Source organism: Macrosteles quadrilineatus, unplaced genomic scaffold, assembly GCF_028750875.1.
Source record: "Macrosteles quadrilineatus isolate MER2022 unplaced genomic scaffold, UCM_ALF_1.0 Scaffold_1__1_contigs__length_201487025, whole genome shotgun sequence".
Classification (NCBI taxonomy): domain Eukaryota; kingdom Metazoa; phylum Arthropoda; class Insecta; order Hemiptera; family Cicadellidae; genus Macrosteles; species Macrosteles quadrilineatus.
The window spans coordinates 167,059,889-167,131,977 of NW_026542594.1; the positions used below are offsets into that span (position 1 = coordinate 167,059,889).

Below are 72,089 nucleotides of genomic sequence, written 5' to 3' on the forward strand. Positions count from 1 at the left end.
TTTCTCTATCTAGACCAATGCCTCAAACTCCAAGTACGTTGAAACATCGCAAGGAAAGTCATACTGGAATACGAGAGCGATTCAGTAATCACTTTAAACAAAGAGTTTTACAAGGCTTGATGATGAATATTTTCATTGTGTTATGTACGGGTATTTTAACCTACATAACCTACATAAGCGTTAAACTGCCAATAACAGCTAACCGAATGGAACCCAACCTAAACTGAAATATCCTAACATAACCAAACTCTATTACGTCGGCAAGTTCCTTTTTGATGTCTTAAAAACCATGTAGATTGTGTAGTTTTTTATGCAAATTCGTGACAGCAATAGTCTTTTGAAAGAAGTTGGATTAGGTAAAAACAATCTTCCAAATCTAAACTAACTTCACATGCCTAAAATATAGCAAACTAAAACGGGAATCTCGGGATGAAACCCGCATTTCCCCCAAAAGTGCCTAGAATCGTCTAAGTTAGTTAAAGAATGCAGAATGTTGTAAGTATCACTTGAGTAGAGTAGCTAAAGTTTATAAATACCAAATTTAATTTATAGCCAATCAAAGAAACTCAGAACATCCAGCCCTCAACTGTCGACGTCAAGGCAGCCAACTGAGATGGACATGCACTTGGATTTGGATTTTGACATTCCGGTTATTGCTCTTGAGCTAACAGATTCCCACGACGAAGAAGAAGATTATCATGTTCCAATCGTAAATAATGACCCTATGCCTCAAACTCTGAGTAGGTACGTTAAAACGTCACAACAAAAGCCTTACTGGAAAACGAGAGCGATCCAGTAAGCTTCACTTTTTCTATAGTATGAATGCTACAGTAAGCTGGGATTGTTGTTATTTAAACATAAAAGTAACCGTCGATTACGACGGGTTTCACCAAGTTGTTTATAAATAAAATCTAACCTGTCCATTTAACTTTCCTCGCCACCATCCTTCCTCCACCTCTGATAGGATGTCTATGAGATCGCCAACCTGCAGCTCCAACTCATCATCATTGGCCGGCTGATAGCTGAATAGAACTTTGCATCTGCGGCCAGGAACTGCAGGCAATACATATGTATATTAGCATTATATATTTGTATTAACAATATACATCAACAGGATCTTACACTGTGACACAACACTCAAGAGCATCAAGTTAAAGGCTATTTTATGTAACCTTTAGTCAAATTCAATCCTGTGTTTTTGCAGTGACAACACAAAAATAATAAATAATTCTGCAACAGACTTACCTTTTTAATAATTAATTGTTTAAGAACACTGGCAAATATGACCTAAAGTTTGAATACAAAAACTAATTAAAAAGTAAACTAATTAAAAATACAAATAGGAGTTATGACATAAAAAGAAAGATAGGAGTCCAAATTGGATAAAATGATTTTGTAACCACTTGAGAATGCCATATATGGCAAAACATATGTAGGTAGTGGACTTCAAACACTATATTTGAACTGCAAGACGAGGTATGTAAAGTTTAGTCTATACTACGCAGTTCAGGGGCTACAAAATGGAGTTTAATAAAAAGAAAGTTATTTAAATATATATAAAGTTTTCAAATGTAACCTATTTTATCCAGAATTATATAAGTAAGGGTACTTTGGTATTATACGGGGGCCAAATATTTTACAGCGCACTGTGATAGGTTATCATAATTATGTTTGTAGGAATTTCCTCGTTTCGTTATGAATCGAACGATACCAGATCAGTCATAGGCCTACTTTCTATTTATGAAAACCTAACCTAACATAACTGCCGCAGCGCGCTGTATAAGGGTGGCCTACCAAAGTACCTAAGTAAGTTACTGGCAGGCTGATAAAAAAGTACACAAGAGATATAGTTTAAAGCGTTATGTTTAAATATAATATGTGATTGAAATCTTTAAGTCAAACTAAATTTAAATCTTACCAGCTCTTAATGGCACATCCATTGTGGAATCTCCAAGTTCAAAAACCTGAAACACCAGCTCTAGTAAGCAATTTTAGACACAACTTGCTACATGAATATCAATAGGATACTTTCTACTGCCTGCCATGGTATGGACAACAATATTCAAGTGTCTAAAGGATGTTTTGCATATCTCCAATAACACCAGCCTCAAGGTTATAAGTACCGGTAGTAGCTAACACTGTAGACAAATAGATTACTTTTTACATTGAAATGAGTAAGTTTTTTACTTATTTTGTCTTAAAAGTTAATATTTTCCCAACGAGTAAACTTACCCTATTCCTAACACTTGTCAACACATTTGAAGAAAAATAGACTGTACCCCCAAGGTAATTTGTCCTTAACACTTGATCAGACGCACTGATTAAACACCATTGGGTGCGCACGCTGAGATTACTTCAGTGTTTGGAAAAATACAGATAACAACTAAGTATTTCAAGCAGGTACCAAGGTTGTGATTTTTTGCCATTAAAGTTAGGCCTATATGGAACAACAACAGAGACTTGAATTTAACATGCAAAAAAATTTTTTACTAAAAAATAATAATTAAAAAAAGCACTAGGCCTGGGTTTTACTACTTAGGATTTGGACCATTCTCTTTTAAAAAGTGTAAAACCAGGGGTGCCCACAAGGGGGGGCCGTGACGCAGACTGCGTCATTGAAATTCTTGGGGGGGGCTCAAAAAATTCAAATGGGGGGGGGGGGTAAAGTTAATTGCAACAGTGTTCAACGTGACGACAATCCAAAATACATTACGAAATCGGCAGATAGAAAGTGGATAATTAATAACAATAGTTATATTATTGAATTAAATTAGTTAAAATAGGATTTTAGGATAGTTTAGGATTCGTGTAGAAAGTTATTATTTAAGATTAGCAAGACGTGAGATCTAAGAGAGGGAGCGCACGGGATGGCTCAACTGCTGTGATACATAAAAGATAACGCGTGGTACAGACACGTCCAGCTACACCTTTGTTGACATAAAGCTCGTTAAAATACAATCAAGTAGCAAGTAGCATAGGCTACAATACTTTACACTATTGTGTATATTCGATTACCTGAGTTAATAGGGAGAGGGCGGAATGAAAAATACGGTTAATCCATTATAGTATAAAAAAAGATGACAAACTAATTAAAACGCTGTAAACAGCCATTAAGTCACGATTTACATTTTTATAAACGAAATTCAATATTGCACAATCATTATTATTGTAAATTTCAAATCATTTATCTTGGTTCAGTTGTACAAACGGCAACGTTTAAAATTGTAGCTAACTCAAACTCAACTAATCACTAGCTAAACATCACATTGCTATAAATAACGTAAATATTAAAGGAGCCTTTAGAAAGTGTTATAAGGTACTGCTCATGATAGACAGATAGGCTACCGATAGGTGCTGTATCACAGCATAGGAATTGATAGATAAGTACAGTAATAAAAAAGTGTAAAATTATATTTAGAGATAATTAAAACACTCTTAAAAAAGAATGTAACGAGAACAATCTTGTTATTCTCTTTCTTTGTTCTTCTGTTCATTAATAGGGTTCTCTTCAATTCATACACAAATTCAACAAGTCGCCATATTTAGGCCTACTCATTGGCCAAACACAGCCTTACTAAAGTTACCATGGTTATCACTCAATCACAGTGTACTAAGCATTATATCGTCATCATTCCCCAGCTGTTGTATTTGAAATCTGTTGTAACATACCGCACAGCAGACAGAAGTGTTAACGGAGCAGACGATTGTTGGCGCAAGCGTTGTTTCCATTTCATTTTCATCAATGGAGCTGTGATGTTTCTAAAGGGAAAGACGCTGACAATTCGTTATGGATATTCTGGCAATAAAACTTCCTTAAATTGAGGTGACTTATAAAACTCTAATTTTATTTATATAGAAAGATAAGTTTTCCAGTCCTGTACAACACTGATTCACGGTCTTTTCCCTGTAATCAAAATTCAAGTACAACTTGATACACACAGAATCTCCGGTTCCCGACCTGGATGATGGCACAGAAAACGATGGCTAGTTATTTAATTTAATTTACAGTTACATATTAGTACTCGTGATAAATCAAACTCGTTATGTAAGCCAAAGCCACACGGTTATTAATCTCACTTGGTTTTGGATTTGCTTACAAACGTGATTGGAAATGGTTAGGGCCTACACAGTATTCTTAAAGAACATTTATGTAAACATATCAGTGACAGCTAGGAAAAGGAATCTTTATCAAAACAGCTGTTCGTAATTTCATATATGACGTGTTCTCCTAACAGATTAGTAGTATTTCATAAATTAATGACGTATGTAGTAAACATGGAGAAAATAAACTAGAAAAATCACACAAAATTGTATTTTTGATCGTCCGTTATTTTATTTCCAAAATAGTGAGGCCATATTTTAATGGCTATAAGGACTCTCTCGCCAATCCTGTGGATACAATTAAACCATTAGAATCATAATCGGTACTCTAGTTTTCTTCAGAGCAGGCCATGAGTAGGCTGCATAACATGCCTTCTGGGCCGTGACAGACGGACATAAATGGAGATAAGACATGTTTCAACTTCTTCAATGTATAAAACATAAATAACCCAAAATATGTATAATTCTGAGCAATGTACAGACAAAACTATAACTTTATTGATATAGATTAACTGGGTTTGAATTTTAAATATCTAAAAAAAAATTAAAAACTTCTTTTATAGTTTTACAAATAGTGCTGGGCGGGGGAATAATGTTTCTCATTTGTTGTGTACATCATTTATGGGGGGGGGGGGCTGTTGCTCAATTGGGGGGGGGGGTGCGTCATGAGTCTAGGGGGGGATGGGCACCCCTGGTAAAACTAACTGTCAATGACATACTAGTCAATAGACAAAAAATTTACAATACTAAACACAATAGCCTAATGCAGAGAAGCAATTAAAAACTCCAATGTGAGGATAAATGAGTTCATGTAGACGATTTGAATAAGTTTGTGATGAATGGATGAAATAAGTTATAAATACAATAAAAGGACGGCAAATGTTTAGAACGTTAACCCCCACCACGCAACCAATGGAAATACAAAATAAAATGCAATGGTTTAACATAGATATGTAAAATGCCATTTTAGACTATAGCTCCAGGCAGATAATAGTTGTTTGATACTTTTTGCTTGTACCTGCATTTTTAACATTGCATATTTACTAGCTACTACCAAGCAATATTTATAAACAATTTAAAAGTAAGAAGAAACAAATAGGGGGGAAATTATAATAATTAAATAACTAATGGCGCTGCGTAGCGGTGACACGAGCAGCACTCGTAAGTTGGCCGCCGGACCTAAAGCGGCCGTACGAGTAACGCTCGTAAGTCGGCGCCAATGGGTGAAGTTACCCTACACTTTATGATAAGAAATTTGTACATTAACATTTAAAGAGAAAAAAAAATGTCTGGTTGATTTGTAGGGTTAGCAATAAACTAACTTAGTTTCACGTGAATGATACTGCAAACTAACTTAGTTTTTGTACCGAGAAGAGCTTTAGGATAAGTTACAGGATTTGATTAATTGGTAAACAGTCCAATAAGTTAATGATTAGGCCTTTTGCTAAGGGCTGGCGTGCACTAGCCCAACCACGACCACGACTCCGACCAGTCGGATACGACCAGTTTAAAGGCTCGTCCAAACCGAAGCGGGAAAGTGGCGGGAGCGGTGCGGGAGCGGGAAGGGGGTGAGTGACCGGCGGGAACCAGCGGCAGCGATACGGGGCGGGAAAGAGGGAGCCCACACCGAAAGCTGCAGGCAGCGGGAAGCGGGACGACTCCTCCGTTCATTTTCATCTTAGCTACAGAGTGGTTGTGTTAAGTGAATGTTTGTGTTTTATGCGTTCATTGCATGAATCGTAATGTAAAAGAAGAAGCTTTGCTCTTGCTAGCAACAGCTGAGGATGAAGATGAAGCTGCAAGACGGCGATCTGTTTGGCTTCATGAAATTAATTTAAATAGACATTTATGCCGAATCTAAGGAAAGACGAAAGGCGGTTTCAAAGGGGGTTATCTACAATCCAAAAACTACTTTGAATATCAATAATTTTATCGTGAGGTGGCTAATAAATAACAACTCTTAACATCATGAGCCATGTACCCATGTGTTCCCGTGGCGGTACGAGCGGGAAAATCCAACATGTTTCAAACCGGCGGGACGATCGAACAACGCTGCGGGACGGCGGGAGCGGTACCGCTCTAGTGTGGGCGCTCACATCTAACACCATGTGTTTTAAAATCCCGCGCGGGAATTCGTCCCGCCACCTTCCCGCTTCGGTTTGGACGGGCCTTTATAGTAGGCGTAAATGGAACAGCGCGCACTGGTCGACTGGTCGGACCCTGGTCACACGGCCAAAGTCCTTGCAGTTTGGTCAGGACTCTCTGGTTGTTGCAGCCAAAAATAGAACAGGTTGTAACCCAACCAGTACACCGCTCAACCCCCAGTATTCCTAGATCAAACGGTAAAAAATCAATTGTTTTTGTGTGGTTTGTAAAGTGACTTATTTTGTAAAATGTGGCAGGATTTTGACACTGAGAGTTTTATTATGGCTATTAAAGAAAGGTCCTTTTTATGGGATCTATCAGCAGATTATGCCAAAGGAGGGGTGAAGAAAGAACCTTTGGAGGAGATCACGCTGATGTTTAGTGGACGTGAGAACGTTACTCATTCAGCCACTTCTTCAACATCCATCTTGACACTGAAGTACCGGTATGGTAAACATTTGTTGCCTTGGTCGGGTCGTGCTCTTGTTGCATGGTGGCGACCGGTCTGGCAATTGGTCGAAGTCGGGCTAGTGCACGCCAGCCCTTAAATCGGTGAGATCAATATTGAAAACAATCATTAAGTTATTAATCAATGCACAAGCAATAGGCCTGGATTTTTTTCTTAATTTTGACGCCAGTGGCATTATTAGACGAGAGATAATGTACGGTGGGTGTGTAGCCTACTGAAATTGTGATTTTAGGGAAAGCGGTACGGTACTAACTCATGTTTTGAGGATGTGTCTCGAACCGAATTTAACCAGGGTAGTCCTAAGTTATATCCCCAAGTTCTGCTGCCTGAATAGCCTAAGTTAAGTTTTAATAGAGCCTGATCTACCTACTTGATTTTGTTATGAAAAGTAAAGTAGGGTTTCTTTAATATCAATAGGAGAATTATGAGGCTAACTCAAATAAGTTAACTAGGCCTAAGTAAGTTAATTTGCTCCTATGTCAACATCCCATGTCACTGGCTGAAAAATTGTTCTAACACATTACACTATTTTTGGGGTACGGTAGACTTCCGTATCTGTTGTCAAAAACAACCGAATGAAAATATAGCATAATCTTACATTCGGTTGTTTCTGACAAAAGATACAGAAGTGTGCCCCATTTTTGCTCCAAGAATTTAAGAAAAATTCCAAGCAAAGCAATTGAAAATGAAAATATATAAGCTACAAACCTTTGCAAAATTATCAGGAAACATCCTCTCTTTCCAGTAATAACTAAACTTAACTTAAGGTTCCTTTCCCACAAACCACCAGGTTGTTTACTGATAGCCTACAAACAATTGATCATTTCACCCTTCTTGATAAGTTAGTCAGTTTGTCAGGCTCCTGAGCCTTGTAATCAAATTCAACAACTGCTTCAAATAGGTTTGCTGAAAATCAAAAATATAAACTTTGTTCTTTAGACTGTATAACAACAATGCTGAGATGGGCTAGATTTGTTTCCTAGGAAGTAATCTTTTTGTAACCTACTTAATGACAGAGGTTAATTTTATAATACTTACCCATGTGTGGATAGATATAGAGCTTCAAAAGATGTATAGCACATTAGATAAACATTTACAACATATAAAATTTACAATAAACTACTTCATGACGCACGGGCCAACCCTAAAAACCCTTACGAAATGAAAACTCGGAACGTCACAAACACACACACAACAGACAACAGTGTAGATGTTTAGGAGTTTATTCTTCTTTCTCTCGCCAGAGTTGAGTAGCAGTTCATTTAATCTTGCTGGCAGTTGTGGAGAAAAAAAGGCTATTTAGCAACACAACGAGCAATGGTCGTGAAAGAATTAGCAACTCGTGTAAGGATTATATTGTATATAACTACTGTGTAGCTATTATTTCGACTCTACATTTTATTTAATTACTCTTGATGATATATGGTATTATTAATAATGTTGATTTGCGTTATACACTATATAATTTTTTAATAGCAAATTAATCGTGTGTACCTACCATTTTATTCTGGTAATCCAACGGGAAACCGGCACAATGTAAAATATTTCCGAAAAGATAATAAAATAAACGTTATCAGCAATCTGACACATACTTTCTCCCATAAGCTTGTCAAAAACCTTTATCAATGGGTAAGCGTGGGAGTATAACATTTTATAGAGAAAAAAAATCACATAAGTTGCAATAACTTTTAAATCATAATGTTTACAGCAATGGGGGGGTTGCCCTATGATGTTAAGAATTATAAGGACCATCACATACTAATTTCAATAAAAACCTGTTTTTACGAAAATACTATTTTCTCTTATTTTATAGGGGTTTTTAATGGGAAAATAACATAATTTACAATAACTTTTGAACCTTGCTTTTTACAGAAATGGGATTTGTACAATTTAGTTCAGAATTTAAAGGACTATAACATACTACATTTTTTATCAAAATTGTTCGGGCCATTTTTTATAAAATCCAATTTTCCCGTTATTTTATTGGTTTTATGGGAAAACCGCCATTAAAAATTAAAATTTAAAAAAATGAGAAAAACACCTGGAGATACAATGGATTAGTATAATTACATTCAAAATTAGTAGCTTTGTATATAAATAAATTTTACAAGTTTGATCAAAATATATAAACCAGCAAACTACAAAAGTTTACTTATTCTCCATAAGAATAAAATGGGATTTTTAAGTTTACAATTCATTAAATTTTCTCTGTAACCAATAAAATTCCCTTTAATATACAAAATTATTTGTTTTTAAGCTCTTTAAAAAGGTTGAATGAGAAATTGGGAAATTTTATGTTTTGAGGGTCAAAATGAGAAAACCCCATAACACCCAATCCCATAGTTTGAACTCATTCAAATTTTTCCTCACACCTTTAAACCAAATATAATCCAAAATTGAACAAATAATTACTCAAGTTATCGTGTTCAACATTAGTCCCTCTAGCGTTGTTTGTTTATCACACTTAAATTTAACATTTTTAGAATTTTCCTCCGTTTCCAAAACCGTACAAAAACACTTTGATATACCGGTACTAATTAAATTATTTGTTATTTTTTATTCTTTAAAAAGGTCTAGAGAGAAATGCTGGTTCTCAAAATCATTCAAGTTTATCCCGCCTTACACCTTTAAACAAAATTTAATCAAAGTGGGACAAAAACTACTCAAGTTTTCGCATTCACATATATACAACCGTGAATGCGAAAACTTGAGTAGTTTGTGTCCCACTTTGATTACATTTTGTTTAAAGGTGTAAGGCGGGATAAACTTGAATGATTTTGAGAACCAGCATTTCTCTCTAGACCTTTTTAAAGAATAAAAAATAACAAATAATTTAATTAGTACCGGTATATCAAAGTGTTTTTGTACGGTTTTGGAAACGGAGGAAAATTCTAAAAATGTTAAATTTAAGTGTGATAAACAAACAACGCTAGAGAGCACTGATGTGGACTAATGTTGAACACGATAACTTGAGTAATTATTTGTTCAATTTTGGATTATATTTGGTTTAAAGGTGTGAGGAAAAATTTGAATGAGTTCAAACTATGGGATTGGGTGTTATGGGGTTTTCTCATTTTGACCCTCAAAACATAAAATTTCCCAATTTCTCATTCAACCTTTTTAAAGAGCTTAAAAACAAATAATTTTGTATATTAAAGGGAATTTTATTGGTTACAGAGAAAATTTAATGAATTGTAAACTTAAAAATCCCATTTTCTTCTTATCTATATAAATAAAATTAGAGTTTTGTCTGTACATTGCTTAGAATAATGAACTTTTTGGTTATTTTTACATTTCATAGGTCAGAGAAACCGAATCAAACCTTATCTCAATTTCTGTCTGTCTGTCTGTCTGTCTGTCTGTCTGTCTATCTGTCATTCTCTTGGTAACGCTAAAATACGCACTTTATTACAACTACTCCTCAATAACTATAGCACTGTCCCGCCTGAAACTTATTTTCCAAATACTATACATATATGAGATGGTTTTAGACGTATTTCATCGAATATGAGACAGTTAGATATTTAACAGTAAACCCTTGAAAATCAAGTTTTTGTCGATTTTTGACGTGGAATTTCTGGAAGCCCATGTTAACCTTATGAGAAATGAAATTATTGAATCTTAACAGCTGTTTCAATTAAACAAGTTGGTTCTGTTCTGTGATGTTCAATAGCATTAAAGTTACAAGGATTACCAACAGGGTGCAGCACTAGCACTATTATTTCTTTTACATTTATGACAACAGCTAATTTGCAACCTGGAGGCGAGTGAGCGTAGCGAACGAGCTAACCTGAAGGCAAGTGAGCGTAGCGAACGAGCTAACCTGAAGGAAAGTGAGCGCAGCGAACGAGCTCCAACATACAGGTGAGTGAGCGTAGCGAACGAACTTCAACCAGGACGTGATTGAGCCATGCAAACGAGATCAGATAGTAAAAATAAAAGTAAGCCTACCGTTATAGGATCGACCGGCAGACACAGAGGTAATTTAACCTTTTATTGATTGTCATACCGATCCGGAACAACAAAAAACAACATAAAATGAAGCTATGTATAATAGTTTGGCCAGCATATCTTAAAATATGCAAACCAACTGCTGTTCTTTATATAAGAAGGTTTCAACTGAATATTATAAGATCCCCGTGCGTAGAACGGGTACACAGCTAGTGGAGAATAAGTAAACTTTTGTAGTTTGCTCTTGTTTATATATTTTGATCAAACTTGTAAAATTTATTTATATACAAAGCTACTAACGTTTTACTAAAAAACACGATTTATTACCCTTACCTGTAGAAGCAACCCAGGTACTCGTTATACCTAAAGTTATTTAAATATATTTATTTGAAAATCCAATCAGGTAAATGGAAATTCGCTTAGCCTGCAGGTTTGCTGTGGCAGTGGTATTTACTGAACAAAGAAGAATTTTGTAGTTTTATGAAATTTAAAAAATGTTTCTCTTCGATAAGTTTTCTTAAATACCAAAATTACCATATTCATTATCATCATCATTTGAGATGGGAATGCCACCTAGGTGCGTATTTTAACCCAAATATGAGCAAGGATGAGTGGAGAGAGGAGTGTGAGATGATCTATGTGTGAGTGTGAATGTAGCTAATTTTTACTGACTAACACTCCTTTCGATTTTCGCTGTCTTGTTGGAGACAGTATGTTTTTTGTCGTGTCCATGTTTCTTTCATATTACACAATTTCTGACCAAACGGTGAGATAAATGTTTTTACAATGTCGCAATAAAAATAAACAGTGTCCGGATAGGTCAAATTGTAAACAATAAGCATTGCAACAGCTGATCTGTTTGCACTGGCTGGTGTGCTAACTGGCTGGTTTTTAATCTCATTCAATTAAAAACTGTGCAGTATCAGATCTTGAATTGAACTACATACACCACTGACGCAGGAGTTGTCAACACCACATACCACAGTTGCCGCCGCCATAACCGTGTACTGTAGTGTGAAGCTCTCGTTCTTCTTGACACTACTAAAAAATAATTACCCGTACGGTTTTTACACTTAAATCGAATATTTGAAATGACGGTAAGATCACCTGTTTCATTAGCAATAAGGATAATTTATTTATAACCCAATGATCAGGAACATCTAGGTCCAGTTTCGAACCATCAAAAAGCTAAGCTACTGACTTTTCTCGGAATCAATCCGGCAACTTTTATGGATTGTTAGGCGAGCACTATTACCACTCAGCTACCAAGCAAGATATTTACCATACATACAACATTATGACTTTAAATTTTACAAATTAATGTTTATTTTGGATCTTACAGTTTTTAGTCATACACTTGTTTTAATTATTTAATTTTGTCATTTCTCAACTGAATCCAAAACCAAGATTTTCAGCAAAACAAAAATTCCCTTGGGTTCTGCCCCAGTGGCTTTTAAAGTTCCCATATTATCCTTATGAAGAAAATATTTGTTTACATTATGATCAACTGGATAATTTTATTGCTGTTAATATTTTAGTTGCAATTTAAGGACGCATGTGCAACAAACATTTACTGACTTGGTTTAAATGAATTATTTTCTATTTGAATTTGGGTTGGGAGTAAATATTACAATGAAAAAAGCAAGAAAGCCTGGACAATTCAATATAGGTACTAAAAAGAAAACTGAATTTAAACTGTGTTGTATTTCTTGAGCAATCATTGAAAGAGCCGATTTGCAAACTATGGAAACATGAAACATAGGAAAGTTATAAAACACCACCAAGTAGAAGAAATAGAAATAATGTTTTTGTAGAATTTTTAATCGTGAGTATTTCCATAATCTTTGAGTCGACTGTTCTAAAGTCATCGGTAACACTGTTATTCTTTTTAAACTAATGCCTGTAAAACTTTGCAATTTCGAGCAAAAAAATAATAAAGTTTGATTTATTTGTGCTACCTTACAAAAACAATTCCCCTCATATTTCCTGACTATTGTCATAAATTCTCACAAAATAATAAAATTCCAGAATAACCTCCTATCTGGAGCAACATTTCTTCACAAAGCTTTAACATAAAACATGTTTTTTAAAGGTTTTAAGAATATATTTATCAATTTACAATAAAATATTTATTACAAAATTAACAACAAGCGAGAGATAAAACAACTTTAACATATGTTTCTATTACATTATCTTTAAAACTATATACAACAATCCAAGCTTAACATGATATTCTAAAAACAATATTAAAATAAGACACATTTACAAAGTCTCATAACCTCCATTGTTCACAATATGTAATGATAAGGTACCAGAAGTAAAACATAGATTTGAATAAAAATACAAATACAAAGCGAGGCAAAAAAGCAAACCGCAATTCATAGCAACCAAGTAAATTAACATTTTCATCCTAAAAATCAGTTTTGCTATATTGATTCAATCATTCAACAAAACTAAAAAATGCCAGCCTCCATTTTAAGTTACATCTTTCGTTGAATATAAAGAGCTAATTTAACATCAGAGCAGGTTTTTTTCTATAACTAAACATTATAATTAAAGCCTTAACATGTATTTATCAGTCTATCAGGACTCTAAGACACTAAGATGTAACGGAGGACTCGTGGTTAGACTCGTAGAGAGTGTAAGTATCTCCATTGTGAGAGTTGAAGTGTTTTCCACCAGTAGCGGGGAGGGAGGGGGTGGACATGACGTTTGAGGGGGATGACTGTGGCGAGGGGGAGGCGGGGAGGTGTTCAGGGACAGGAGGGATTGGTTGGGATTGGATGGGTTTGATAGCGGGTGCTGCAACCGGTTGTGCGGGTGTGTTTGATTTCAACTCTTTCTTGAGATTTATAATCAGTTCTACGAGCCTTTCCTGAAACAATCGAATGTCATATAATTAAAATATTATATTTAAAGGTGGGTCATAATTTAATAAATTCAATAAATTAATAAATTCAATTTCGATACAATTCAGCTTGATAGTTAAAATTGTCATAACAGCTGATTTGAGGAACTGAACTGCACTCCAAGTTCCACGCAGACAATCAAATTTCTGGCTTGAACTCACATTGTTTAAAATAAATGTTGTACACACACGGTTTGATTCGTCTTGGCAGTTTGGGTTATTCATGTCAAATTTACTAGCCAAATTGACCATGTTTAGTGGGCTTAACATTTTTTTAAGAGGTTGGCGACCTATTTTAACATTGCATTTGCCCATCCACCTATGGGCTTCGGGCCTGTGCGAGGCACGTGTCCAGCAAAGCAAAAGGTGAGCCGGTACAGTACAAGGATGAACAATACTGATAAAAGTAGTGACAGGGACCAGGATCCGAACCCACGACATCGCTGCCTTGGGTATGAGGACCCAGGTTACAGTACATAATCTGTTTCCTTGACAAAAAATTGATAAAATAATCCTCATAAGCCTAACCCAGTGATTTTGAAAGCCCAAGAGAATGAATGATAGAATGATAATTATTGGCACATAACGTACAGAGTTTACAGCATCAGGTGCTTCGTCATGAATAGATAAGTCGTCTCTTTCTTCCTAGGTTAAAATACATTAAAGGCATTAACAAAAAATAGGCTATGTGTATAATACTGATAATACACAAGAGTAAAATGTAACAGAATAATATAATATACGCTTAAAACTATTTAACATGGACGATAAAGTAATAAAGTATTATTACTCAAAAGTATAAACATTTGAGTATCAACAAGGTTTTAAAATATATTTTATTAGAGTTTATTAAAGATTAGAGCATCCCATAGATATAGAACAAAATCCCTAAGTTACCCGGTAAGTGGATGGAACTGTTTTTGATTTTTTCATATTTTTTTTTCAATACTAATACAGTAAGTAAAATTGATGAAATATGATAAATGGATTTTAGCTTTAAAAAGTTTCACCAATACATTGAATTGACTGAATAGTGAATACTGCATAATTTCAATTTAGTATAAGGAGTTAAGCACTTCTACGTCCACTATTGTTGTACGCCTGCCCAGTATCGGGAACTGCTTTATCAAGCTCGATTCGTAAACTGCAAACGTTTGAAAATAAAGTTTTAAGAATAATTCTAAAATGTCCCTGGTATGTTCGAACCCGTCAAATACATTTAGAACTGAGAATAAAACCTATAGAAGATTTCATCAAGAAAATTCCATCAAAATTATTTACAAAACTTCCATTAACCAGCAGCATTGGATTTTATAACACAGGCCAACCTTCTGAAATCCAGAGACTCCAACTAAAAACCAGATTGCCTCAAGATGTTTTATTATAACAATTTTTTTTTCATTTGTGTTTTATTGGTGGACAACGCCTTTACAGTCCGACCCGCTAAAACAGTGACAATAAGTGCCTGAGGGGCTAGCCATAGCTGACCTCTACCTATGTTAATGTAATTAATAATGTTATTTTTTTCTTTCTTATATTATACCTAACATGCATAGCAATGTAATGCTAATCGGTTAATAAAATTGTTATAAAAAATAAAAATAAAAATAAGCAGTTAAGGTTATTTCAAAGACAGCTTTGAGGCTCATCAGTTCATTGTATACAAAGTTCAGTTTAGTGTGTTTGAAGGAGTACACTTTGTCCCATGAAGGAATATCTCGAATTTTTTAATGACAGATTTTAGACCATATATGTTCTTTACGCCAAAGAGGCCATTATTTATTATTGGGTTGCAAAACTCTACAAATTGTTTAGCAGGTACTTTTATCCAATTTCCCACTCAGACTAACTCCTGAAATGTGATTTCCCCTAAGACATACTGTGATTCAGTTTAAATGCTTCCAATTGAGTATTGTGGCTTTTATTTATCATTATTGTTTAAATTTTCTTTAAGGTGTTTGTTTATAGCAAAAACATAACAAACAAAATGTGTATCTTTTATGTTGATTGCACATTTTCATGTAGGTATTTTTTTTAAAGGTTGGCAGCCTCTTTCAACCCTGCATTTGCCCATCCACTTAGACTACAGATCTGTGCGTGGAACGTATTGTATCCAGCAACGCAAGTGGTGAGCCGGTAGAGTACAAAAGGTGAACTGTACTGATAAAATGTTTGTAGCAGTGACCAGGATCCGAACCAACGACATCAATGCCTTGGGCCCAAAGTCCGTGACGCTACCAACTGAGCCACCGACTCACCTTATTTTACATTTTGTTACCTGATTAAATTTTATCATGAAAAAGTTAACTAATGTTAAATACAAAATCTATTAAATAGTTACCATCAAGTGTACGCTGAAATGATGAATCCTTGTGATTTGGGTTGCTGTCATTTCCATTGCAGTCTCCAGATGCATTGCCTTAAAAATGTCAAAATATTAAATTTTTTGTATTATTGTATCCAACCCACATTAAGGTAAGTTGTATAATATTATAATTTTTTAAATAAATATCCATTAAAATATAATACTTTATGGTTTTATCGTTAATTTGATTGCAAGATAATCTATTTAATGGAAAAATAAAGCTGTTAATCGTCTCAAAAAGACCTTATCAGCTGTATTGTAAATTGTAAAACATATATAGATGATATACTTATATTTGATTTTCAACTTTGATGATGGCCCCTAGAGTATCATAGAATTAGGTTTAAGACAGAAAAATTGCCAAAAGTTTTACTGGAAATGTGCCAATTTGGAAGTGTAAAGGACGAACATATAGTCAGACGTACATTCGACTATACATGTATGTATAGGTAAGTGGCATCTATTAGCCCAGTTCCAATGAGAATACAATATTACATGACACATTAAATCTAGAACACTCCTGACGTTCTTGAAACAACATATCAGTTTAGTTATGTTTCAGAAATGTTTTATTTTACCAGAAGTATTACCATCCAGGAAAGATGTTTTGATCAATTGTGGCAGTGATGTTTATGGTTTTCATTGTTATAGGACGGGTAAATAGGGGGTAGGAGGGGGTCTTTGAGCCCGTAACACTTACACCAAAACATCAATACAAACTATAACCACAGCCTTTGTTATTAAAAATTCAACATCGCATGCATCAGTATTCATAAACTTAAACGTGATCCACAAAATGATTGTGATTCTGTCGTAGTTAGTCAGAAATTCAAAAGGTAGTTACTTTCAATTAAGAGCCTTATATTATGCGTGGCCACTCGAGTAGCTTGCCACCGCGAGGCCATATGCTATCATATGGAGCTTATTAAGCAACGCAACCGCAGTGGCGAGGCACGCGACAGTCGCCGCGACTGGCCACACCACTCGCTACTGGTGGTGAGCCCAAGCGACTGTCGCCCCACCAGCGGGCGATGTTCTCATATGCTGCTTATAGCGCACAGCCACAGTCGCAGGCCACAGCGCAGTCCCCCACTCCCTACCACACAATCAGTCACGATTTTTGTGTCAAAATTGTTATTATATTATTATTATTATGGTTATATTAATGTCAAAACTATTATATGTAGTTTAAGGTAAGTGCTAGCCTCTCCTTAGCTGAAATGAAAAATTATTTACATTCTTGTGGGTTACGGATAAGTCACGGTCTATTTTTCTAAAAGTTCATCATAAAAACATTTTGACACCCGGAAATATTAAAAAGAAACTTCTCCATAATTTAGTGTAAAAAATACTTCTTCTGAAAGAAGCTTTTAGTAGCAGATGGACCCCAAAACTGTTGTTTCACCTACGTTTATGACGCTTAAGTAAAAGCAGAGTAATAGTTCATCTTCTTTACTATGTTACATAGATTCCGTGTGGACGACTATATCATTCACACTGAGAAACTACATACTGTATACAATTCGGTCAGATACGCAACCTCACCACACTTGACGCCACACCTGTGGCCTCCCCAAGTGACTGAGCAGTTGCGGTCGCGAGCCACTCGAGTGGCCATGCATAATAAGGCTCTTAATTGTTAATTTCCACAAACATTGAAAATATCTTTTGTGACAATTAGTCAATTATAAACTGCTTAATTTTCCACACTCAACAAAAGGACAAGTTCCAAATCAGAGCATCACACTTAAGACATTTTTTTCACATAAAACTCGTATTAAATCAAGGAAATAACACAAGAATAAAAATTCAACATCCTTCCAATACCGATAGTTAGTGAGTTTGTTAAAAGAAAATAAACAATTATTTATGAAACCAATAACAGTACTCGATACTCTGAAACATTTTTACTTGGAGAACACCACACTGATTATGATTGCCAAGAGAACAAAGTTTATTTTATTTGAAAGTGAATCTCATTTGCTTCACACAAGCAGGTTATGAATTTGTCAGAAGCTATTTCAATTATTGTTTTGCTGTAATATTATCTTGCTGAATAACTAATGAGACTCTTGGAAATTAAAGTGGAAACAGGTCCCAGAGCTCACTCATGTGACTTCAGAGTTACTCAGACAAATGTGTCTCATAGTGAATGACTACTGTAATCACTCATAAGTGGGTAAAACCAGATTGACCAGACGGATTCATGTCCCGGATAGCATCAGGGCTTATATGAACTACATGCTGGATTGCACTTTGTAACAACAGGGCCATCATTTCTGATTGTCTTTACTTTTTTTAAATTATATTTTTAAGAACTAACATAGGCCGCTCGACCACAACAACTTGAATTTCATATGGTAATTGGAACCATATAAACACTTAAACATAACAACTTGAATCAAAATCATGCTTCATCTAAGCAGCACCCAAGCAAGCAGACGATGCAATAAGAAACAATATCTATTCTTACATGTTATTTTGATGCCAGCTAGTAACGTAACATGGATGGACCGTACTGAGCGTAAAGTACCTTGAGGAAGTAGTCGGCCCACCAAACAGCGTTGAGTGCGCTAATGTGCGCAACGTGCACCGTGTATTGAGACAGGAGTACCACCTTTGCGCCAGTGAAGTTGGTCAGGTGAACCACTCGACGAGCGATCTCGCGGGTCAACAATGTGATCAGCTGTTCCAGGTTCTGTGGTGGAACTTGGTTCTCAGGCTCGTCTTTACTCAGTTCCATCCACATTGCTTTGCCCTTCTCCATGAATGCTTTAGGGTCGCGTGCAAGCTGAAATGCGACCAATCAATCTTAGTACTTAAGAAAAGTATTTGTGTAAAACAAGTGTAGCATAAGTATGTTTTAGGATGTACAGCTTTTATATTCATAGCACAAACATAACCAGGAAAAGGTTTTGAAAGTTGTAGCTTCGCAAACCCTGTGTAGTTACTGTCAAACATCAGCTGGTATGACCTGAGTAGTACTCTGTCTAACATCAACTGGTATGACCTGTGTAGTTACTGTCTAACATCAGCTGGTATGACCTGAGTAGTACTCTGTCTAACATCAGCCATGACCATAAACAAACCCATGTATCTAGAACTTAGATGCAATTTCAAACCATCAAAAAGCTACTATTCTTCTCTACATCCCTACTCGAAATGTAAAACTAGTGAGAACTGTATTAGCAAATTCTAAATCATTCAGTACAACACCGCACAGTATTTTTTATCAAAACTAAGTTCCCAAGCTTAAAAGTGTTTTTGTACCAATTAAAGTTCTTCAATACAAAAAAGAATCAATCTGAATTTTACTCACCAGATCTACCAAGTAGACGAGGCAGCGGATAGTATCGGCTCCTTGTTGTTTGAGAGCCTTTGCCTCAGCGATTGTGCGGCGTGTGAGTCTGCGCTGAAGCTTGCGGCTGAACTGGTTGACGTGTTGGAACGTCGCTGCTGTCTTACTGTCTGAATTTGCCAGAGGAGCTGGGTTTTCTGAAACAAAGAGCGTTGTTATAGTGGTGAATCCCAGACTCTCTTTACCCCAGAATATTGATCAAAAAGCCAAGAAAGAAAGGAAAAGTAAAATCCATAGCCTCCTCTAATAAAAGTTCGCGGCGTTATGCCTATTTTGCCATGGTAATAACAGAACTAACAAAAGTGTAAGCAAACATAAATATTATTGGCTATATTCTCCATTATAAATTTGTGCAACAGCTGTTTTTCGTTTTGATGGGACAGCGGTACTGCCACTTTTGTCCAACCGCAGCCTTGTGTTAGAGGAGGCTACAAAATAATTTTACTCTTTAAAAAACTTAGAAGCTTTTTTATCAGCTGATGTATAAAGGAGTACCGTAAGTGTACCACGAGCAGAGGGTGAAAAATGAAAGTAATAGTACATTTTCATCACTAGGGCGTAAAGTGACTTTTTTCGACCCAAGCTCAAGTTTGGGCTTGAGAGGTTTGAAAAGACACTACTGTACCCACTACCCACTGCCCATATGATGAACTACCTATCTTTTTGTTATATTGTGCCATTATTTAAGCAAACTAAACAACAAAACAAAAATACTTTTCATGTACCGTTTAAAAACTTGAATAGCTACAAAAGAGTATTTTTTAAAACCTTATTGCATTAATGTTTAAAAGATTTAATGTTATTTATTATGAAAAAAAATCATGCTTAACTTAATGTAGGCTAAATAAAACTAAAATTACCATTAAACTTTCCCATAACTCTAGTAGCGGCTGTGGCAATTATCGACGCCAGAAGATGTTTTCCTTGTCCATTCAGTCTAAGCCCATTTTTCGAGAAATGTTTTCTCTCAAGATCGGATATATTCAGTAGTGAAATATGTTGTATTTTGGATAATTTAATATCCAACTGGTCATTTATTCTAACAATGCTGTTATTGATAACTCCATTTAATGGAAGGTCATATTGAGGGAAAATTGGACATACAAATGCATTTGTATAATATGTATTGACAGCAAAAAGATTAATATTTGCCATATATTCGTTATACGACAAATCTACATTCCTTCCAAGTGCAACATCGTCCAGTCCCGTAATAAGGACAACTGAATCAGCTTTCGTAAGACTTGCGATTGATTTAATTGCATTCTTTACTATGTAGCTTGAACTTGCTCCAGGATTTACACATGCAAAAATTTCAACATCGTCTGACACAAATTTTTTCAACTTATCTGTCAGCTGTTTTCCGTGAATGTCTGAATACACTTGCAAGCGGTTTTTTGGTCTGCAAATTTTCTTGCCTTTTATTCCCTTTTTGTCCCCATAATCTTCTGGAACATCACGGACAGATGTTTGAGAGTTTTCACCCGGGAGTTAAAGTAAAAGATCAACATGGTGACTTAAACTCAGATTGTTAATATTAAACAAGTTTGTTTCAATAAAATTATTTCAAATTTTTCCTGAGGCAATTTTTGTACCGTTGTTTATGATTCTCTTTTTCAAACGGAATATGATTTCAGCCTTCTTTTAAGGTCAGTTCGGAAAGGGCATGGAAAACACAATTCCTGTTTTGATTGTTATAGTCTTCCATCATTTAAAGTCTTTGATAATTAAGTAAAACATAGCTATCCTTCCATGAATGAGAAGATCTTACTTTCCTTTTCTTACAATTATGAAGTACCTCACAGATTGTTTGTAGGTTACGTGACATAAAGAAAAAAAATAACAGCTATACATATCTGGGTAATTGGAAATCCAAAACATTTTAAAGTGTGGTTTATTTTTTTAAAAGAAAACCCACAACTATCATAGCCTGGTTTTCCAGTAAAATAATAAACATTGAAATATCAATAGTTAAAGGTGTAGCTGAATCTAAAGGAGAGAAAACATAAAATTTTCAGAACTTACAGGAATAAATTAAACACATTTGCTCATACAAAAATTACTTTGAAGGAAAATTATTATGATTAAAAATACAAATGATCAGAAAAATAAAGCATAGGTGTAAGTATTTAATTCTTTAAATTTAATTCTTATAGGAACACAATCTTGTAGGTAAATTCTCGGTAAAATCTATTCCATCACACGAATGGTTCAAACTAACCTGAAGGGGTTTCAGCTCCGTCAGTGATGTCAGGCAGGTACTTGTCGACATATTTGTCAGCGACATCGATGGCGTTGTTGAGACGGTCGGCCGCTAGTTCACCACAGATGCTTGCGCCGTGCTTGCTCAGCTGTTTCACAGAGTCCGCCCGTTTCAACATCGGAGTCACTACTTTGTTGGTGACGTAATCCTTTGAGATGTTGTAAATCTGCAACATGTTGCAAATTACTTCTATAATAAATATAAGTTGCGTTTTAAAACTTAATTTAGATTTTAATTTATTTGGAAGAGAGAGACAGTTAATACATCGAAACACTGACAAAACGTTTGAGTAAATTGATACAACTAACTGTTTTCCTTACTAAAATAGAAGCAGAAAAGTTTTTTGATAAATATTTCAATCACTAAAAGTCTGCAAAAAATAAACTTATCACAACCAACAACAAAACTACAGGTATATAAATTAAATTCAACAGTTCATTTGGTTCTATTTGCATGTTAGGAGAGTTAATTTGAATAAAAAGAGTATACTCCTCATCTTCTATATATAAAGCCAAAATACCCATGAACTTTTGAGAAAACTACACGTCACACCCCCATAAACCATATACTTAAAATATTCATCATGACAAGAAACCTTGCGCAAAACTATCCATAATTTAATAAATTGCCCTTTAAGGTTGTAATTCCTTTCTAAAGGGAACTTTCCATACACCTAATGTTAAAAATACCTCAGCTGTACTTATTTGTTTGAATTACTGTATTCTGTTTTGTTTATTTCAGCTTATTAACCAATCAATAATTTTTTTTAATACTTATGAAGTCAAATGGGGTGAAGCACGTGGTAACAGCTAGTTTGATTAATTGATTAATTATTGTAACATCTGAATCCTAGATTGTGGTGAATTTAATGTCCAGTAATGATAACGAGCGTTGATGTCAACAAAATCCTACCTATCCTTATTTAGGATGAATTTTACATAATTTTCTTCACTATTTAGTTTTAATACAGAAAAAAAACCGTAGAGTAGAATTAAATCGTTCAGTCGGAAGATTTTAAGGTAAAAAATAACCTCTCAATAAAGCGAAGACATCAACACTTCCAAGCTTCACCAGTCCCTGACAAACCCTAAAATTCCCATGAGCTGTTCCATAAGGATTCTAATTCAATAGGAGGGGAGGTTTAACCCCAAGTTAGTTGTAAATAAGTTTTTGAAATTACCAGATCAGGGGGGTAGGTGACCACAGGGATGTTAGCTTCAATAACGTCGAGTGCCTTGCAAGCGATGTTGTCCACAGCTGAGACGGGCTTCTCAAAGTACGCAACAACAGGCATCGCAGTTCCTACGGCTAACCACATTCCTGTCTCAGCAGGCAGCATGCCCCACTTGATCAGAGGGTTGGATTTCTAAAAGGATTAGAAAATTTAAAAATCTATAACTACAAAAATTATCTATTTAAACCAAAATATGGCTACCTTGTTTATAAAATTGTCTTTCATAAAATTGGGTTATACTCCATCATAATTTGAATTGTAAAATGTAAAAGAAAAACACTTTTTGAAAACGGAAATGGCAAAGCATGTGGTATTACAAAGTGTGAGTACATTTGCACCATGAATACTTGACCAGAACAGGAATACTTGATCATGTATGGATCATCGAGCACAAATGGATCATAAACATAAATAAACAGTTTCAGCAATCTGACACATACTTTCTCCCATTAGCTTGTCAACAACCTTTATTATGGATAAGCGATGAGAGTAACTAACCATGATATTTAATAGGTAAAATCACAAAAGTTGCATTAACTTTTGAACCGTAATTTTTACAGCAAGGGGGGGTTGCACTATTTTGTTAAGAGTATAAGGACCGTCACATAGGCTACTAATTTCAATTAAAACAGTTTTCTCTAAAAAAATATGATTTTCTCTCATTTTATGATTTTTTTTATGGGAAAATAACATAATTTATAATAACTTTTGAACTACAATTTTTACAGTAATGGGAGTTCTACCCTTTTGCTCGGAACATAAAGGGCTGCAATATAAAAAAATTGTATACAAACTGTTTGGGCCATTTTCGTGAAAATACAATTTTTCTGTTATTTTATGGGGTTTTTATGGAAAAATCATCATAAAAATGAAAGTTTGAAAATAATAAAAAACCACCTTAAGATTAGTACCTACATACCAAATTTCATCAAAGTTGGACCACAAGTGTGGATTGTCTGCTCTGTGACTGTAGTTACACATCCACACATACAGACACAGGGGTCCAGGGGGACCCAAAACATATATATCCACTCAAAACTCAAACTTGAAAATTTTGATGAAAACAATACTTTTTCTCCATATATGTACTATGAATATGGGGAGAAAGTAACAAATGACGTTGCTGGCCCGAATCCTATAATAATTATAGCATTAACATAAAAATGGTTTAGACCACGATTACTAGAAAAATACCGGTATGGATCATAAACATAAACAAAATGACGTTGTTGGCCCGAATCCTATACTAATGGCATTCATTGAACATATGTTTTGGCAGTTCCATTTAAGCAATGTAAAATAATGTTTATTTTCGGGCCAAAAACGTCATTTGTTTATGTTTATGATCCATACCGGTATTTTTCTAGGATTCGTGGTTTAGACATAGTTCCATTTAAGCAGTAAAAGCAGTAAATGTTTACTTTCTGGCCAGTAACATAATTTGTTTTTGTTTATGATCCATACCATTTCTGTTCTACTATTCGTGATTTGCACAGATAAAATATAACGAGGATAAGGAAAATAGATATCATAGAGAAAGTTAGGTTTGAATAGGTACTTGATATTTACTAAAGAGTTATTTACAAAGAAACCAATTTCTAAAAAATAAAAAAGTTGAAAAAATAACAAATTTAAATTAAAATCATAAAATTAAAAATACAAAACTACAAAACCGTATTATTAAATCAAGACAGAGGACTGTGCTTCACATTGCTTCTCTATTTTCAATAATTTATATTGTGTGACTACTGAACAACATCAAAAACAAAAAACGCAAACTTACAAGAAAATGTAACTTATAATACAAGTATTTTGAAAAAGGTAAGTTTTGTCTCTTTATCAACCATTTAAATTAGAAAATTTGGTAAAAACAATATCTGAAGCACGTGTGTGTAGGGTACATTTGTTTTTGTTTGAGTATCTACAATGTTGAGCATAGATAAAAGATAAGAAGTACAAGAAAAATAGATATCATAGAAATTTAAATCTCATCTTAAATTAAATAAAATCTCAAATTTAATTTTTTTTAATTTTTTGTAATTATACTACGTCCTAACGACAATGTAGCTCTTTGAATAGTAATAAAATTAGGGATTGCATAATAGCTCTTTTTTGGAAATAATATATAGGACTAGGTCTACAAAACATAGAACAAATAGATACACAATAAAAGGTCCCAAAATATAATACTGATCGTCCTCATATAGGACTTCACCAGAGGCTGTAGTGGTGTGAGAGTAGGAATACTCACCAAGAAAAATACAGCTCGCTTACTAATAGGTTTCGTGGAAAAGCAGATTGGGAATGCTTTTCCTATACTTTCCCGCCCCACTGCACCACTGGTGGGCTGAATAAAAAGTATAGAGGTCTAATATTGTCTTTAACAATAAGAACACTACCTAAAGAACCAACACGTACCTTCATATTACCGTAGTAAGCCACCGCAGACTCAAACACAGGAAGATTGGTGATTCTCTCAATACTCTTGAGGTGAACCATCTTCTTGTGTTGATGTTGGTGGTGATGATGGTGGTGATGGTGTCTCTTGAGGGATTCGGCAGTCATGTCGATGCTGTGGCCTGCCAACGGAACACAGAGAAGAGTTAGCCTGGCTGTGGTCTCCAGTACGACACTACTGTATATCTCCGGAACACTGCGGTGGCTCTAGACTGATATCAACGGGTCATTCGTTATCTCGGACCGGACGCGGACTACGACCTATTGCATGCTATCTCATGACTTTCAGCTGTCAGCTGCGGCTCTTACCATGTACAGGCCTGAGTAGGCTATCCCGTGATATTATAAAATGAAGTTTCATCACTGATGAAAGTGATACGATTACTGCTTCGGTGTCCTGTGATAAAAGATAGCGTGGTTTTGATTTGTTTGGGATAAACAGTTGTTTGTTGAGAAACAGAGCGAGTTTACTTTTGATGTGTTCTTTTCTTAAGTTTAGAGGATAGTGGATTATTTCTACCTGTAAGGATCTGTATAAATCTGTGTATGGGAGTTGCATTAAGAATCTGTAGTTGAATTGTTTAAATGGAATAGTCCTCGATCTATATACAGCTGATCTTAGTCAGTAAAGGCAGGTTCGCACATGCAGGATTTGCCGAGCACCAAACAAGTACTTGCCAAATCACAGTTGTGGATAAGTGTACTCTCATCATTTGGCCACTGTCAGGGCTTGTTATTTGGTTTCCTACTTTGTGTTGGTGTTTTTCATACATTCAAAGCGTACGAACATTTGCTATTCGCGTGAAACAGATAAATGTGTGGACAAACCTCTGCTCGGAGATCAGCAAATACCAACACAAGAAGTACACCACAAGTTAAATATTTAGTGCTTAGCAAAAGCCACGTGAGGGCCTGTCTTTTAAGCAACACACATCAAGTATGTCGCTATAAAGTGATGCACTCAAAATCTATCTACAAAAAGTGATAAAAATATTCTGTTACTGTAACTGTTATCTGTGTAAAGCACAAATCGTCACAGGTACCTGGGACTTTGCGTCGATGAGAGATACTTATTGGTAACATAACAAATTATGCAAAAAAGAGTTGAACTAAGCAACACTAACTAAACATCCGGGAGCCATAGATAGTCTAGGGGTTAGAGCGCGGGATTTTGGTTTCTGAGGTCCAGGTTCAAAACCCTCCAAATCACCAATGAATTTTGTCTAAATGATAATGCAGCAACCTCTAGATCTAGCCTGAAGAAATGTGAAAACAATCCCAAGCTCGTGCCTTGCGTCCTAGGACAAGAATAAAAAAACAAAAAACAAGAAAAACAACTAAACCCAAGTTCTATACCAATCTAACTGAACTTTTACTAAACTACTCAGCAAAATGTGTATAACTTGGAAAATCCAACACACAATTGACCTTCAGCTTAAAATAACACCTTTATGTAACAAGTGTGATGATTGATGAAGCTCTGCAATGGGGAACTTTTGGGGTTTCTCTGATTCGGCTTGTTTTCTTCTGTGGCTGTTAAGTTTAATGTTGTGTGTAAAAGTAGTTTACCCGATAAGACAAAAAGTACCCTATTGCAGGAACAAGTTTTAACAAATTATTTTTTTTAGAAAGAGGACTTAACAACCTTTGTAAACTCCTTATTATCTTGAAACAAATATAATATAAGTTCTGGATCAAACCACTTTCCAACGTTTTTGTGAGACATTGTACTTTACTTTCTTTGGTAAAAATTATTTTTGTTGTTTTTTTTTAGGAATATTAGATCTTGGCATTAGAGTAAACAGGACAGGCCAGAACAGTAAATTTACTTCAACAAATAAAGAATATTTGATTTGTTTGTAATTAATTGACTTTTGTTCAAATTCCAATCTTGAAGGCCAAGGGTAAAGGTTACATGATAAAACTGTGGGTGGAGCTATCCATTAATTAGTAAGTTGTTTACAATGCTTCATGAGTAAATAAACTTAAATAAAACTTTAGCAAATCTTGTAAGAAAGTTAGGGTACCGTACCTATCTAATATTAGTTGTACTTGTGCAGTAATATTTATACTCCGCGCCAAAGCTGGTGGCGGCTGAGGGATTAAGACCGCCAGGTAGGACTACATAGGTCGGACATGCTCACCGACCTGGCCGTCCTAATCCTTCAGCCGCCACCAGCTTTGGCGCGGAGTATGACGCGGAGGGGTTATTTTGGACACCTTTATAGGGCCAAGGATACTCTAGTTGTGGTAGTAAAATGTTTTCAAAGTGCTGAATAAGTGATTAATACCCTATACTTATAGTGGCTTTTCACAGAACCATATGGCAGGATTTTAGTATATTTGGTTATAACCCACAGAGCACACTATGTCTCTTGGATATCAATTTGAGAGTCCCAAATCCTGGGATTAATAGGATATCCTGCAATGTACTGGGACACAAACGATCCCTGCAGGACTTCTTGGGTTGCTCTGGAGATAGGGATATCAGGGCTATTCACAATGTCCTGCAGACATCTTGAACATCCTCAATCAAGCTAAATTAATGTTGTCATTAGGAAAATCGGAATATTCCATGGAGCAAAAGTGACTATGTGATGTTGTTTTGTTTAACGTTTTGTCGTAATTTGGCATAATTATTTTAAAAAATGTAGGGGTGTTGGTGTGGTGATACAGGTACCAAGGAATTAATTAACAAATAGGAATTAACAAATTCAAGAGCTGGGTATAGCAACTCTCATTATGGTACTTTCAAAACCGAGAGACTGCATACAGGAAATGTGTTTGGGAAAGAACTTCCTCAGGGAATTTCATGTTTTAGTGATTTCATGGCCTGCTCAAGTGCTCTGTCCCCAAGATCGCACTGGTTTTGCTTTTTGGCTTTAAGAGGCGGTTCACGAGTACGGGGTTTCGTGGCCCGCGGTTATCGTTGATCTCGACCAATTTTAACCGACGGTCAAAAAATGGGTTCACGACATAGAGCGTTAGCCAAGACCAAGCTTAGCCGAGAACAACGCTGGCCGTCGCTCAAGAGCAGGGATTAACTGGGAATTTTCGTTAGAAGGTTGGCAACAGCCACCTGCCGCTGCTCGCGGTCGACGAGCCCCAAAACAATAGGATGACGTTGCGTCATAATGATTGGTTCATAAATTATTATTATTGTACAGGGTATTTACTGATATTGTATAAAAGGTTGTGGACTTGCACTTAAATTCATTTTACACTAAAGTTTAAAGTTACTCAATAATTGATCATTGAATTTTGAATAATACACTATTACTGAATACATTGAATCGGGAAAATGCAATTATGTTTAAAAAAAAATGTTTAAACAAATCTTGGTCATGTTTGCAATAAAATTAGGTTACCAATTATGTTCAAAAATAAGACATACTTTATCAGGTTTGCAGTTTTATCCAAACGTTCAAATTATTTAATAAAATAACTGCTCTTTTCAAAGATATATGATTATCTTTTATGTATCAGTAATTTGTATAAAAATAAATTTGGAGGAACAACTGGCTATTATAGGAGCCGAGATGCCTTCATACGTAAACAGTAATAAACGTAAATATAAAATGGCAAACCTACAAAAACATTTTATGACACCAAGATCTTTTAAAGCTGTTCACAATTGGGGCCACAAACAACAGGCCTAAGAACTAAACCCCTTGCATTTGCGCGCGTCAGACGGGTAGATTCAGCCCTATAAGCATGAGAAAACGAAAACAGGTGTGAGAAAACAGGTTATAATTTAAAAAAAATATTTTGTTATAATACAACGTTTTATATATTTTACTATAGAATTTATCTTTTACCTCAGCAAATTGAAGCAATTTATTGTAAATCCCGATATAACAAATATTAAGACATTATCAGATGAAAAGGTATTTCTTTAACAAGTGTTAAACCATAAACATAATAATATAAACATATAATTTAAAACATCCAAAATAAAATTTGGATACTTAAAATAAAATGACCTATGTTTATATAATTTTATTGAGGGACAAAAATTGTACTAATTGTATACAATAAAAATTCTTAGACAAACCTAACAGTGTTTGATGGAACCATTTTTATTTTGATATTATTCAGCTGAAATAAAATGGTTCAAAATTGCTAAAATGAATATAAAACATAAGATTCGATTGCAATTTAAATTTATATGAATATGTTAAGCTATTAGTTATATTTTTACTTAGTAATAATTAATTAAAATGTCTCAACAGCTACTTTTGTACGATTTTTGAATGTTTTCAGCAATCAGTAGTAAAAAAATTAAAAAAATAAATATCATGTTGAGGGTAATGAAATTGTTCGGAATTTAATGGTGAATCCGAATATAACATTCTTTTTGCTAACAAAAAAACAATAAACGAGCAAATGAGATAATCCCGACATGATGTCACCTTAACCCTGCCCCCTAGCAGGGTTAAGTTGAAGACCAAAACCATTGTTATTTACGCTCGAGATTATCCAGTTTGCGCTAGACCATGACTCGTGAACCCGACATTTGGCCCGGGGTTTTCTCTAATTGAACCCGTGAAGCCGACTTTTTGCGCTCGGGTTTATCCCTGTCATAATTGGGTGAAGTTTATCTGTCTGCGCTCGAGCGCGGGTAACCTCGTACTCGTGAAGCCGATTTCCAAGCCGCGGCGCAAAAAACCGGCTATAACTGGATTTTGCGCTCGAACTAAGGATAACCCGTGACTCGTGAACCGCCTCTGAGTAAAAATATAACTAATAGCTTAACATATTCATATAAATTTAAATTGCAATCGAATCTTATTTTGTAAATTCTTTATATTTATTTTAGCAATTTTGAATCCTTTTATTTCAGCTGAATAATATCAAAATAAAAATGGTTCCATCAAACACTGTTAGGTTTGTCTAAGATTTTTTATTGTATAAAATTAGTTCAAATTTTGATCCGCCATAAAATTCATATAAAACATAGGTAATTTTATTTAAGTATCCAAATTTTATTTCGTATGTTTTAAATTATATGTTTATATTATTATGTTTATGATTTAAGATTTGTTAAAGAAAGCCCTTTTCATCTGATAATGTCTAAATATTTGTCATATCGGGATTTACAATAAATTGCTTCAATTTGTTGAGGTAAAAGTTAAATTCTATAGTTAAATATACAAAACGTTGTATTACAACAAAATATTTTTTTAAATTATAACCTGTTTTCTCATGCTTAGGGCTGCGCTCTGCCCGTCTGGCACGCGCAAATGTTCTTAGGGGCTTAGTTCTTAGGCCTGCTGTTTGTAGCCCCAATTGTGAACCTATTTAAAAGATCTTGGTGTCATAAAATGTTATTGTAGGTTTGCCATTTCATATTTAGTTTATTACTGTATACGTATGAAGGAATCTCTGCTCCTATAATAGCCAGTTATTGCTCGACATTTATTTTTTATACAAATTACTCATAGATAAAAGATATTCATAAATCTTTGAAAAGAGCAGTCATTTTATTAAATAATTTGAACGTTTGGATACAACTGCAAACCTGATAAAGTATGTCTTATTTTTGAACATAATTGGTAATCGAATTTTATTGCAAACATTACCAAGATTTGTTTAAACTTTTTTTTAAACATAATTGCATTTTCCCGATTCAATGTATTCAGTAAAAGTGTATTATTCATAATTCAATGATAAATTGAGTAACCTTAAACTTTAGTATAAAATGAATTCAAGTGCAAGTCCACAACCTTTTATGTGATATCAGTAAATACTCTGTTTAATTATAATAATTTATGAACCAATCATTATGACGCAATGTCATCCTCTTGTTTTGGGGCTCGTCGACCGCGAGCAGCGGCCCCGGCAGGTGGCTGTTGCCAACCTCCCAACGAAAATTCCCAGTTAATCCCTGCTCTTGAGCGACGGCCAGCGTTGGTCTCGGCTAAGCTTGATCTCGGCTAACGCTCTATGTCGTGAACCCATTTTTTGACCGTCGGTTAAAATTGGTCGAGATCAACGATAACCGCGGGCCACGAAACCCCGTACTCGTGAACCGCCTCTAAGTCTTTTTCTTACAAAACCTCGAACATATTTACTGATTTGATAAATTGGGTAACAATTTTGTTGTGATAACAGTCCTAGGGACAGGAAGTAATAGTAATGGTGAAGTTTTAGAAGAGATTATAAAATAAACATGTGGATATGGGTGGGGTACCTACCATCTAAGCCAGGGATTCTCAACCTTTTGTGCTCTACGTACGGCTTAATGAATACTGAAATTGTTCATGTCACCCACCCACCATATTTAGTAATCTCATATACTATCTATATATTAATAGGCAAGCATGTTTCTTTAAAACCTTTTTTCTCAGCTCGTGTGTATCGTACAGAAAATCTACGCATACCGTTAGAAAGCTAATTTCCTGTAGGTGTGCAGAATCCCTTTATAAACTAAAATAGGCACAAAAATAAGCACACAAAATGAATTTGAAATTTAAAAAAATTAACATGGGTTTTATGGGTTGCTATGGTGATGACGAAATAACAACAAAATATAAACAGAAAATCAAAACAAATGGAAGACATTCCAATCACATGTTTTATTAAACAGTGTGAGGTGAAAATAGAGAAGTTTGCACAAAACATACTTTTGGTCGATTTTTCGACCACGGGGCGTGCTCTCGTACTATATTAATAGGCAAGCATGTTTCTTTAAAACCTTTTTTCTCAGCTCGTGTGTATCGTAGGGAAAATCTACGCATACCGTTAGAAAGCTATTTTCCTGTAGGTGTGCAGAATCCCTTTATAAATTAAAATAGGCTCAAAAATAAGCACAAAAAATGAATTTGAAATTTTAAAAAATTAACATGGGTCATATGGGTTGCTATGGTGATGACAAAATAACAACAAAATATAAACAGAAAATCAAAACAAATGGAAGACATTTCAATCACATGTTTTATTTACAGTGTGGGGTGAAAATAGAGAAGTTTGCACAAAACATACTTTTGGTCGATTTTTCGACCACGGGGCGTACTCTCGTACTTATTTAATACGCAAGCAGGATTTTTGTGACAATTACTCCTCCGAAACTACTGAACCGATTGACATGTTTTTGGTGTCATTGGAAAGAGCGTAACTTGAAGTTGTGCAGGAAACTTTCTTTTTAGGGAAATAATTAGAGAGTGAGGCCCTGGGGCCCTTTGAAGTTTCATATTTCTCCATAAGATTAACATGGGAAACAAACATTGTTTTTAAACTCCAGCTGTTGTCAGAAATGAACTGTAATGATTGGTCTCCATGGAAGCATGAGAAAATTCACAATGTTTACATTTGCTTTGACATTTAAATGTAAACAACCAGAACTGTCAAATGCCTATTTCAAAATTTCAGACAGCTGATCCAACAAAATTAAACAACTATGTGGTAGTTTTATTTAATCTTAAACTTGATGATAGATTATTTATTATAAATAAATCTATTTCAATGATTATGAAACAGATTTTTCCTGTTGCGAAGCAAAAATTAATAGTGAGAAGAAGAACATATGTTAATTGTAAACAGTCAATGTGTAAATTATCTATGTTGTATTAAAAATGTGTATAGTTTTGGATGTTGGTTTGTGTTTAATGATATAAGTTATTAGTTATTGCATTTTTATTTTAAGGATTTGGCATATGAGTAAGCCTATGATAAATAACACCATTTCTGAGTTCTGCCAGTTTTCGCCTAACTCTGTCCTGTAGAGTTTAAAGTAGCCTACACCTTATTGTCTACAAATTGGCTAAATAACTTAGGTACGGTACTTTAAAGCTGACAGCCTTTTTACGTTGGCTTAAATTAATTGTAGCTTGCCTTTTTCCTTCCATGGGCAGTTTGATTGTTTAAAATTAACCCTTTAAACTGGAATAAGACTGTTATGTAAATTGTGAGTATTTCCATTAGTTAATAATCTTTTAGTTGGCTCTTTTAAAATCATCGGAAATTATTACTGTTATTAGTCTGTTAGACTGTTATTACTCCTGTTCTTCTTTGCAACTGCTCGATTTCGAGCAACATGTACACTAGTAGTAATTAATTATCTCTATTGTCAATAAGGTAGGTAAGGGTGAGAATTTTTTTTAAGGTTACAATCCCAAATTATTTTTGCTTAATCTATCTATTTTATTTATACGGGAGGCCTACATGAAACTTTGTGAACAATAACGCTTTTTTGTTTTAAGATTTAACCCCACATATTATATGCCAAAACTGACCTTACATTTTTGAAAAAGTCCCTGCTTTAAAGTTCCCATGCTATCTTTGTGAAGAACATATTTGTTTACATGATGAGCTCGATAATTTAATTGCTGTTAATATTTAGTTGCAATTTAAGGAAACGTGTGCTACAAACATTTACTGACTTGGTTGAAATGAAATATTTACTACTGTATTTGTATTTGGGTTGTTGTAAATATTACAATGGAAAAAAGCTAGAAAGCCTGGACAATTTGATATACTAAAAAGAAAACTGAATTAACACTGTGCTGCATTTCTTGACCAATCATTGAAAGAGCCGATTTCCAAACTATGGAAACATAGGAAAGTCATAGAACACCACCAAGTAGAAGAAATATAAATAATGGTTTTTTAAAAATTATAATCGTTATTATGGACAACCTAATGCGGCTATGAGTGTGAAATAATTGTAGAAAACACTAAAACTAATGAGTGGGAAATATTTGTAGAAAACACTAAAACCAATGAGTGGGAAATACTTGTAGAAAACACTAAAAAAACAAGATCCAGCTTTTGAAAAATGATAAGATATTTACAAGAAATGTTGATTATATTGATCCGTTATGTTTTAGGTCATCGGAAATTATTACTGTTATTCGTAAATAACGCATGTAAGACTTTGCAATTGCTCGGAATCGATCAACAGGTTTAATTTATTATTTTCGGTAGAACCGCAGATCCAGGCAATGTGATATCCGATGAATAAAAATGGGTAACTATGCAAACACTTAAATAAATTCTAACTATTATTTTTAAAACGTACATTGTTCAGTGTAGTATTAAAAAAAATATCTTGTATAGAATTTATCACTGCAGAGTTGCAGCACATTCCATTTTTTTCTGACCCAGACAGTTGAACTTAGCAGTACTTTATCAATCAGAAATGTTTATGAGTGTGGGGGAGTTGCAATGATCCCTGGCAAAAAAGCAATAAAAGAGCAGCAGAGTGCATAGATTTAGTTCATGGAAAACTTCATACTATACAAATAAGCAAAGTACAAATGTCAATGGATTTAGTTATGTAACACTGCAACTAAATCAGACAAGCGGAAACCAGTTTTCCTCTTTGATCTCAGATCATGTAACTCTTCACAAGAACCGCTATACTTGAGTGTGTAATTTGAGTGAGTAATTTTATAGGATAACTTTACTTATTCAATGATTCATTTAATCTTATATATTAAAAAAAATTGGTTTTTCTTTTCCGAGTTCGTTTGGCTCTTCTACCCGACCGATTTTCATTATTGAGGTCTCAAATTGAAGGTATGCACGCACAGATTTGCCATCAAGCATCAGCACATAATTATCTATAGTCTCACTCGGTTTATACGTAAACGATTGCTCTCCATGTATTTTTTATGGGAGAAAAAAAAACACTTTAAGGGATGGTTATTATGCACTTTAATTAGATTTAACCCTTTTAAAGTTTTAGCGAATTTCCCTATAGGGAAGTAGCTATTACCGTAGGTCTCATCACCGTAGGGACCGATTTACTTTTTCATTTTGATGTCCCCAGAGGCCAAAAACACCATTCGTTCAAATTTTTGTATATCTATATATAGATATATTGTATATGTGTCCATCCGCACGATAACTTGAGTAATTTTTGTCCGATTTTGATAAAATTTGGTTTGAAGGTGTAAGGCGGGATAAACTTGAATGAGTGCGCGAACCAGCATGATCGGACTATGGGAACAGGGGCTTATGGGGGGTTTTATGGGGTAAAAATAGGTTTTTCCCATTTTTGACCCTAAAAACACAAAATTTCACAATTCTTTTCTAAACCATTTTGTAGAACTTAAAAAAACAAATAATTTAGTATATTGGAGCGCTGTTGTATGCCTAACGGTCGCGGAGAAAATGCAAAAACAGTGCAATTTAAAATTCCCATGTTATTCCTATGGAGAAAATGAAAACTGTTGTTTGCTTGTTTATGAACATATTTTAATCAAATTTGGAAAATGCATTCATTTCATACTAAACTATTACATTTTACAATAAATACCTTTTTACCCTCCCTGTTGCAGCAAACCTAAGTTAACTAGTACTAAGTAACTCGTTAAACTATTTCTGTTTAAATAAGGAACAAATGTGGTATTTTTAAGGAGACATTTTAGTGTAAATCCAATTAGGCTAATGGAAATTCGCTTAGTCTGCAGGTTTGCTGCGGCGGGGGTATTTATAACAACTTCTTGGCAGGTACTTTATATTTAACAAAAACTATGTGATAGGATTCTATTTCTATTGAGATGTGTAAAGGGAATTCTGAATACAAGCATAAAATAAATTAAAATAATAAATGTTTAAAAACACACAACAATTGATACTTGGGTTTCAGAGGGTCAAAAAATAACTGAACTACTACTAGTGTAAGGACATTTTTCAGTTTTAAGTACTTAAATTTATGTCATATTAGGTGTTTTATTGCCTGTCCTTATTGCAGAATAATGGCTTAACAAAATATACTCTTATGTGTGTTTTAACAGTAGGAACGAGCTTACTTTTTATGAATAAAGTTGTATCACTTTTTCACCAACAACTCAAAGCAATGACATTCAGTAACAGGTTAGTATAGAATTAATTGTCTTATATGATGATTTAGCATGAAATAATCACAAGAAAATGCAAAAACTGTGTAAATATAAAAATCATGGACTGCATTCCCTTATCACAAGGTCATCCTGAAGACCTAGAGGTTAGAACTCATGGTTTATCAGTAGAAAACTGGTCACTACTTTCACATTGTAAATCATCAAGATTGTGAAACACTCACTTGTTTTGAGTATTTCAATGATTAATCTGATAACGGTTTAAAAAATATGAAAACATGGAAATAAAAAAAAAAAATAAAGAAAAGTCTGATTAAATATTTTTTTAATAACGCTACGGTGTCTTTAATGTGATAGTGGGAGCCTATAATGATAGGTTAAAATATTTAATTCCTTATTGTTTTCGAATTATTTGCTTTAAAGTGAAGTCAAACAAAGTATTAAAATCAACAACATGGATTTACCCTCTGAAATCAAAATAAGAAGATGAATTCAAAGAGTTGCAGCAAACCTGCAAAATAAGAGGTTTTGCAGTTAAGGAATTTAGTTTTTATTCAAAATATTGACTATTTACATCCATCTAGATACAGGCCCAATGCTTTGGGTCCAGGAGATAATTGTGCTCCCTTCAATTACCTTGTGGGGGAATTTCTTTTTCTTGCACCCTGAAAAACCTAAAACCTCTTCCTTAAAGCGACCCTATCTAGAAAGAAATAGTATATTTCACTTATAGTCCTGAAAGTGTCTCATTTTGGGACAATATGGTGTTTTTCGGTAATGAGCGGGCAAAGCCAAGATTTGAAATGGAACTTTTGTGACGAGTAGTGAGCGATACACTGGTTCATCACGATGGAAAAAATCACACAAAGCGTCTTAGTTTTAATTAATTAAAAAAATCAAACATTATTCCACTTTGTAGTGATTCTTTTCAAGCTTTCATATTATTGTTTTACAATTTATTTGAAAGTCAGCTGTCAGATATTTTCTGTAATAAAATAATACATTCGCTAGTGCTCTTGTTGAGTTGAGCCAAACGGAAACTTTATTTCTTTGGTTAGGAAAAGTTTGTTTGGGACAGGAAAAGTAATGTTTACGAAAGGCTAAATCGTATGTTTTGATAATGAAAAACAACTATTTTTGTAAAGCTCATCCATATGAATAAGAGCTATTTTCAAAAAAAGATGGATGAAAAAAAATATGAACAAATCTTGTTCAACGTGTAAACAATCTCGTATTATTTTTTAATTGTTAATTCTTGCGCAAATTTCATTTCAAAATGATACTACCAATACTACCATGTTAACAATATAAAAAAACTACTAATTATAATTGATTAGTAGTTGTCTTGATGACAAATTCTTTGCTGCTGTAGGTATTAAGATTGGTTTAAAAAACTTTAAAATATTGAAACAACTTCATGCACCCAGTAGAGATGAGATTTATGAAAAAGTTTGATCAATTTTTAAATTACTATCAATGAAAGGAAACCCCTATTATATTTTTTAAATTTTAACTCAGCGCATATTCTACAGAAAACACAAAAAATGTTTGGTTTTTCTGGCAAAATCATTTAACAATTATAAAGCTTTTATACAAAAAAAATTATTAAAGATTTATTTGCATGGACATATTAACAAAACTATTGTGGTTACTTTGAGTTTAAATCAAGTATCAAAAAATATAAATATAAATAATTAAATCTGCATCTATAGTTATGAATAGAAAATATAGCTTCAAATTATTAACAATTAAAGATGCCGTATAAAATCCTTTTGAACTACTTTTAACAACTTTTTATCTATTTGCAGTCACAAGCAACTATAGAAAAGCTATGTTGAACTTGAAACAAAGTTTGCACGTGTAAACTGTCTGCACGTTTTGTCATGAAATTTTAACATGAACAAACAAACTTCCTGTCTCTACGAAGTTGAAAACGTGTTCAAATCTTCAAATTAGCGAATAAAAAGCAAAATACTTAAAAAGTACTAATTTGTGTTACTAATTGTATAATAAAACAATGATAAATAAATTTTTATCATGACATTTATACATTTATGCTTGAAATTAGTAAATTAAAACCTGTCAATTTTGCAAAGATTTCCAATTAAATAAGATACTGTATAAATTTAATTTTTACACCAACCATTCTTAGCCATTCTACATCAAATAGTGGGAATATAAAACCTTAAAAATTGCTCTAAACTATTTCTGAAGCAAGAGTAGACAAGATACATGTGGCCACAATGCTCTGGAAAGTTCAAACTATATTTTATAAACAATTAAGTCAAAAATTTTACTTTAGTTATAAAACCGGTAAACTATCCTATATTTAAACATCTTATCCGGCAAAATATTTATTTAAAACACTCACCACTCACCTGGAAAATTATTCGGTAGCTGAAATCACAAACGGCTCGGTCGAAGTTTACTTCTGAACTAGAAGAAGCAGGAAGCCATGGAGTGATAAGGCGGACACTATCAGGGTTGCAACCTACCCCTACGAAATATCCCCATAAACAAATATTTACCCCGAGGCTTTACCAACTTATTTCACCGGTTTTAAATCGCATAAAAAATTGAATAAATAAATTTGTGATCAAACGTATCGCGTAGAACGTTTTAAGATTGTTGTGGGTGAAATAAGATTTTTATTTGATGGATCATGAGTCATGTTCATGTCTTAGTTATCTTTTGACCTTGAGGTTGGTAGGGTCGAGTCCAACTCTTATCTCCATTGTCATTTCGAAATAAAAGCACGAGCTAAACCAATTTTCTGTACAACATAATTGAACGGGTTTTGTGGAAAGCTACAAATACAATTGCCTAGAGAGTGGATAAATTCATTATTTTATATCGTAAATGTCTTTATTTGGGGTGTTTTTCAGTTTACACTTTTTTATAAGACTAGTAAACAGAGACAGAAATGCAATAAGATGGAATAATAAATTACACTAATTATAAAACATGGTTAAATGAGTTAAGTAATCTGGGACTTTTATGTACTCTTGAATGTATTACAGTATAAGAAATGTTTTGCGGATTAATTATTGTTGTATATTGTGAAGTATGCAAGATAAAGGTAATTAAAGTATATAACGCTTTTCTAAATAGTTTTTTTTTTGTCGTATCGAGTAATACCAAATATATAGGCTATTGCTTTCTTGAAATTGTTTTGTGAAGAAAAATATCATTGTAGGCTACTATGAATTGAATATTTGTAAAACATTTGTTCGAATAATTTAATAAAATATAATTATATTAGTTGAAGTCTTGTTGTGGCACTGTGTTTGAACTGTAGCCCACCACTTTAGATTTTTCTATAACTTTAAGCTTTTATATAGATTTTATTTGACACTGACCCGACATTTGATTTGACACATTATTTGACACTTGACACTGACAAAAACAATTGTTTTTGTTGCAGGTTAAATCTTTTTACACAGTTTTTTTTTTCAAAAACGTTAATCTGTTCTGACATGAATCTTTTATTGATTTATTAAAAGTTCAAAGATTTCATGAGTTTATTATAATGGATTTATTCATAGAATATTATAGGATTAATGTGTATATGAATCATCAAATTAGACGGCAACAGCTAGTATGCAATAGTACAACAAAATAACAAAACCATAAATTACAAATTAAAAAAAAAAATCTACGTAGTCAAAAATCAAAAATGTTAAATAGCATCATAAAAATGTCAAACAAATTTTCATTTTAATGGTAAAGCAATTCCAAGTACCTTTCAAATTTAATCGTTATCCGTAATGCTTTTTGTTTTCGAGTCATCGACTAAAACCATGATTTTCCCTTATCAAACGCATGTTAGTTGTTTTGTTGTTGTTATTTAACTGTTTAAATTTGTTGTCCTTAAAATAACTTTATTTACATCCATATATATTGTAAGTAAAGAACACGAACTTTTAAGAGTACTTCAAATCTCACACCTATCAACCGCATACTTGAATACAAGGTTTTGATCAGAAATTCCCCATAAAATATTAATATTTTGTGCCTCCTAAGGGCACAAACCTTAATTAAATGGTTGTATTCAACCACATTTTAATGTTCTATTTCTAATTCAAGAATGTTAATCACACATTTTGTTTCAACAAACTCTATTTCAAGACTAAACCATGTTTACAAAAACAATCTGGCAACTAAACATCTTCAATACAAATAAATAATATGACAAAAATAACAGACTTAATACAACATCCCGTCTCAAGATGTCCACATCTTTATGAATCTCAGTACCGCCTCGGTTTCTTGATGAACCTTCCGTAATGGGTAACTGTGCCAGCTCCTGGACGATCACGTGAGTTGCATGGACGATTAAGGACCATGTATGAACAGTTTGAAAGAATACCATCTCCTCCGTAGTACGGTGCAGGAACTAAGAACTTTCGGTTTCGGCGAATGGTTCTCTTGTTAGTTTCCACAAGGTAGGAACGTGTTTCGTTCAATTTCCTGACTACTTTACCGTGTCGACGTAGATCTGTGAGCCAATAATATGCGTAAGCTGTTTAATTTGTTTTCATTTTTGTTTGTTTACTTTTTATTTAGTTGGCCTTTTGATTCTTACCACACATTTTCTATATTAAACTATTGAAAAAACGGTACCTTACGGCGTGGTTTAATATTTTAGGCTACTTTTAGTGTTCTCAAATTATTTGTTTACATTATTAGTTATGTTTCTGTACTTTTAAAACAAAGCCATCGATGTTTGTACCCAAATGCATGTCGTTGTTCCAAATAGTTCATAATTAAAATTGATCACCTCATTTACTGTACTGTATTTAGGTCGAGAAATTGCGCCAACTCAACCAGCAGTATACGTGTTCGACATAGCAGGCCACCACTTGTTCAAAAGTGAATAAAGTGTGCCAAATGATCCAATGTACGGAAATGTACAATATGGGAGGTTTTCCATTATTTTGTACGCATAGCTAAATGCGTTGCAATATAGGGCCAGTAGTTATGCGAAAGCGAAACGGGGAAACCCCTCTTGTTTGTGAAACACCTCTCGTATTTTGTGGTGAACGTGCATTAGAAAGAATACAAAAATGCCATTGTATAATGTATTATTGAATTTTAAAATAATACTATGTAGTCATTTATTCCACTGATTAGGTATTAATCGTCACAAATAAAAATGTTACGCAAACAGTAACGCTCGTCTGAGTCAATATTTCATCACTAGGGCGTAAAGTACTCTTTTCAACCCGAGCCCAAGTCTTTAAGATAATGAGTGGGGATTAAAAACACTATTTGACCGTGTGATGGACAATTTTTTCGTCATATTGCAACATTATTCAAGCAAATTAAGTAAGTAAACGAAAATACTTTGCTATAAAGATAACCTCTCAAAACGACGTCTAACTTGTTTTCAATTATTATACTATTGCATACAAACAGTTGTTTAGTACGTTTTGCTTACGTCAAGGGATAACGTTATTTTATCTAGTATGATTGTGTTACATTATACTATCTTTAAGCCGAACTATTGACAAGAATGCAACAATAAGCTACAATGGATTAAATCAATCGATACATAATTTCGATACATGCGATTGGCCGATTGCTTACGACCAAAGTGTACAGTTGAGTTTAAACAGCTGACTTTTACTCCATAGGGACTAAAAAGGCTTTTTATTCCCTAGGGAGTAAAACAACTACTTTAGGCCAGTAAGCATGTATTGAAAACAGCTGTTTTCGTTGCAATGTGAACAGTTAGACTCTGCTAACTGATTGAAGATTGAGCCGAACTAAATAAAACTAAGTGACTACTGACTGTTGAGTTGTATTAGAAGATAAAAAACCCAATTATTCTATTAAGTGTCCTCATACTATACAGGGTGATTTGTACTCAGTGTTACAAAATTTTTTTGGTGTAAGTACAAAGTAAATGAAGTGTGATGATGCATATCAAATGTTCCAAGTCTAAAAATTAGCTTCCCAAAAAATTATTTTATGTTTTTCAAAAATAACCATGTTTTTAAACTTAATACAGCGATTTCTCAATTACCTGTATATGGATTTGAGTAGATAATGTAATTTTCGTGTTCTACATTAAATTTTGAACAAGAATAATTGAAAATGACGGAGGATCAGTTGTAAAAACTCCATTGTAATTAGATTCAAAGATAAAAATTAAGATGTTTGATAAAAATTTTAAAAACAATGGTCTATTGCATTTTTCACACCCTGTATACAAGAAAGTGTCGGAATATGTTAAAAACTGCGCCATTTTATAAGCTTTCCAACGATATGCTACACTATTGAGGTTTATGTCTGCTTATGTACGCTTTAATGGTTTGAATACTACAAAGCATGGTGTCTTTAACATTTAAAACACAGAAAGTCGGCATGTATTAAGCAAAAGTTGTATTTTTGTTTCAGCTTGAACAGTAAAAACGGCAAAAAGTTCCCTGTTTTCTGGTATTCAAACCACTAAAACAAACAAAAAATATCTAAACCTCAATAGTGTAGCATATGGTTGGAAAGCTTATAAAATGGCGCAGTTTTTAACATATTCCGACACTTTCTTGTATACAGGGTGTGAAAAATGTAATAGACCATTGTTTTTAACATTTTTATCAAATATCTTAATTTTTATCTTTGAATCTATTTACAATGGAGTTTTTACAACTGATCCTCCGTCATTTTCCATTATTCTTGTTCAAAATTTAATGTAGAACACGAAAATTGCATTATCTACTCAAATCCATATACAGGTAATTGAGAAATTGCTGTATAAAGTTTCAAAACATGGTTATTTTTGAAAAACATAAAATAATTTTTTGGGACGCTAATTTTGAGACTTGGAACATTTCATATGCATCATCACACTTCATTTACTTTGTACTTACATCAAAAAAATTTTGTCACACTGAGTACAAATCACCCTGTATGTGAAGCACTGTAGACATCTAGTAGGCCTACTGTATGACATTACAGCTGTTAGATTCTGACATTGACTCGGCTAGATTTGACATTCATTTTTGTTCTGTGTATCAATAATTTGGTATCAAGAGATCACTATCTCCTTTGACTCTGACCTTAGCTTAGTGGAGTTGAAAGATCAACCTTAAACACGAGAAAACACATGATTTCTCAGTAAAATAAAATATTACTGTGCATGTCTTTTCTTGATGATAAACAAGATAATTTCCATGTCTTCCAGTTTTGGTGCCTATCAACTTTCTTCAATTTTGACTGGGATTTTGGAAACACACAATCAAAAATTGGAAAATAAAGTATTGGATTATTTAGCGAATTTTGTTTGGCTTTAAGAGGTGATGATCTGAGGTCATGTCTACACGATTGCGGGAGATGTTCAAGATTTGGCCGCGATCTCGGAAAACGATTACGACGATTCCGCGACCGCAGAAGACAATGGTCATAACTTCGAGACCATGGGATATATTTACATTTTGCCACGATAACGGAAGACAGGTGATGTTTCCGTAACCGCGGGAGACGCTGAAGATTTTTTAGGAGTTTTTGATTTTGCTGCGATCACGGCTTTTGCCTTCTTTAATAATGATTCTTGTGTTTTATTTCTAGCGAATTTCCCTGTAGGGAAGTAGCTATTACCGTAGGTGGCATGGTAAGACCTAGGTACAAGACCGATTTACTTTTAAATTTTGATGTCCCCAGAGGCCAAAAATACTATTCGTTCAAATTTATATATACGTAAGTGAACGCGATAACTTGAGTAATTTTTGTCCGATTTGATGAAATTTGGTTTAAAGATGTAAGGCGGGATAAACTTGAATGAGTTCGCGAGCCAGCGTGATCGGACCATGGGAACGGGATTTTACGAGGGGGGGGGGGTTTATGGGGTAAAATTGGTTACCTCCCGCTATCTCCGCGTCCCGCCATCTCCGTGTACCGCTACCTCCGAATTTCAGAGTGACCCCTATAATCCTCGGTTACTTCCTGCGTTAAGACTTTCCGTCCAAACCTAACCTAACCTAACTTAACTTAACTTTACCTAACCTAACCTAACCTGACCTAACCTAACCTAACCCACGGGTTGAATTTTCATTAAATCTTCCATCCACGGGGCTTCGCAGCCGTGGATGCAATGACAGCTAACAACGCAGGCAGTGAGATCCCGTCACTGCCTGCGTTGTTAGCTTGTATAAGGGTCACTCAAGAAGAATTCGGAGGTGGCGGGACAGATTTGGGTTCGGAGATGGCGGAACGCGGAGATAGTGGGAGCACACGGGTAAAATTGGGGTTACCGGTACTCATTTGTGACCCTCAAAAACAAAATTTCCCAATTTCTCTCAAAACCCTTTTAAAGAGCTTAAAAATACAACAACAAAAATAGTACACCGTGTCCCAAAAAGAATGGATCAAATCTACAGCTTAATATACGTGTTATTGAGGGTCGTAGGAAAGTCAAGTATGGCTTATTTAAAAGCTGACATCTTTAATTTTTTTTAGTATGATTTAACAAAAATCAGCTGTTTATTGTTGTGAGCACGCCTGAATTTTCAAAACATAAACAAACCTCACAGTTGCATTATGAATGTGCAGTTAAAAGCACAGTGCCTCGAGTGGTTCATTGAGACTAAATCAATGGTTCAAGTACAAAGAAGATTTCTGACTGTATACAATCATAGATAAAATGAGTATACTCCTTTTATCTATGATACAATGTAAATCCACCATCCAGAAACAGTATCCAGCGATGGTACAGGCAGTTTAAGGATTCTGGAAACATCGGCCATGAAAAAGGTTACCGGTACGGTAGGCCCTTTTTTCTTTCATGAGCAAACAGTTACTGGAAACGTGTACCTCGACATGTTGGAGAAATATGCCTATCCTCAATTAGAGGCTTTCCAGCCAAACGTGATATTCCAGCAAATGGTGCTCAGTGGGGCCTTGATTGGTCGCGGCGGTCCCATACGGTGGCCTCCTAGATCTCCAGACATTACGCCTTGTGATTTTTTTGTATGAGGATTTGTGAAAGATCAAGTGTATAACTTGCCGATCTCAAACTTAGATGAACTTAAAGCAAAGATAAGGGAAGCCTTTGGAAAAATATCCAATGAAATGTGACACAATGTGTGATTTGAGCTTGAACACCGCCTTGACTTTCTCCGAGCGAACAACGGAGAACATGTAGAGGTTAGGCGGTGAAATCATGTTAGGAAAAACTTAGAATGTTAAGAAATAAAATGTATATAAAGTTAACTTTTTATCTTTAAGAATAAAGTGTTAATGTCAGTTTACTTTTGATCCATTCTTTTTGGGACACCCGGTATATCAAAGTGTTTTTGTATGGTTATTTGTAATCAAGAAAATTAAAAAAATTGTAAGTTTAAAATTCCCATGTTATTCTTATGGAGAATATTGTAAAATGTTGTAGTTTGCTTGTTTAAGGATACATTTTTTAATCAAATTTGGCAAATTTATTTATTTTATACTAAGCTATTAATATTTTCCTAAAAAACACACTTTATCAGTGTTCTTGTAGCAGCAAACCTAGGTACTCGTTAAACCTAATGTTATTTAAATATACATATTGAAAATCAATTCAGACAAATAGAAATTCGCTTAGTCGGCATGTTTGCTGCGGCAAATTAAAATGAGTCTGCTTCTATTATCAATTAATCAAATTTAGATAAAAAGCTTAACCAAAGAGGATATTCTTTTGGAGGGATTACAAAAGGTGTAAAAAGTTTTAGATAAGTTTTTACCCAATTCTGTTGCTTGGCCCCCACCATAGAAGCAAGATTAATAGTGACCACTATAACCTTACCACAGCATGCACTGTGTTATATGGCACTGGACTGGACTCCTGTACAATATAAACAGAAATATGTACAGAGTGTACAGATAACAAAATGTAACATTTCTGCCAAAGCTGAATTTACTTATAGCTGAAATATCTAATGAAAGTTGATATTTTTAAACTGAAACTAAAAAATTCAGTATTTCCATCCTTAAGAAAAATATTAATTTAACAACTAACAAGAGAGTCAAAGACTGAAAAGTAATTTAATAAACAAGGGCAATTTCATTTAATGTGTAACCTGTATTCCAATTTCCAGTAAAAAGTAGTTTGTTTGAGGTAAATAGACCAGATAAAAATATATTAGGTACTGTTTTTCAAATCTGAACTGTAGTCTATGTGGAAGGGCAAATGCAAGGTTAAAAGAGGTCGCCAACCTCTTAAAAAAAATCCTTGGTGGTGCATGCACTTGATGCCACTTTCATTTCAAACAAAACCAACGAAATAGCTCATAGTTGTTTGACACTAAACAACACTCTTGAGTAAGCTTTGTAACTATACACATTCCTTTTTTTAAATAAATAAACCAAGTACATCCTTTATTAAGGTATTATTCTAATTGATTTTAAAAACACAATGGAAGGTTTATTATTTAGATTTCATGTCATTCACACTGATAGGGATTTTAAAGTTAAATGATGTCTTGGTAATATTTCCAGTGTTAAATCTCTAATAGTAAATTTGAAATGCAGTATAAACATGATTTTTTTATTTATAATAAATGGTAAAAATATTTATTTAGTGTTCTCTGACTACAGATTTTGTTTGCAGGATTGGAGCTGATAGTAACATGTTCTTTGAGTGCTCTTAGATATAGTTTACTTTGTCTTACATCAGAGGGTTCACACCATGAATACTTCTCGATGATACTCATGCACATTATTCCTCAGTGACTTCTGCAAATGTTATCTACACAAAATTATCACCAACTAATGTGATGCCTTTGGCCATGAAAACACTGCCCCCAGCTGACTCTTAGATGAGATTTCTAGGTGATTCCATGGACTTTAGATACCTCAAGTATGACTTCTCACTCTGTTACAAACTCTGAGACCTGTCTTGATGTGTGTTGAATCAGATGTGGTTAGGATTCCACTATCAACTGTAGGTCCCTTAGTTACCACTGACTGTATGGACTATTAAAACAGCTGTGTCTAAGAAACATGTCGTTCTTAGTCAGTAGCAAGACTACAATATCGCACCACTCATCTTACACTCATCTCCATTCATGCTTAGCTTAAAATAGTGAGCTGTTGTTGACAAAGTATTTTTTTTTCTTTTTATAAGGTAAACTTAGCAGTGATCTCTTTACTCTTTACAAATCAGAGATTCATTAGCAGCAGCAGGTATATGCCAAAAACTTTAAGGATGACTCGTCCACAAAATCATTGCTGCTTTATTGTTACTCTGAAAATACACACGAGAATAGGTTTAGAAATGATTAATGAATACACCAAGTTGAAAAATTACACACTTGACTTGTACATAATTTATTAACATGAACCAGAAGTATTGGCATAGAGTATAGACTAGGTAAAAGACAGAGAGCAACAACAGAAATGGTCAACAGTCTAGTTACAGTAAGGAACTTAGTGCTCCTGACCTAGAGAATGGATGTACAGAAAACATGTACAAAAAATGTGTACAATAGGTTTGAGTAGTGTTGTACAAATTTATATATCACTATACCACTTATTATATAATGTCGAATAGTTTGAATTTTGCTCAATAAGGGGGAATGATTTTTGCCCTTTTTTTAAAAGAGGTTGGCGACCTTTTTAAGCAAGGGACTAGCCAGCACAGTTCAAAAAAGGACTTAACTGATATATCAAAACTGGAGAAAACAGGACACAAATCCAAAACTTAGGGTTTGGATTTTTGAACATATATCTGAGAATGATAATTTCAAACTGGATTAATAAGATCTGTTGTACTTGTTAAATAGTGACTATGTGTGGTGTTAGCTGTAAATATGTTGCATAGAAAACTAATAAATTATGCAATTTCGTTTATTACTCTCATATTTCTAAGGATATCAATCTTACATAGACTAGTTGATTCATTGTGATTCAGTTTAGTCTCTCTAGTTTTTATACAACCTAGTTTTCCTAGGTGTGCAAAAAATGTTAAAAAAAAAACTTTTTTGAATGTTTGCCTACTTTTCCTCTACACAGAAAATTAGAAGTGAATCCCTTCTCTATGCTCTTCACCAATATCTCTTATCTACTGACCCCTCCCCCTTTCCCAAAGATCAATCCTGAAAGATCAGGCAAAAGTTGTTATGTCCTCTTAATAGTAGTAGATCAAGTTAACTCTTGATAAATATTTTAGCTTTTACAAAATTAAACGGTTTCCTTGCAAAGTGACTTTGTAAATTTAAAATATGAAATTCCTAATAAACTGTAAGGTCTATTGCATGCAATTTCAATCCATAATATTTCAAACAATTCATTTAACATCAATTGTTTGCTAGAATTGAAAAAAATTGATGTTTTGACATTTAATTTGCAAGTTTTGATAACATTGAGCTGGCAAAAAAAACTATTAAATTTTGCTATGCATATTTGGACTACTGGCGAAAGTAATGTGCTAATTTAGCCATAATATTTCTTAAACTCTACAGGAATAGAAATCAAATCTGCACAAATTTCATATACATCCACTCCCTACAGCCCATAAACATTACATACAAAAATAATTACTAATTAAATTAAATATCACATCTTCAACTAACTCTAGAAATAGTACAGAATTAACATTGACAGCTAATATGCTTTAATTCACTCTAAAATCTTATATACAATGCCTCTAAACAGCAAATACGTTTAATTTAAATTTTGTTGTACATTGGTATGTCATTCTTCAAACCTAGAATACTTTTAATGAAAATTTGAATACTATATATGTAGTACCGTTTAACATACATTTATAAACATTTCAAGTTGTAATAAATTTTTAACTTTGTATAAAAAATGTATAGCTTATACTGAAGAAAAAAAATAATATTTTCGGCGATGATCATTAGTATAATGCAAACATAAAACCTGAATTTAACTTAAATTACATTATTATCAATTATCAGTGGTTTGAAAGTAAATTCACAAAAGTAATAACAGTAATGCCATACTGTGTCTATGAAGTAAAACAAGGAAAATATACAAACTAATACTCACAAAAACAGCATGAAGGACTACTTTTGGTATAAATATAACTAACTACCTATTTGGTAAACACATAACATAAAAAATAATATAAGAAAACCCTTAACAACAAAATAAATAAATATCACAGTGTTTTGATTATAAAGTTGTATACTGTACAGTATCAATATCCTATATATTTTTGTGCCTTATCGCAAAATTTCATTAGCATAATAATTGTAATAGAAGAAAAAACTTTACATGGTATTGATGTAGAATATTTTCAACACAATTTTTTCAATTTGTTATTTTTTAATTAAGTAAAAAAATTATACTTGATTGGAGTTCTATAATCTGAAATACTATTTATGATTGTCATTATTAAAGTAATGTAAAGAATAGCCGTGAAGTATATGTTTTACACATTATTTAGTTTTTAATTTTTCTAGTCTGATCTCACGGTAGAGCGCTGGATTTGACTTTGGAAAACTGTTACCTAATTAAGTTGTTGAAATAATTTGGGTTGTTTTGTAACTCTAACATGTTTTATTTACTCTGCTAAAAACTCCCCTTTGTGATTATTTCTACTCTTATTGTTTGGATTACAAATAACTGACAGATTATAATAATCAAAGGTTTGCCAATTCAATCCTGATATGTCATTAGCTCATTTTAATGATTCAAAACTGGATTTGGCTGTCCTTGTTTAATGTTCATCAGGTTTTTAATGGAAATGGCTAAAAACCTGTTTATCTTAGTCAGAACAAAGCTTCATATGCAAAGTTTAGTGATTTACTAATTAAATTGTAGAGAATTATCCAACTTACTGATAGTTATATTGCACTTCAAGGATCAAAAACTACTTTCAAACTTCAAATCAATAAACTCAAGTTTTTTGTGATTGTAAATCATAGATATTCACAGTTATTCATACAATTACTGATGTTCTTATTTAGAAAAATTCATAATTCTAGCCAAGTCGTATTTACAACGACAAACTGACAACTTCAGTTTGGTAAAAATGTTTTTTCAACAGTTTTTCTGTGTTTGCAACAGAAATTTTGCTTTCCAGGAGGGATTGTAAACCGTTACATTTTTTTAAAGCCACGTTTGCACCAGAGTTTTCAAAAAATGTTAAAAATTCTTTGTTGACAACACCTGTCAAAAGATTTTTATTAATCACAAAACTGACAGTTTCCAAAGTCAAATATTGGTTTGAAGAATGATTATTTTACGGGGAGTTTTATGCGTTTACATTTACTGGTAGCTTACACAACGATGACTACAGTCCATCTACCATGGCCTCCAGACATCTTCGTCTTTGGCTTGGACCTCCTGTTTGATGGTGATGGGTTCGTCTTCTCTCTTGACGCTGAAGTCTAGCGGGCAGTCTTGGTCGGTCTTTGTGGCGACATAGGTGCTGGGCAACAGGAACACTACCTGGCCATCTGGTAGTCTGGAGGGTATGACCTGCACACACATTACTTGATTGATTACAAGGATACGTTTATGAGAGATTTTTACCAGTTTAGCATGTCCTCTTAAAACTCAATTTTATCGATTGTATTACAGATTAGAGGTTTATTTTTATTCATGTAATATTTTCTTATTGTTGCAAATAAAAAATATGTAAACATTGGTTAAATTGAGTGAAATGTGTACAGTACCTGAAATATTGCATAGTTTTAGTTGTATTTATAATTAAAAAAAAAAAATACTTATTACTTTTGCACACCTTTAGTCCCCTTTTGTGTCAACTCAGTCAAGTGGCTGTAATATAGGTTTGGTGAACACTACCTGTTTTGAGACATCCTTGGGTCCACAGAGGCCTTTTCACTACTATAGAAGAACCCTGTGCTCTCTATGTACTACAAAACTACTCTTTGGTGAAAAACTGGCGTCTGTGACACCTAAACAAAACTCCAGAAACTAAAATTTGATCAAGGACCACTTTGAAAGATATTATATTGACATAAGCAACTCTTAAAATTTTATTCGATTTCAAACAACGCTTTTCAACAACAACTTTACAGTGGTATGAAAGTCAGCTGTTTGCATATTATAACAAGATAAGATATGATATACAGCTGTTTACCTGCACCACTGAGAGGTTAGGTTGACTAGAGGAGGTTGAGGCAGGTTCATTTGCCTTGGTCGAGGTGACAACAGGTTTCTTGTCAGGTTTGCGTAGCCGCGTCGCTGTCGGTGGCTTCCGTCGAGCCTTGTTGTGGCTGTTGTTGTTCTCATCTCCAGGCGAGGTTGTGCTGCTGTCAGGTTTTGTCATTTCTTCGTTGTCTACTGGAGTCTGTTCAAAACATTCTTGTTTTAGTGACTATGTAAAAAATTGATCCTGTAAAAGCTACTGTGTTTGTATAAAGAACTTGAGTTATACAGTGGAATCAATCTTATTCGGACATCTCGAGATCCCTTGTACGAAGAACAATTTGGAACCATCAGTAACTAATATATATTTTTCAAAACAACAAACTGTGTGTACAGTAGCGGAGTACAATATTAACAATAAGAGGGAACAGGAATAAAATAATATGTTTTTGCCAAACAGTTAGGCAAAAAGGTTGGGAGTTGTACTATGTACAAAGCAGTCTGTGTATGCAAGGGTAGGAGTCATATACAGAGGTGGCCGTTCAATCAATCTGTAGTGGGAGCGAGAGGGAGTCTACAATGTACAAACACGGTAAAAGTGAGTGACAGTGGCTTTAGCCCTATTAGTAATACTACAACTACAAAGCTAGAGTCATTTAAGATAAAACCATTTAGTCAAACCACAACATAGTTTTTAGTTAATTAGAGTGTAAATCTTTTGTGGTTTTCACTTAGTAAAGTTGACATGTCAAGAATACAGAATAAGGGAACTGGGAATTGCACTACAAAACATTAAATCAATAAAATTAACCAACAAATTATTAATCTAGATCAACGTAGGAATACCTGTCTAAATGAAATTATAGTGACGTATTGCTGGGGAAAGTATAGGTGACAAGGTTGGCTGCAAGTACTTGCCTGTTGCACTTACAACACATTTCCCCTTTTCTATATGGGTACTTTTGTTGGTAAGTATACAGGGTGAGTGAAACCGGTGAAGTATTTGCAGTAAGCCACTTGCCGCATCTACTTTTCCCCGTCTAAAAGCAGCTTCAGACAAACGATTCTTCTAACCTGAACTTTTGGTCCTCCCATGAGCATTTCCTCCAGCCTGTCTAGCCTCTGGTCTGTTTCAGAGTCCAGGGAAGTTCTCATGGTCGCTAGGCTGAAGTCCAGGTCGATTTCTGACAAACAAGAGTCCATGTGGCGTAAAAGTCTCTGTTTGATGCCGGTGTCTATCAGCGGGGGCCCTGGGGCTAGCGGGGCTGTGGGGCCCAGCTGTAGTTCCGGTGTATCCAGAAACCTTGTCACCTGCCAGATCATAACAAATATTACAACTTATCCTAACCTAAGAATTATGTTATTTCCAACACCTCCATAATACATGGTTGAAATGTTTGTACCTTCCTAGTGTGCATAAGGTTCAATAGAATAGGTACTCTAGTTTTGTGTACGGTACTTGCTGAAAATATAGCTTAATTTCAAATGTTAATACTACCATTTGAATTTTCTTTACAGTGGATGCAACTACCAGACAATAAAGCAACATCTAAGGCCAGTTTTGACAGAACATCTAAATACTTGACACTTAATTTTGTAACAGTTTAGAACTTTTTCTTGAGATGCATTACCTCTCGAGCACACTCCTGGAATCCGGCCTTATACTTGTCCAGCGTCCCACAGCTAAGTGTCTTTTGCCGCTGAAGATGGCGAACAGTCAATTCCAAGATGTCTGCTTTCTCCAGCTTAGAGTGTTTTGTGTTCTGCAACATTGATAATTTGGTGTAAACGATCCATATGGATAAAGAGTCCAGTACACCACACAGGTTATTCAACCGGATTCAACACACATAAAGAAGTCAAGTAGTTTTGTCTGATGTATCTAACACGTTTCTGGTTATATCGATATTTACAAGAGTAATCGCACTTGAAAAGAAAATCAAAAACCTAAAATCGACCAAGAAAAACATTAAACACCTTGAGTGGTCTCTAATGGAAGTTTGAATATCATATATCAGTATCATGGTAGCTCTAAATAAAAACTACAACATTTGAAATCAATACTATAAACTATTGTATATACTTTAAGCAAGCCAAACTTTATCTCATTCTCATTCTGTTGTCAAATCAACAGGAGTATATCACTTCATTAAAGTTAAAAAAATTATAAAAACTTACCTCCATCTTGGCAGAGTCAAGTATGAGGGCTTTGAGCACTGCCAGTGATTGGTTGATACGAGCTCTGCGTCGCTTCTCCATTAGTGGCTTGTTGGCCTGTAACAAAACACAAGATTTAATACAGCTGAAATATATTTCTTTCTTTGTGATTGGTTTCCACTGTTGATTACTCATAAATTCTGGTCTTCAGGTGACGACTGTGTCTTCGAAGATGTAGTTGCCAACACGAAAAAATGTCAGTGCCTTAAAAATGGACAGTTGCGCATGTCCGAAACATTGGCAACTATATCATTGCCCTCTTCAATGCAGCCGTCACCCTAAACCAGAATTTATGTTGATTTCATTACAGCTCATTTATTAAATAATGTGTACACTGTATTATCATCTACATAACAAGACGTAATATTTTATACCTTGATCAAAAATAGGAAGAAACCTAGCACACCCCAAAACAAAATAAGTAGTTTTATTATTTGTTTATTCTTACTCGAAAAATATTACACATCTATACACATTTTTGATCTATTCTCAAGCATAGTATGTCCTCTGGAATTATAAATGAAGGCCAACCCAAAGTATTCTAAATCAGTAAACATAGTTTATATTGTTGCACTCATCACCAGAGAGGAAACACATATCAAAATATGTTTCAGATTATAGGATGTGAAGTATACTAGCAGTATCCAAAGTAGTTGTACTTACAAAATGTAGATTATTACTATTCTAATATGCACGTCATACAAATCAGGCGATGAAAGCCACACTGCGTCATTAACGCATAGTGCAATTACGTTGTGGTTATAAAACGAGCAAATATCTGCAATATTTTCCCCCGCCCAATTAACCCAGCCCTGCTGACAAGTTTACCCTTGAATAAAACCAATCATGTCATTTGTTGCCAATTAACTCCCTATCTTGTCTGGTAAACCATTCACTATGGCATGCCATAATAAAACTGCCACTCAACCATTCAGCAACTGTGGTACAGTCTGTATTCTATTTATTCAGTCTAGTATAGCTTCACTGATATGAATGGTTGCAGAGGTGTTGTAGAGTGTGGATCAACGTGTGGTTTATTATTTTAACCGAGCAGTTTATTTACTGTGTTTTTGTTTTTTAATAAACCTGTCAAACAAAATTATGACATTGGTCCAGTTAATGGTTGTTACATAATTTACCTTTAAGAATATTTGAAGCTAAACTAAAAGATCCCTTCTTACTTCAAACATTACAATATAACTCAAGAGACAAAATAGCACTATCCTAATGCTACAGTAAGGACTGCAGTGAACAGTGCAGTGTACAGTGGGTGTTGAGGGAATACATCAGCAAATGTCGGAGTAGAGACATGCTAGTGACATTGCAGCTAGTTTCCTGCTGTGAGAAATGTGTCAATTGCTAAACTTAATTCATTAATATCAATTATATATACCTGCATCAAAATCAGCTGTTTTAAAAACATGTGATGTGGGGCTAAAATAGTTCTTTTTATCAGAATCAAAAGGACATCAGCTGTACATTCTTTCATTTGTTAACTTTGTCCACTGAATTTGACAAATAAAATAATTTAGACAGAAAATAATATTTTTGATACTAACATTTATCCCTATATGTTTATGCTGATAAAAGTAAAACATGTTCCAGTAACTTAAATTTGAAATTGAACAAAGGTTTGACTGTATGAGAGGTATACCAACCTCCTTAACAATGTTAAGCCGCCATTTAGCACATAGTCTTATTCTGCCCTGATGTTCACAGCGAGTTTTCCCAATAAGTAGTGGTTTTACAATTTAAAAAAAAAAAACATTAGTTCATTAACATGTCCGTGTAGCCAAATGGTTATACTGATGCTTGATATCTGGTTAGAATCCAAGCATGATGGTTTTCGGAACCAGATACGATTACATTTACTTAAATAGCATTAGTTTAACAAAGTACTTAGGTTTGCTGCAACAGGGAGGGTAAATACGTTTTTTTATAAAATGTTAATAGTATAGTATGAAATAAATACATTTTCCAAATTTGATTAAAATATGTTCATAAACAAGCAAACCACAGCAGTTTACTTATTCTCCATAAGAATAACATGGGAATTTTAAATTTACAATTTTTGGAATTTTCTCCGTAACTATTAGGAGCATAACAACGTTTCATCATACAGTACTAAATTATTATTTTTTGAGCTCTACAAAATGGTTTGGAAATAAATTGTGAAAAATGTTATGATTTTAGGGCCTAAAATGGGAAAAACTAATTTTTACCCATAAAACTCCCATAAACCCCCGTTCCCATTGGCCGATCATGCTGGTTCGCAAACTAGTTAGAATAAATGTAGGTTTACACGTTTGTACGAAATTTAATCAAAATCGGCCTGTATGGACCTCAAAACGTAAATGTAAATCGGTCCCGGGTCCAGGTTTTACCATGGGTACTACGGTAATAGATTATTTCCTATATGGGAAATTCACTAAAAACGATAAAATTCCAATGGCCGTAGATAAACACGACTAATATATTTGAAAAATCATCAATTTTCGATTAACAAGGTGATTATTGGACGCCTTCATTACGGGCGTAGGCAATTTAGTAGCTGTACTCATATTGCGTTGAGTATCGGAAGGCGCAAAACGTAAACCCTATGAACATCGTATGTGATTTCATTACACAATGATATGTAATTAATAAAATCGTTATGTAAATAATTAATGCATTTTTTAAAGCCTTATAAAAGATACTAAAAACTTTGCTGCAGTTTTTGCTTTGTTACTCATGGCGTCCGCCATTTCATTCCAGGAACTTTTATTGTGTTTCTAAAGGGTAAACATAATATCTGCAAATATTCTATTATGATAAATGCATTTTCGAGTTGAAAAAAAATCGTTTGGATCGGTGAAGGTGCACGAACACATTCAATGAAAATATACAATAGACTTAATGATAAAACAAAAGTGCATAAACTCTAAATAGTCCAGGTACACGGATTTTTTAAATAAGCATATCATACAAACAAATTCAAAGATTTTAAAACTAAATTAAAAACAAGCATGATGCAAAGTACCAAGTTTCAACCCAGGCTTTAACACAGCTCTATCTCTGGCTCATGGTATAGTGTTTGCGGTGTATGGGGGTGGGAGTTTACCGATAGCCAGTGTGTTGGTCATTAAACGCTAGTTATCCGGACGGATTAGCTTTGTACCCCCCTTTCCACCCCCTCCACCCCCTTCATCCTTTAACCACCTCCGGCGAGCTGCTGTGTTGATACGACCCGCATGCACACTGCACTACACTACTGAACGTAAACACCAACATAGGGCGGCCAACGTATGGCTTATATTCAAACTCTGACTTAGTGGTATTCAAACAGCTGTTTAGCGATATTCAAACAGCTGTTTTGCGATATTCACACAGCTGTTTTGCGATAGTGTTTTGAGCTTAAATTTTGACATAGTGATATCTAGGGTGGTTTATGGATATTAAAATTGTGGTTCCACTAACTTTTAAACCATATTTTCTTGACATTAAAAACAAATCACTTTGTGTATTCAAACAGTGGTTTATAGAGTTTCTAACCGTATTCTACCTACTTGATGACATTATAGGCTAACTAACTGTGGTTTGAGGATGTCCAATCAGTTAATTTGTGATAGGTACTCAAAAGGTTAGGGCCTTATTTATTTGAACCTTCGTAGTGATTGATATTCGTGTATATATGCTCACTTCATTCTACACTCATAATTAACTCATATTTGGGTTAAAATACGCACCATGGTGGCAATACTATACGTCACCATATCAATTTGTAATAGGTACTAATAAACACGACTGTGATTTCTAAATTCTAAAATTTTTGCGAAATTTAAACTGTCCATCCGTACAAACTGAACAACTAGTTTTTATGTTCAGACTTTGACTTTATCAAATTTACCCTTTGTAGTTCTAATTTTAGTTCTGTACTATTTAAATGTCGAATTACAGTGGCTGATGATCTAGATAAAACTACCCTGTTCTTTCAAAGAATAGTACTGTGTTTTAAATTTTATCTGAAACTTGAGAACACTAATTCATAAACTTTTATACAGTTTATTTATGTGTTCAGGGTAGTTACAGAAAATCCCAATGAATTAACAATCGCGAACTCACTTCAATATACAAATGAACGATCGTCATTGATGATTTACATTTGAAATCTAAAAAAATCAGTGTAAGGTTGTAGTTCGTTAGTGGATAAAGAGTGTGATTGGAGTAGGATGTGCTGAGGCGGTGGCTATCAGCAGCAGCGAGTCCAATTATGTGCTGAGTATCGCCGGGTCTACGTCAGCACGCAGCGACGTTCAGCGCTCACTTCAGGTCTACTGTAGTTCGTTAGTGGATAAAGAGTGTGATTGGAGTAGGATATGCTGAGGCGGTGGCTATCAGCAGCAACGAGTCCAATTATGTGCTGAGTATAGCTGGGTCTACGTCAGCACGCAGCGACGTTCAGCGCTCACTTCAGGTCTACTGTAGTTCGTTAGTGGATAAAGAGTGTGATTGGAGTAGGATGTGCTGAGGCGGTGGCTATCAGCAGCAACGAGTCCAATTATGTGCTGAGTATAGCTGGGTCTACGTCAGCACGCAGCGACGTTCAGCGCTCACTTCAGGTCTACTGTAGTTCATTAGTGGATAAAGAGTGTGATTGGAGTAGGATGTGCTGAGGTGGTGGCTATCAGCAGCAACGAGTCCAATTATGTGCTGAGTATAGCTGGGTCTACGTCAGCACGCAGCGACGTTCAGCGCTCACTTCAGGTCTACTGTAGTTCATTAGTGGATAAAGAGTGTGATTGGAGTAGGATGTGCTGAGGCGGTGGCTATCAGCAGCAGCGAGTCCAATTATGTGCTGAGTATCGCCGGGTCTACGCCAGCACGCAGCGACGTTCAGCGCTCACTTCAGGTCTACTGTATTTCGTTATTGGATAAAGAGTGTGATTGGAGTAGGATGTGCTGAGGCGGTGGCTATCAGCAGCAACGAGTCCAATTATGTGCTGAGTATCGCCGGGTCTACGTCAGCACGCAGCGACGTTCAGCGCTCACTTCAGGTATACTGTAGTTTGTTACCCGCAGGGGGCCCACGCTTGCGTGGGTACGTGGCCTGGGCGACCACGCGGACCCTAGCTCTCCCAGAGGGGAGGTAATTGCCCGGTGTTGGAACCGGCACTTCAGGTAGGCCACAAGCTATGGACGACTGGACAAGCCAGCCTCTTTGGGTTGTACCCAAAGTGAGAGTACCCAGTGACATTCCCTCCATTCAGGGTGGTGGGGTGTTCAGCTCTGCTAGTGTTGATTAAGTTCATAGATCTTTCACCTGCCTGTAGCTTGTGGTTGTGACCGAGTTCTTCGGGCTCGTCCTACCTGTTGTGTTCGACTGACATTTTGTGAGGCATATCCTCGACTTTGGAAGTAGCCTCGTCCTGGGAGGTGAAATACCTAGCCCCCAAAGGGGAGGTAACTGCTCGGTGTCGGAATCGGCATTTCAAGTAGGTCATAGTTATGGACGACTGGACAAGCCAGCCTCTTTGGGTTTACCCAAAGTGAGAGTACCCAGTGACATTTCCCCATCCAGGTTATGGGGGGTGTTCAGCTCTGCAAGAGGTGGAAGTGCGCCATCAATCTATCATCTGCCTGTAGCTATGATCCTTTGGGCTCCGGCCAACTTGTTGATGTGCGACCGGCATTCAGTGTGGCAAATCCTCGACTTTGGAAGTAGCCTTCCTGGAGGTGAAATCGGGCAAGTACCCGGCAGTTCACGGGGACACTCTAGGGGAACGTAACTTTCCGCAGTGTGAGGGCAACGGCTGGGCGCACTCCATCAGCCAATCCCTGTCTCTGAGACCGGAAGGTATGGTTATCTAGAGTGTGGGGGGTTCTCCCTGGAACCTCAATTGAGCAAAGGGTGTCGCCACCTTTGGTGGATAGGTTCATCCGGGTGGGACCCACTTCTATTCCTGCCTCCTTTTGGGAAACCCTGACGGCCTGGCAGTGATGTTGGGCTTGATGGGCAAATGAAGTAGATCGGGTGCTGGGTTCAAGCCCGCTGGGGGTGTTCAGGGATCTATCGCTTTGGTCACCTCTGGTTTCCCAGCACCTGGGTAAGGCCTCGATCGGGTAGTGGTGTAAATGGGTGGTTGGGGTTCCTCCCATCAGCTTGCTGGTGGTCCCCTTCTTCCTGGCTTTGATGGCGGGTTTTTCCTGTCAGGGATTGGATAGGTCGCGAGTGTTGCTTGCACTAAATGCGTCAGGGCATTTCACTATGGTCTTCCTGGGTTTCGTACCTGGGGGAACCCAGGTGAAGTGACGCTTAAACAAGTAGCCGGTATCCCTGGTTAGGATTGAGGGGCAACCCTCTTTCCGAAGGGTTTGCTTCGGCAGCCGGTGAGCTTGATGACCTTAAGTCATCCTCCCATAGTGTACCAAAGGTCGGTGCTAAAGCTTCGGCCTACATCATGGGGCCCGGGTATGTTTAATTATAGGTACCGGGTTAGCAGTCAGGGAGTTCTGCTCTCATGACAAAACGAAATGAAAAAAATGAAATGAAATGAAATACTGTAGTTCGTTAGTGGATAAAGAGTGTGATTGGAGTAGGATGTGCTGAGGCGGTGGCTATCAGCAGCAACGAGTCCAATTATGTGCTGAGTATCGCCTGGTCTACGTCAGCACGCAGCGACGTTCAGCGCTCACTTCAGGTCTACTGTAGTTCGTTAGTGGATAAAGAGTGTGATTGGAGTAGGATGTGCTGAGGCGGGGGCTATCAGCAGCAACGAGTCCAATTATGTGCTGAGTATCGTTGGGTCTACGTCAGCACGCAGCGACGTTCAGCGCTCACGCTCACCTTCACAGTTCTCACTTCTCTGGGCTACAAATGATGATGTGGCATTGATTATGTTTATCAATGACTTTTGGTTACTGACCCAACTATTGGGACCAGTTGTCCACCTATATAGACGAGTTGTAGTTTTTTTAAGATTAAAATACAGTAGTATAGTAGTACTACACGAATTATCCGAACTCTAACTATCCGAACTCAACTATCCGAATAGCCGATAATACGAATCACTTACAGAAAGAATAAAAAAAAAACACAAGAATCATTATTAAAGAAGGCAAAGCCGTGATTGCAGCAAAATCCAAAACTCCTGAAAAATCGTCATCGTTCACGGTCACGAAACATCATAAATGCCTCTCACAGTTACGGAAACATCACCTACTCTCCGGTATCGTGGCAAAATGTAAATACATCCCATGGTCTTGTAGACATTTTCATTGTCTCCCACGGTCGCGGTAACATCGTAATCGTTTTCCGAGATCGCGGCCAAATCTTGAATATCTCCCGCAGTCGTGTAGACATGATCACTGATCATCGGCTCTTAAAGCCATACAAACTCATGGGAATGTGAATTGGGCCGCGACTTTTTAGTGTTTTTGATTGTACACTTTTAAACAAAAAGAAGAAACGTTTACTTGAAGAGCAGATATAAGAGTCCAAGCCAAATTAAGGATGTCCTCCTTTCACTACACATAAACCGCAAAAGTTCTACAAATATTCAAGGATACACTTACCCTGCGGCCGTCCTTGGAGATGCCAACAGCTGCCACTAGAGGCAGGGAAGATCCCACTTTACCAGAAGACTTCTTTCCTGCAGAACTCTTACAGGCCGTGCCCGTAGACTTCCTCGTCGCACTCCTATTGGTCGAAGAGCTCGCCTCTTGTCCAACGAGAGCCTCTGATTGGCTGTTGTTGTTCCTGTCACTTGGTGAGGACAGTTTGGCCGTCATAGTTGGCCCTGCAGCGTGGTAGCGCCGGTCACTGCATCACCAGACATTGGGTACCACGCGGGGCGACGGGCATAGAGGAACTTCTTGAGGTAACCTGGAACAAAGGTTTGAATTAGCTTGAAATTATACATATGAAACAGTTTTTTTAACAGTTTGGTGCGTAGAAATACAGTGTTAAAGTGAGTGGTACATTATCCCCACTCTCAAAGCTAATCTTGATGTCAAATTGAAATCCTGTAACGCACTTCCTTTTTTATCAAGTTTATTACTCAGATGTTAACATTAAACTGAATCGGTCGATAAGGAGAAAAAGATTTAATTCTTGGTCTTGATTGCATTGTATTCTGTTACATAGTCATTGATAATGTTAAACTCTTTCCTATATCAAACATTCTGATGCTAATATTGAATATACGCTTAAACAACTAGGTATTGTCTATTGACTATTATATTTAGGTTGATATAAAATGCTACGTTGCATCTAGCTAAGCCTGACGAAAAGTGAACAAGAAAGAAGATATTAGATTTATCATGTGATAGTGAGAAATATAAATAAATAGGAGCAACTAACAATCCTCCAAAACTATAACTATAGTCCTATGCACTTCCTAGTTTATTTTCGTTTGTTTAAAGCACATAGTGTAAACTTTCTACCAGAACATTGGCGGGACACGATCTAGGATAGACTATTATTATATAGACCGCTAGATGTTAATGGTATGTAAGGCACTCGGCCAATGCAGTATAGACTATGCAGTAAAGCGCAGTAAGCCTATAAGACGCAGCAGCGATACCTACTGACACAGGCGACCTAGTCGTGCCAAGTAGTAGAACAGCCAACATTGATAACAGCTCTTATCAGCCAGCTGTTGGCAACGTTTCCCTCCAAAATAAAGTGAGAAGGGGTTATTTCTAAGGGTGCGAAGGTGTCTGCTGTTATTAAATAAGTCGTTCAGCTAAAATGTCATATAATTTAATAACTTTATGTGTGCACCCTATTTCTGTGCAAGGAAGTATTTTTACATAGAAATGGAAAAAATCTTATCTGTTACTATCAAAAGTTCATCTTTTTTCAGGAAGTATTTTGTTTGTTGCACATGTTTCCAATTAGGTTAAATCTCTTTATTATTTTCATTGAATTAATTTGTGACTTGAATTGGCTTCAATTGCATTACATGGGAAATTGGTTGTCATTTCCATACCATACCACAATATATATATGTAACAGTTATATCACTTTATTGTAATTTACGATTAAACTGTTAAGCCAAAATACGAATGAAAGTAGAGTATGATTATGCGCAATAATTGTGACCAAGATCACCTGTTTTATGGTCATGAAAGGTCCAACATCAAGGACACCAGGGTCCAGTTTCTGACATTAAAAATGCGACCGATTCCTCTCAAGATCAAACAGGATACCTTCTGATAAGACATATTAGGAGAGCAGACAACTCATTCATTTACCTATTATTTCAACTAGTTCTAAGCACCTTTGCATGACATGTGTAGTGCTTGACGTCGAGACTAAGGTTTAAAAGAATCTGAAATGGTCATGAACTCGACAACGTCCCAAATCTTAATTTTAGATTCAGAAAATGGCAGAAAATTGTCTACCAAACATCGAGAATGAAATGGACGACCCTTTTCAACTAGAAAGAAAGGGTGGTAAATAAAGTGTACAAACTAAGGCGAAGTAACTAAACCATATAACATATTCTAATCCAACTCTATACAAAAGGAGGTTTCCAAGAACCACTTGCTCAGCTCTTTTGGTCTTCTTCGAACATGTCCAATACGAGCTTGGAAATTCTCAAAGGTGAGCAAAACCTGTCAAATTCGTGCCCAACGAGATGTATAATTGTGTTCTGAGAAGCTCAATTGTCAGCTTGTAACTTTTCCCATGGGAGGTAATCAATCTTGACCACTATATACAGAATGCCCTAAGTTCTGCTGGTTTTGTATGGGTGGTCACTGTTTATTTACAAGAGCCTGGTCGTTGGTTCGTAGCCAAAAGGTCTAAATTGCGGTACCGCTGCTCCACTAGCTGCTCGAGCTAGACCATAGATAAAAGATTGCTATAAAAAATAGTTGCGTTTGAAATTAATTGGAATACAACAAGGAATCAATTTGGTTAATTTTTAATATTTGTTTATGCCAGGTAATTGTCTCATTGAACACAGCCACATTTTTACTATTTTCACGACAACTTTTTTCTTAAACGTTTATATACGTTCATGACTTCGTATACACGTGCTTTTCCTGTAGGCATTATACGAAAATGCCGTAAAACATAAGAAAGCTGTTCATGTTTGGGAAAGTTTTCGGTCTTATCTAATCCCTCAGAACTCTGCCCTCGTTTGGTTTTAAAGCTATTAGTTGTATCAATAGTGAAAGCTATTGCGTTAAAGATTACGAGAATAACTTATTTATATTCCTTGTTTATATTTTCCAAATTTGTTTTACACTGTCGAACATACGGTGATAGACAATCAGATGGAAATTTTTTTGTACATCCCTGTGGTAAGTCTAAGTATTCCAGATAAAAGTTATATTTAAAAATTCCTAAAATAATTTGGAAACAGGTAATAATTGTGTTTGAGCCAGGGCTCGACTCCCTTCCACCCATTAAGTTCATCAAAATGGTTGTTTTTTTTCTATTTTAAAAACAAAGAGTCAAAACGAAGCAATTCAAATAAAAAAAAAAACTATCTTTTTACGTTGGTTGCAGTTCTGTAAGCCCACCTTCATTTATGACTAGAAGAATTGTGTTGTGGATTTTATTATTGTGATGATTATGACATAAAGAGAACCGATAAAGTGTTATGTTTGGTATGAAACGAAACGGATGCCTCATAGATACAGCGACTGCGCAATAAAATCTAGGCGTCTTTTGTCATAAAATATTATATTTTATACTTATCCTACCCTATAAAAAAATAGTTTATGCCTTTAATGTTTTCGATCAATTTGGTTGTTTTTAAATGAATAAAGAATTTATTTCCTATGGGTTTAATGGCAGATTTTTAACATTAAGTCTTGAAAAAATGTTAAAAACCAAATCGTTAAACTTGTTAATCAGCGAGTTGTAAAATTAACTTCATCGATACTATCGTCGTTATGAAGCAGTTTCTGTCACAATTCAAACCATCGACATGGGTTTCGGGTTCAAATTCTTGTAGGAACTAAAAAAAAAAAAAAAAACTAGGCCTACTAACTAAATGTTTTCCAAAATTGTTGAACCTTAAAGTGTAAGATAATGCAAAATAATACAAATTAATCATACAGTAATCAAATTATACAAATTACAATTAGTTATTATGCTTCAACATTAGGCCTACCAGTTTTAACAGTTTAACAATACAAGTGATGATTCTAAATCTATTCGATGCTACCGATAAATGTATAGTAGGATAGAAGCATTGTACAATATAAATTTAACATTTTAACACTACAATACTCTACGTTAAAATAGTGACTTTTTAAGCATCAAGTGGTTATTCTTTTTTTTTCAAAAGAAACTCGCAAACGTAATTTGTTTCATTTACCATCAATGACATTGACCAAATGAATGTTTTGCGGTATGACGCTATTGTACGTTATCACAAAGCACTTGTCAAGTAAAGGTGGATGGTAGATGTGTCTGTGCGACGCGTCGCTCTGTTTGAGAGTTGAGTAGCCCCCCTAGCCCCCCTTCCTCTACCCCCCTGGACCCCCCACATTTCCTTCTACCCCCCAAAGCCCCCACAACCCTGCGGTCGTGGCTTCCCGACCATCCATCCCTATCCACCCTTACAACTCTGGGCTATATTTCCTCCCTACTTTATCGAAAGTTCACTGCCGAAAGTTGTTTTGTGCCCTACCAGTACGGGACATTTTTAATGTTTTATGTTTTAGTTAAGTTGTTGGGTGTAGTTTACAACACTGAAATACTTAATTTTTTTAAATTGTAGTTTTAAAATAATTTGTGTTGGTAGTTTCGGTGTACAAGCTTGGAAAAATGGTTTGCTAAATACTGTGCAAAAATAACTGACAGTTAAATTCATAAGTTTCATTTAATATACTGTCGAATACAGTACAATGTAATGTGTTGAATTATCAGTCTAACTTAATATACAAAAAAAGTAAAAAGGGAAAAGTTTCTCAAGGTAAATTATTTAGAAAAAAACTGAGTTCAGGCTTGAATACTCCAGTTTACGTAATCACATATCAATCAATGGAAATACTGTTCACATAATTTCTACTACAGAAATATACCAGAACATGTTTAATTATTTAATCAGAGGTCAACGCCATTTTATTTATGATTGCATAAATGGTGGGGTTATAAATAGCCATGATAACATAATAGCTAACAACAATAAAACAAACAAAATAATAATAAAAAAAACAAATATATGATCAACTAAATAACAATATTTCAAGAAATTAACAAACAAACAAAAATATTCATGTACAACAAAGAATTCCATGAATTGGGATTCATGTCTTAAAGTAAGACTAAGATACTTTAAAATAAATTAACAAAAATGGCTAGCTAGATTGATGGATAGTTAAATAGATGGACTGTTTGGTAATGAAAATAATGTTAGGTAAAAAAATTAATCAAAAAATTTTAGAAAATAGATATCAGATTTTGAAATTTCCTAAAACTGTGCCTATATATCTCTCAAAATTGTTATAATTTAGGTTTTCTGTATGTATTATTTATTTTGGCTTTTTTCGGTGTTATGTAAAGAAATGGTCCAAATCATACTAACTTAGTCTTGTTATATGACACACACATTTTGTTATATATCATCACTATTTTATATCCCGAAAAAAATTGCATCTGCATTCTTTTTTCAGCATCGATCCTGATTGTAAAAAATATACGGATACTCTCCAGATCAATGCACATTTAAACAATTTTTAATCTTTGTACAGGGAATTTATCCCGTTTTCGGGATCAAAATCACCAGTGGACTAGCAGCAGTGAAGCACCAGTCTCGTAAAGCACGTAGAGAGTAGAGAGGATCGGACTCGGAAGGTGGGAAGAGGCGAATGGTTTATTTACGAGCAGGGATGGGTGCGACTGACGGCGGGGGCAGTGGGCACGGCGGGGGCAGTGGGCACAGCGGGGGCGGTGGACTGGGGGCAGGGGGTGGCAACGTGGGGGCAGCGCCGTATAGTGCCCACACACGCACTAGTGCAACACTCGACCCTTAGAATGGGAATATACCACTGGGAAACAAGGAGTTCCTTACTCTGTGAAATAAACCCACACCTATCACGGTGATAATCTTAACAAAGTCAAAATCCGGTTCATTTATTATCGTAAAAAAATTTAATTAAAAAAATACGGACAGTAGAGTTAGAATAAGAATCAGAATTTAAAAGAAATGTGGATTGCTATTTAACTGTGGACTTTCTTTATGGCCCCCAAAATTAAGTAATAATAGTTTGAACGTAATCAAATGTTTGTTTGCGAACTAATTTATCCTTAGTTTGTACGAGATTGTAATATATTTTTACCCATCTAAACGAGTATCTGCAGTCTGCACCAAGTTACTTCCCATTGATACTTAATACTTGTTAAAAAAAAAAAAAAAAACTATTGTGAACTATACATTTTTCTGTCGGGATTCACATAAAATGTTATAAACCATGGAAAAGTAAATTAAATAGACCATTATAAGAATTATTCTCACCAAGGAAGAAATAAAAGTACAAAGGAATCATTATGTTGTATAAAGGGAATGCTGTGTGTAGTATCTACTCTTCTACAGGTTTAGTTCCTTGAATTGTAATGATGCAACCTCTAACTCACATTGTTTTAAAATTTAGACTTTTTACATAAATTATACTTTTGATTTTCTCACAACTAAAATGCATTCTACTCCCCTAAGAATGTTTTATGAACAACTATTTCTAGTAAGTGTAACTATATTCCCTAACACTCTGGCACAAATAAAACTACCAGTTGATTATGGGGGCTGCAGTGCAGATTGAATTTTTAGTGAAATATATACCGTAACCTTTGAAAGATATTCAATAATGTCATATTACGTTAGACCGTGTAATACTTTTTATGAGTGTTTTTGCTGACGTAAATATTTTTCAGTGTCAAACTGCATACAAACAGCCGCAGTATAAAAACAAAACAATGAGAGACGTACGTATTTTTAACGCAAACATAATGGTACCCTCTAGGCTCGGCACAATGCGACGTACAACTTCTACTTTCCTCTGTCGCTGCCGTACAAATTACAGCTATTACAGCAGCGCGCGACGCGGCGCCGGTGACAACTAATTTATAACACCCCGCAGAGCTCTTATCAACACCACTGCCGCCTCCGCCACCCTTGTCCGCCGCCTCCACCGCCTCCACCTCGTCCCTCACCACGAGCCCGCGGTTTGTTGACTTTACTCCGTTTCGTGCGTTGGGTTTTACCATAAAATTAGGCATACCAGTTTGCAAAACACGTACAGGGTGCGTATTTTAGATTTTAAATCGAAGATGAATAAAGGACGAGTGTTAAAGGATAACGATAAGGATAAGGACAAAGGATTAAGATAGCCAAGAAACCCAACATTGTTGTATATTAAGGCAGGTGTTGAAACGATTGGGACAACTATGTGTTGTTGGGAAAGTGTTTGTAGGGTGGAAATAATAGTGATTGTGTACATGGAAGTGTATGCGTTAATATGGTTAGAGGTTTCGTGGTTGTTGTTGAGAGGACGAATGTGATCATGGAAATGTTGGTGACGTGAATCTGATGATAAATGAGTTGGCGAAGGAGTTGATATGATGGAAGGGAATGAGGTGATGCTCGAAAAGGCGATAGAGGGTGAAGAATTTTTATTCAACTGGAGGTCGAGTTAAATGAGGTTTGACTCGTAGTAGTGGTGGTGAAGTGAGTCGAGGTTAGTTTGATACTGTTAATAGAGTCGGTGTAAGTGACAGTGGTAGTGCCAAATGGTGATAAGAATGGAGTAGAGTGGTAGAAATGGAGTTGGTAAGAAAACAATGGTAAAGGTTTTTTGGTTCTACCAGAAGAGGCGATAATAGTTGAGGTGATAGTGATTAAAGGTAATGAAAAGTGGAGTAAGTGTTAAAAGGAAAGGTGAGGATGTATCGTACTGGCAGTAGAGACAATGTAAATAAAACAGGAAGTAGTGGAAGAAATCAAAGGGCAGTGGTGGAAGTGTATTTAACAACATAATTTTGAGGGTAGAGCCTATTTTTATAAATTTAAAAAATGTTGCTAAAGTGATAATTGTTGATAGCAATGAGAGTAAATAAGTAAAGAGTGCTTAAGGAGTTGTTAGTGATTGGATAATGGTGAAGATACTTTTCACTGTTAATAGATGTGGTGGAGGTTATGTTGACTTACGAACGGCAAGTGCTAGTGAATTTGACTTGACGTTGGTTCCAAAACATGATAAGGATGTTTTCGATAACTCCTGCATATGCGATGGTACTTGTACTGATAGTAGAAGAACGTTGTGGAGATAGGGGGGGAGGGGTGAAGTTAGTGGAAGTAAAGCATCCCCTCGCCAGATTATCGCCAGCCGAGTACACAGACTCAGGCCGAGGCTTTATTCAAATAATCGAGGGAAACATCCAGCGAGAGCCGCTATGTCGCTATGTCGCTGTGTCGCTGTCACAGCCCAGCCTGTCGCATCCGCATCGCATATCGCAATGCACTTCACCCACGTCCATACCATTCGGATTTGAACTAATTTCCCTTTTACATTTTATTGTACACTATGTTACATTGCTTTAGTTCCAGAATATCAGTTGGCATCGAAAAGAGCTCCAACTTTATTATTTATACACACGGCTAAGATTTTTATTTTAAAATTTTCTGGAAATTCATACATGAAATGCAAAACCTACGAATCGTATCGTAGAAAACTGATGGGTGGAATAATTATCTAGATGACTATACGCAGGACAGCACATATCTCTGTTAAGAGGCATGAAGCAAACTACAGCCGAACGCAATAAATACTAGCGGAAAAGCGGATGCATCGCTCATATAGCCAGGTACGTTTAGTATATTTATCGATATAATATCACTCTAGGATGTCTCTCTACATGCGGCATGTAACCGACCAGACCACAGTACAGCACTACATGTCGCTAGCATGTCACGGCGAATATGTCACACAGTATAAAGTACGGTTAGCCTGGATATCGACGCATTATCACTCTAGGATTTATCTCTACATACGGCATGTAACCGACCAGATCACAGTACAGCACTATATGTTGTGAGCATGTCACACAGTATAAAGTGCGGTTAGTCTCGCTATCGATGTCGTATCACTCTAGGATGTCCCTCTACATGCGGCATGTAACTGACCAGACCACAGTACAGCACTATATGTTGTGAGCATGTCACGGCGAACATGTCACACAGTATAAGGTGCGGTTAGTCTGGCTATCGATGCCGTATCACTCTAGGATGTATCTCTACATGCGGCATGTAACCGACCAGGCCATAGTACAGCACTATATGTTGTGAGCATGTCACGGCGAACATGTCACACAGTATAAAGTGCGGTTAGTCTCGCTATCGATGCCGTATCACTCTAGGATGGCTCTCTACATGCGGCATGTAACCAACCAGACCACAGTACAGTACTATATGTTGTGAGCATGTCACACAGTATAAAGTGCGGTTAGTCTCGCTATCGATGTCGTATCACTCTAGGATGTCCCTCTACATGCGGCATGTAACTGACCAGACCACAGTACAGCACTATATGTTGTGAGCATGTCACGGCGAACATGTCACACAGTATAAGGTGCGGTTAGTCTGGCTATCGATGCCGTATCACTCTAGGATGGCTCTCTACATGCGGCATGTAACCGACCAGGCCATAGTACAGCACTATATGTTGTGAGCATGTCACGGCGAACATGTCACACAGTATAAAGTGCGGTTAGTCTCGCTATCGATGCCGTATCACTCTAGGATGGCTTTCTACATGCGGCATGTAACCAACCAGACCACAGTACAGTACTATAGGTTGGTTAGCATGTCACGGCGAACATGTCACACAGTATAAAGTGCGGTTAGTCTGGCTATCGATGTCGTATCACTCTAGGATGGCTCTCTACATGCGGCATGTAACCGACCAGACCACAGTACAGCACTATAGGTTGGTTAGCATGTCACGGCGAACATGTCACACAGTATAAAGTGCGGTTAGTCTGGCTATCGATGCCGTATCACTCTAGGATGTCTCTCTACATGCGGCATGTAACCGACCAGACCACAGTACAGCACTATATGTTGTTAGCATGTCACGGCGAACATGTCACACAGTTTAGAATACGGTTAACCTGGTTATAAATGTATTATCACTCTAGGATTTCTCTCTACATACGGCATGTAACCGACCAGACCACAGTACAGCACTATATGTCGCTAGCATGTCACGGCGAACATGTCACACAGTTTAGAATACGGTTAACCTGGTTATAAATGTATTATCACTCTAGGATTTCTCTCTACATACGGCATGTAACCGACCAGACCACAGTACAACACTATATGTCGCTAGCATGTCACGGTGAACATATCACACAGTATAAAATACGGTTAACCTGGTTATAAATGTATTATCACTCTAGGATTTCTCTCTACATGCGGCATGTAACCGACCAGACCACAGTACAGCACTATACGTCGCTAGCTTGTCACGGCGAACATGTCACAAAGTATAAAATACGGTTAACCTGGATATAAATGTATTATCACTCTAGGATTTCTCTCTACATTCGGCATGTAACCGACCAGACCACAGTACAGCCCTGTATGTCGCTAGCATGTCACGGCGGACATGTCACACAGTATAAAGTATGGTTAGCCTGGCTATAGGCCTAGATGTATCACTCTTGGAAGTCTGTCAACATGTGGCATGTAGCCAACAGAAGAACTGCGAAGAACTATACTTTACTAGCATGTCACGTCACACAGTATGAAGTGCGGTTAGCCCTAGGAGGATTAGGGAGCCTGGCTTGTGGCTTATCGATGTCGTATCTGCCTCCATGTGGCATGTAGCCAACAGAAGAACTGTGAAGTACTACACGTCGCCAGCATGTCACGATGAATGTGCCACGCATTGTACAACATGGCTATAAATGTCGTATCTCTTCAAAATATATCTCATAGACTTTAATTTGGCATACAGTATAGCTAACCGGGGTTCTATGCGGCATTCCATGACACGTTGAGTCCGCCAAATAGGCTGTAGCACTGTTAGGCTGGCTCTTTATATCACTGGTATCAGTCATCTATAATGCTGCATGTAGCCGTTCAACCAAATACCAGTTAAAGTTCTACTGGATTTTACTGGTATTTGGTTCTTAATCTTTTAAACTAACTAAGGTGAAACCGTCACAGTGTCATCAGTTTTAAGGCACTTGTACAAAATTGAAAATTTACTCTTAATTATGTGATTGGTACAAATTGTCAGTAAGTTTTGTTACCGACTGATTACATTTATTTTAATAATAAAACTGATAAAAATTACAGCGTATTGTCCTTGACAAAATTTGAAGGAGTCCTTAATGTTTACCTACCGGTATCTGGTGTAAAGTAAACTTAAATAAAAGTTAAATGTAAAATTTAAAAATGTTTAAATAATAAAAAAAAAACAATAAAAAATATATAAAGATAATAAAATAAAAATATAAGGTAAAAATAAAATATTAGAAATAATAAAAATTAATTTAAAATAATAAAATAATTTTAAAAGTGCCGTTCTGGAGCCAGATACAAAGTAGACATACGTACACTAAATATTTAGATTTTAGATTTTTGTTATCGATGTACCAAGATTAATTTGTATGATAAATTATTTAAAGAGCAATATTGTAATACAATTAATTTTCCGAAAAAAGAAAATTACGGAGACCAAAATCAACAAAGTAAAAGCGGGTAATTAATATTAGGATATACTTCTAAGTAAACATTTTACTTCTATCTACATATCATG

At 35.4% G+C, this 72,089-nt stretch overlaps 3 protein-coding genes across 8 annotated transcripts in view; all 3 read right to left on the reverse strand.

Moving 5' to 3' along the window:
- The window catches only part of LOC128983140 (SH3 domain-containing kinase-binding protein 1-like), a 23,682-nt gene extending 15,797 nt beyond the window's left edge, over positions 1 to 7,885 (reverse strand). Inside the window, exons 1-3 of the mRNA XM_054402313.1 lie at positions 7,754 to 7,885; positions 1,919 to 1,964; positions 917 to 1,053 (exon numbers count right to left, since the gene is read on the reverse strand). Coding sequence (XP_054258288.1) covers positions 917 to 1,053; positions 1,919 to 1,940 — 159 coding nt within the window. The 5' untranslated portion in view covers positions 1,941 to 1,964; positions 7,754 to 7,885. The remainder of the gene's footprint in view (positions 1 to 916; positions 1,054 to 1,918; positions 1,965 to 7,753) is intronic.
- Positions 7,886 to 12,780: 4,895 nt separating this feature from the next.
- LOC128989245 (lipid storage droplets surface-binding protein 1-like) lies at positions 12,781 to 38,608 on the reverse strand. 6 transcript variants are annotated; one of them, XM_054411141.1, is made up of 9 exons: positions 38,435 to 38,605; positions 25,213 to 25,373; positions 22,741 to 22,926; positions 21,519 to 21,708; positions 20,158 to 20,745; positions 19,259 to 19,434; positions 18,473 to 18,730; positions 15,916 to 15,993; positions 12,781 to 13,541 (listed from the first exon to the last, which is right to left on the reverse strand). In XM_054411141.1, exons 2-9 carry the CDS (start codon positions 25,357 to 25,359, stop codon positions 13,266 to 13,268), a joined length of 1,899 nt encoding a protein of 632 aa, XP_054267116.1. In that variant the 5' UTR covers positions 25,360 to 25,373; positions 38,435 to 38,605; the 3' UTR covers positions 12,781 to 13,265. The 6 variants fall into 6 exon arrangements, 5 of the variants coding, with proteins under 5 accessions (XP_054267116.1, XP_054267111.1, XP_054267097.1 ...); XM_054411136.1 differs by having other exon boundaries at positions 21,519 to 21,726; positions 38,428 to 38,603; XM_054411122.1 differs by having other exon boundaries at positions 21,519 to 21,726; positions 38,435 to 38,602.
- Positions 38,609 to 49,082: 10,474 nt separating this feature from the next.
- LOC128989279 (transcription factor HES-1-like) overlaps positions 49,083 to 72,089 on the reverse strand; it is a 23,359-nt gene continuing 352 nt past the window's right edge. Inside the window, exons 2-7 of the mRNA XM_054411161.1 lie at positions 60,879 to 61,188; positions 53,289 to 53,384; positions 52,742 to 52,873; positions 52,185 to 52,421; positions 51,103 to 51,312; positions 49,083 to 50,477 (exon numbers count right to left, since the gene is read on the reverse strand). Coding sequence (XP_054267136.1) covers positions 50,301 to 50,477; positions 51,103 to 51,312; positions 52,185 to 52,421; positions 52,742 to 52,873; positions 53,289 to 53,384; positions 60,879 to 61,094 — 1,068 coding nt within the window. The 5' untranslated portion in view covers positions 61,095 to 61,188 and the 3' untranslated portion in view covers positions 49,083 to 50,300. The remainder of the gene's footprint in view (positions 50,478 to 51,102; positions 51,313 to 52,184; positions 52,422 to 52,741; positions 52,874 to 53,288; positions 53,385 to 60,878; positions 61,189 to 72,089) is intronic.

Excerpts from the sequence above, each read along its gene's own strand:
- LOC128989245 (XM_054411136.1), bottom strand. The coding sequence starts at position 25,359 with ATGACTGCCGAATCCCTCAAGAGACACCATCACCACCATCATCACCAC. Across the intron at positions 22,927-25,212 it reads CTTACTACGGTAATATGAAG|AAATCCAACCCTCTGATCAA; the intron begins GTACGTGTTGGT and ends TAATCCTTTTAG. Across the intron at positions 19,435-20,157 it reads AGTTATGGGAAAGTTTAATG|AAAACCCAGCTCCTCTGGCA; the intron begins GTAATTTTAGTT and ends TCTTTGTTTCAG.